The 72,089-nt window shown below is 39.2% G+C and overlaps 2 protein-coding genes and 1 non-coding gene across 3 annotated transcripts; 2 read left to right on the top strand and 1 right to left on the bottom strand.

The window, feature by feature from the left end:
- Nucleotides 1-17,438: 17,438 nt before the first annotated feature.
- LOC122070596 (glycine-rich cell wall structural protein 1.8-like) lies at nt 17,439-18,445 on the top strand. The gene has a single exon (XM_042634793.1). The coding sequence runs from the start codon at nt 17,466-17,468 to the stop codon at nt 18,258-18,260; it is 795 nt and encodes a 264-aa protein (XP_042490727.1). The 5' UTR covers nt 17,439-17,465; the 3' UTR covers nt 18,261-18,445.
- A 9,875-nt stretch (nt 18,446-28,320) lies between these two features.
- LOC122070605 lies at nt 28,321-28,427 on the top strand. Its single transcript, XR_006137865.1, has one exon. It is a non-coding gene; the product is annotated as a small nucleolar RNA R71 (small nucleolar RNA).
- Nucleotides 28,428-38,889: 10,462 nt separating this feature from the next.
- Nucleotides 38,890-44,164, bottom strand: LOC122070602 (probable pectinesterase 29). The gene is made up of 3 exons (XM_042634799.1): nt 43,797-44,164; nt 40,870-41,017; nt 38,890-39,060 (listed from the first exon to the last, which is right to left on the bottom strand). The coding sequence occupies exons 1-3, from the start codon at nt 44,162-44,164 to the stop codon at nt 38,890-38,892; spliced, it is 687 nt and encodes a 228-aa protein (XP_042490733.1).
- Nucleotides 44,165-72,089: the final 27,925 nt, after the last annotated feature.

The following is a 72,089-nucleotide window of genomic DNA, read 5'->3' as shown; positions in this document are numbered from 1 at the left end:
ACCAGAGTTTCATTGGATGTTTAAATCCCTTCCAACATTGTCGGCATGGCCAACAATGACACGAAGGATCAACTTTTCCTTCTCGATAGTAGATTACTGCTAACCAGAGGTTGTTGGTGCTTCACAACTCTGGTGCTTCATCTATTGCCCTGAACAGTAGTTAGGTTTTGGGCCTAGGTGTAACAACTGAGACCATGAACATAGCCTATCTTCTTCATCATCTGATGATTCTTCGGACTCTTATATCTATTTGCGAAGAACTTCACTTTTCACCTTCATCTTCATCACTCACTATTTGTCCTTGGTTGGGACACTTGGCTGCAAAGTGTCCAACCCTTCTATAATTGAAAGACTTGAAAGGCAACTTGTCTTTGTATTTTCTTGCTCCCTTCTTCAGCTTTCTGGTGGAATGAGTCATCGCCTCTTCTTCACTCTCATCAGTGTCCTCTACTACTTGCTGCTTCTTCTCCTTAATTTTCAAGCCCTTCATTGCCTTGAAGGCAACTTTTTTCCTTTAGACTTCCATTTTCTTAACCTCATTTCAAGAGTAGTGAAAGTGTCATACACTTGATCAAGGGTGATGTCTAGGTCCTTTGCCTCTTTTGTAGCTAACACCTTGGAGTCATACTTGGGCAACAAGGATCTTAGGATTTTCTGACAAACTGCTGAATCCTCTAGATTAGCTTCGAGTCCCCTGATGGAGTTGATCACTTCATTTACCATGGGCATATAAATGTCAATGTTCTTTCCCTCTTGCATTACCATACTTTTAAATTGACCTCTGAAGGCCTGAAGCTTGACTTTTTTGATCTTTTCATCTCCTTCATAGATGCTCTTAAGTCTGTCTTAGATGTCCTTGGTAGAGTCATAGTCAATCACCTTGGCCATCACATTCTTGTCCAATGCTGAAAAATTTACATTCACTACTTTCTGGTTATAGCTATAGGCCTTCTTAGTTTCATTGTCAACCAAACCTTGCTTAGATAACTCGTAGCCATTCCAAACTAAAGCCCAAACATCATAACCTAGTGAACCTAGGTATGACTGCATTCTCCTCTTCCAAAAGATAAAATCAGCCCCATTAAATCTTAAAGCATGCCTTGAAGAGCCTTCACCTGTCATACTGCCTTTAGATCACTCAGTTGTTGATTAAACTATAGCACTAAGTATCGGCTCTTGAACCAATTGTTGTAACCTGACAGTCAGTGAGAGGGGGTTGAATTAGTGAGTCTAATTTTGATCCTCTAAGGACATGTTTAGTTAGGTAAATCTATAAGAAGACAATCTTTAGAACTACAATTCTAATTTTTTTGGGTTGTTTGGTTACACTAGGATGACCCTCATAAGGGAGGCACATACTTCCAATGAATCTCCATATTACACAGAAGGTCTCTCAAATATGAGTTTATGACAATTCCAACATTCAGATCTGAGAGATGTTTTTACACCCTAGTATAAAAGGGAAAAGTGGAAGACATTCTCTAAGAAGCGACCCAACCCGCGACGTTCTCGGAGCTGTTCCTCTGAAAATCTCTACTCTACCATCACTGAAGGAAATTCGTCGGCGACTCTGCACACCCATCAAACTGGTATTATACAGATGACTTGTGCTCCCTTCTCTCTCTCACTTTCTCGCTTTCTCTCTCTATCGCTCTCTCATTCGTTTTGATGGATCTGCTTCTTTTGTTAGGGGTTAAACCTGTGTTTCAGTTTTAGGGCTGTTGTGTTTTTTTATTTTTTGGTTCTCAATTTTCATAAATTGATAGAAAAAAATTGGAGAGTTTCCTACAAAGCTTTGATCTTACTGGGACACCTTCTACCCATGGACCAGAGAGTGTTGCTGAGGAGTTTCGGACTGATAAAGATGTCATTAGGGAGATGGAGAGCTTTCAATATATTGATGAGAGAGGGTCTGTCTTTAATCTGTATGCTATAGTATAAATTTCAAAATTCTCTCTGGTTTAGAAGATTTCAGATTCAATATATTGTCCAAATTGTATTGTATCTGTACGTTCAAATGGGGCCTCAGAGTTAGGAAGAAATCCGAGAGGGTATTAAAGCTGCTTGAAAAGAGCCAACTCCTCAAAGAAGAGAGGGATCGAGCTCGCAAACTAACTCGTGGCATTGAAGGGTTTGGCAGCTTCAGCCATCGTTCTTCCTCAACTGAAGAAACAAGCTTCATAGACTCATCCTTGAAAATGTTTGAGAGGAGTCATTTATACTGTAAAGATCTTGGGGAGAATAATCGTTTCTCCTTGCATTGTTCTGATGAAGTATAGAGTGATGAGATGATGAAGAAGCTGTTTGACAAAAGTCTTAAAGAAAATAAGATCCCAACGGAGGAAGAACTTACTCCAGAACTCCATAAATGGGACTGCAAAAGAGAGTCAATACCTCTTTTAGATGATCATAAAGATGAATTCAATGTGGGATTTTCAATTGAAGAAGAAGATCATCCATTCATCATTTCTGAACTCCAATCTACCACTTCCCTAACTTCTTGACTCCTCAACAAGCCTTGAACCTTCAACCTTTAGGTTGTATACAATGATCAACAAACCAATTGGGCAACGAAGAGGCTTGTACTTCCTAGATAGAGCCTCTGAAACCAGTCAAGTGGGTGGAAAGCTTGTCTGCGAATTTATACAGATGGGTTTGAATCAATGAATTGCTTCATGTTTTGTTTGGCTTTCTCTTTACGAGAAAGAAGAGATTATCTTAGCATTAGTGTCTTCTTGATTAAACGAAGTTGATGAACAATTTTCTGATCCTTGGCTTTAAGAAGAAGAATAATCAAATGGAATATCTTTCATGGATCAAATGTGAGCAAACTAATTGACCAATCTTGAAGAAGAAACTGAGTAATTGCATTAACTTTTCATTAACCGGTAAAGACTTTTGAAATTATCCCATCAAGGATCTATGAATGGAGTAATCTCAAATATTCAGGAGTAAAAAAATTATTTACACTGGAAACCATAAAAAAGTATCTTGTTTATGTAGAAAGAGAAACAGGTTCAATTCGTTTCTGCAATGGTAAACACTCCCATCTGGTTAAGCAACGATCCCACATAGGTTGTGAAGGTTTATAAAGATTTGATAAGTTCTCCTTAGGAGATCAGCTAGCTTTAAGGGTGAATTCTTCTCAAGTCATAACATGTGGTAACCATTATGTTCAAAATAAATAATACCAAAGAATACTTAGATTTTAAAGTCATAAGAATGTACCACTTCAGTGTAATCAAACAGCTTTACAGAAAGAATCACTACACAAGATTAGAATAACCAAATAGTTTTACAGGAAGAATCACTACACAAATTCAGGGTAACCAAACAGTTTTCCAACAAGAAACATGTACCAGACTCAAAACACCAAATGATTTTTCAGCAAGATAAGGTAGTTCAAAAGGATGTCTCCCAAAGGATTGACATCCATATTCGATACATGCACCACTTGATTTATGCAACCAAACACGTCCTAAAATTGTATCAAAAGCTGACTTGGCAACCCTATAGTACCTGTCCATGTTTGCACATAGTCGCATGCACACTCAGCCTCTCATAGGCACTTTCAAGTATGCACACGCATTCCACAACCCATACACTTCAATAATATACAATACAAACAAGAAACACACTCACAACACATGGATTTTACAAGGTTCGACAATATGCCTACGTCCCCGGAGTAGTGCCTATAAAGGCTTCGTACCTACTCTATACACTATTTTTAACTACACCTATAGCTGGAAACACCCACCCCCAGTTTTCTTAACCTACAGTTGAAATGGCCCACGCAATGCTGATACAACTTTCAACGCCCACCACAAAAGAGCACCCACTCCCGATACTTAACACCCACTAATCACCCAGTACATAATACAAATAAATTGGGGCTTATACACAATGCCCTACAATTAAGCCCTGCCTAGCATGTATATATCAACAACACAACTAGCATGCATTCATTATCACAGACAACATGCAAATCAGAGTTTGGGAATCTCACAACTGGTTGTTTGGTGTTCTCGGAGTTGTCTCAGAGCACAGCCTCTGCACAATGGAATCTTCAACTCCCCTCTAGAGTAAGAGACTTGAACCTCCAAGTGAGCTCATCATGGCTTTTTGCACTTTAAGGCATCATACAACCCCTCAACCACTTTTTTCTCTCCATGGCTTGGAAACAAAGTTCCATTAATGGTTCTCAACTACCTCTTCTACCTCTCTTCAATGGAGTAAAGACAACTCATATATAGCATATAAGCTCATACAAAGGACATTAACGAAGAGGGAAGCTTCTCTTAAAACATCGCAGCCTTACTCTCTTCAAACCTCTGATTTTTTTGCTTCCAATAGATAGTGGATGGAATTTGTGAGAGAATACAACTTGAATAGACCAAAATGGCCTTGTAGTTTGCAAAACGGACATTAAATGTAAACCATTTGGTCGAAATATGCGCTGACTCATTCTAATGCAAGCTTGTAGCGATTGTCAACACTTGCATCAATGTCAGAACCATTGTCGATAACCTATTGGCCGCTTTAGCCTGAATCCAAGGCTATCGGTTTGCTTTTAATAAATTTGACTTTAAGGCAGCCGTTGGGTCTAAATATCTAGATCTCAAACCTCACCAAAACCTTAGGATTAGAATCGTTAATATATATATATATATATATATCTGTTGCACGTGTGAACTACATGATCCACTATGTTACCATGTAGCTCCAGACCATAAACCTCAATGCACTACGCCAATGAGAGGCCTCGCGTAAGCATCCACAACATCCCTATCAATGCAAACTCATGCACTCCCTTCGATCTGAATTTAGCCTACGTGGCTCAATTAGAGCCCTATGATATGAATCAAATAGCTTCTCCTTATTACAATTAATCCCCTCCTTTTCCAATATTTTATGATAAACTCCCCCAACTGCCTATATTTCAAAAAATATACAAAGACCCTTCTCCTAAAATAAATTAAAAAAACAAACCCTGTCATCACCGAGAGCTTTTGGCCATTTTTGGTTTGGAATTCTGGACTGATCTTGCAAAAACACTCATAATGTCTTCATAAGACTTTGGATCGTGATGAAACAAAATGTGTTTTGACTATGACTCGACGCTCTAAAAATTTTCAAAAGACCCGACTGTTAGAATCAACCATACAAAAAGACTATATTGCCTTGAAACCTTTCAGATGATGTAACTTTCTCACATAGAATTGAAACGAGACGAAACCAAGTGCGTTGGAAATATTGTATTTTTCTCGCTTGGTTACATGGAAGATTATTCTTCTAAAAAAATGTTCTTCAATGCCAAAACTGCCCCCAACAGCCAAATAAGCCAGTTTTAATCTACGAGTGTCGTAATTTCTTTATACAGTATCGAAATGCGACGAAATTAGGTGCGTTAGAAATGATATATTACACTCAAAATTTTTATGAAGGAACCAACTTCTTAAAAATAATTTTCACTACTGAAAATGCCCTCGAGGATAAATAGACCAAATTTTCCAGCTTTGACCCTGAATCCTTTACCTCCTATCATGGATGACTCAGTCCCCTCCATACACATCATGTAACATTGTCATCTCATCGGAAAGCCCAAAATCTGCTACATCACTCAAAGTGGCCACCGTCATATGGCCGAGGTTGCCAACAAGGACAACCAAAAAACAACAAAGACTTGTACCTAGACACAATATAAGACCCTAGGACACCCTATAAGACTCCAGAAACCTTGGAGACAAAGGAAAGATTTTTATGGATATGATAAAATATTTTCTTCTCATATATAGCCATATTGACCTCTTCCATCAAGGAAGGAGATCCCATTTAAATGGAAACTTATGGATATTGCCTTGGACAAAATTATGGCCTCAAAGGCTATAAATACAAGACCCCTCATGTTTTTAGGAGATCCCACACTATTAAGAAGAAGCATTACCTATCGAACAACTTTGGGGAGACGCTTGTTGTTCTATTGCACCAATTTTGACTTGAGCACTTTGAAACTTGAGCCTAAGCCACTCCAAATACCAAACTCTCTTTATGAAAATTGAAGCTAGGTGAGTCTAGCTTCTTTCAGTTTTAATTTTATTCAATTATCTATTTTTCTAGAGTGAGATACACTCATTTACTCAGCACAGGTCACTGTTGCCCTAAGTAGGCCATCGATGTTGTGAGTGATATGAAGTCAAAGATGGGTTTTCTTCTAAAACATTCACATAACGTTCTAACCATAGGCCTTACACTTCAAATATAATTTTTATATAATTTTCATGACTTATTTCTATTTTTTCCTTTGCTTTCTTTCTCTGTCGATCTGTTTTTTGCCTAGTTTTTCATCATTGATTTTCATTATGCAGTATACTTTCTATGGGTTTCCCATGATTTTCAAAAATAAGTTTCTCTTAGAAATTGTATCCCTATGTTTCAAAGTTATACAATGGAAATATCATATTTTTTTATATCTTATTCTGATTTTATACTTCAGTAGGTTTGCACTGTCAGGATCTTTTTCGACTTTTTTTTCTCTTTTTAACCTCCATTTTTACTAGTTTCAACCATTATTTTCGCAAATCTTCCTTTTTAAGAATTTTATATTTAGATCTATTCTATCTAACAAGATTTTCTTAGAATTTTTGCAATGTTTTTATTATTATTACCCGTTTTTCTACCATGTCTGGTCAAGATTTAGGCATACTTCTTACCCATTTTGAATGGATTTTTCTAATTTATATAATATTATTTTATTTTGCTTTTATTTGATTTCATAGATGTTTTAGGGTTTTTCCAATTATTTTACATGGTCTTAATCCCTAATTTTAATTATAGGATCATCCTCATCCCCATTTTCCATATTTCTTTCTTTTCAATACATTTCTAGACCTTGGGGTATTTTGGTAATTTAATTATGCATGTATTTTTCACATATTATTTTTTATTTTTATTATCATCATATATCTTTAATCATTTTCATTTAGTCTCTCATGATCTTATGATTTTGATTCTCTGCGTTTTGTATATTTCAATACTTGTATGTTATTACATGCACACTGGGGTTATTTTTCGTCTTTTTTTTTTGTACATAATTTTGAATACTTTTACTTTTTTTTTCTCTGATATAATATCTCTGTTATTATGTTCAACCATCATCTTGTATCTCTGTGATTCAAATCTCCACGTCTACATTTCTTGAATGATATTCTATGCTTGTCTATCATCCCATTGCATTTTAAGTGGATGTTCTATAATTTTTGGCATATTTGTATTGATTTTTCGCAATTTTTTTCTCCCTTATTTTTATATTATGACTTTGAATGTCATGATCATATGAGTTCCAGTTCATGCGGATTCATGGTTTCCTTATTCCTGATGTTTAGCATTTTTACATCTCATAATATGATGCATACATGCCATGACTAGCAGTTTTGTAATTTTCACCATGTACGTATGGTAGATTAGGGTTTCATCATGATCTTTTGTATGATACTAGCATGTCTGCTTTACATTTTATATACTATTATGCAAAGCAGCTGGATACAGGCATGTGGATTTAATCCCTCTTTTCTATTTCATGTGGATGATAGTCATGTATGTATGTTGAACCTAATCGGCCCATCCATTAATCTGTGTTTACAGGGTTGAAGTTCGGTTTTTACTGGGTGGATCGAGGTCTAACACCTTCCTCGGAATACAACCTAACATGAACCCTAACCCATGGTTATACGTTTGAATGGAATCAATTTAATTTCATTTAGCCATGGATCCTAAACCCAAATCTAGGTGGTGACTCCCAGCCAATAGAGACCATTGGACCCATACCACTATTTTCACAAGGAAAGGCCCCTGAAACCCCGTCGGTCCTCACACATCCTAAGGCCTTGACATGTCCAAACCACCTTAAAATATATTCTCGGAGCTTGTTCTAAATCCCAAATCATCTCTAACCCGGTCGTTCCTCACTCGATCTCTCCTAGTTTTGTCATATATCCATCTCAACATCCTCATCTTTGCCACACTCAACTTATCTATGTTACGCTTCTTAATTGCCTAGCATTCCTCCACATACATCATAGCCAATCTTACAAATGTCCTACAGAATTTTCCTTTAAGCTTTAAAGGAATACCTTGGGCACACAACAATCCAGATGTACATTTCCACTTCATCCATTCCACTTTAATTTTGTAGGAAACATTATCATCCTTGTTTATGATTGATCCCAAATATCTAAAAAAGTCACATTGCAAGATCTCTCTCTCTCTTCAAGCTTCACTGCTTTGTTATCAAACCTTGAGCTACTAAAGTTACATTTTTTATATTCCGTCGTCATTCTACTTATCTTAAAACCTTTTGACTTCAAGGTAAATCTCCATAACTCCAACTTATCGTTAATCTCAGCCAGTCTCAGCCACCAGAACAATATCATCTGCAATAAGCATACATCACAGGATCTTTACTTTAAAATGTTTTCCCCTATTTTAAGGAGTTCTTAGGGAATTTTCTTGATTTTTCTAGGCTTGTTAGCCCTATGGGAATTTTGGTAATTTTCCTTATACTCCATTATGCACAAATTTCAATGTGTATTTTATTTATGTTAGGTCATGATAATTAGCATTTTCATCATCTTGAACGGCCATTTAGTATCATTAGGGTTTTCCACTATTTTTTTTTCATATATTAGGGTTAAGTTGTGTCCTTATCCATGCATATTGCATATTGTGTTCATCTTGTTTACATTCAAGTATACTAACATTTTTTTTTTTTTTGTTGCTACCAAACCTCCGAGTATGCCTCTCTTTAGCCCTATCTCTTTATGCTTAGTAGTCTGTGATAGTATAGTGCATGCTAGATTATTTGTTTCAACCAAGTAATAGGAAGATTGATTTGAATCGGCCGGACTGGAATGCCTAACACCTTCCCTGGATTATAACTTAGAGCCTTACTGAGACTGATGGTTTGAACAATTTCCCATTGGATGCATTATGGAGTGAATCTTTGTTTTGTGTGGGTCTTGGACACTAAATCTAGATGGCAACTCTTATTTGAACACCTCTCTCTCTCTTTCCCCAAAGATGAAGTGGCGACAAGCTCGTATGCCTTTTCCTTTCCTAGGCCGGGTTAAATATACCATGTCCTTACAGCCGGGCTTGATCCCTACACATCTATAAATCAGGCCAGGCCGAGCCGATTCGGGCTTTAAATGGTTAGGCTCAGTTGGAACTTTGGGGCCGGACCTGAAAGTGACACCCCTACTATCATATATCAATAGTTGCTCCACATTTTGCAATGGTGGATTTTCTTCGACTAAAAAACCCACCGATAAAGGCTATAGAAGCAGTTTTAAGACAAATACCACTGCTAAAACCCTTCTTTCTCATAATGGTAATAATGACAAAGTTTTTGTTTCAGTTTTGATTTGATTTCACTTCCCTTCTCTTAGGCTATGTTTGGTATGCATTCCCATTCTAAGAATGTGCATTTTCATTCTGAAAATACAGAATGTGTTCTTAATTGAGAATGAGAACACTGTTTGTATAAAATGTTTGTTTAAAATGCAATTTTTATGTGAGAATGCTCAGACATTTTAGCAAACACCTCATGGGTGGAATCTCTTTGATAAAAACCCCAGACAACATTACATATATAACACAAATTAAAATATAAAATTTTGAATAGTTCCTTAGATAGTATTGCTTAAATCGATCCTCAAGTCCTAGGGGATGGTGAAAACAAAGATCCTTGTACAAAGGCATCAAATCAAACCCAAGCTCTGTTGGATACTCAGAACATGAAGAAGAACCAATTTTGCCACTTAGCACAACATCTTCAACAATTCTAGTAGCTAGAGCAAAAAGAAATGATTCCATTGAGATCAAAGCATTTCAAATATGCTTCAATGCCAAGGAAGCAATTGAATCTAACGTCCTAAACAAGTGATTCTTCTGGTGGTTTGGACATCTTCTTTCTCTGAACCTGCTATTGAGTTCTTACATGTTGAAGCGGTTTCCCTTCACAAAGCTTCCATGAGAACCAAAGGGCTGAGGCTAGAGAAACCTGAAAAGGCAATACCATCAATTTTCTCAAGCACACACCGAAAGCATGGGTGGGGAGCAGCACATAACAATTTATCTTAAGCCCCAATTTCTCCATTACAAAGCTTGCAAACCCTCAGTTTCATCTCCAGAAGAACCGCAAAAAAACCTATACAAATCACGAGGAAAACAAGTGATTCTAGGATTTTTGGATTCAAGAAGAGATCTTAAGAAGGAGAAAAAGAGAGAGATTTGGAGCGAGAGAAGCGGTTTTTAGAGAGAGAGAGAGAGAGAGAGAGAGAGAGAGAGAGAAGTAGTTTTTGGAGATTTGAAAGAACGAGACGCTATTTCTTGGGAGAGAAGGTGCCTTTCACAAGATTAGTGGTGGAGCTATTTTCATCATGTTGTGCCAAGAGCTGGAGAATGGAGAAAGTAGTATGGCAAAATATCCATTCTAGAATGGGCTGCATTCTTTACTCTGTTCTAGAATTTTGAGAATGGAATGCTTACCACACAATGATTTTAGCAGTCCAGAATGCATTCCAAGAATGAATACCAAACACAGCCTTAATTTCCCTCGAAACCAGTTAGAATAGTATCCCTGAATGATGAATGAAATGTGTGGACCTTCTCTTTTCCATGTCCATTCTCCTTTTTGTAAGAGTCCATTTCTCAACCCACGCTCAGACGTTTAAGAAGGTATCAATTTTGTGATAACCTTGGGCTAAGTAGACAGCTTGAGTTCAAAAGAACCTGTACTTTGTGTGCGACAGAAGGCAGAGAAATACATGTATGTGGACCTTATAGAAAAGATCAGACAACTTTTCAAACTCAAAAACTGTAGAGGATCTGTGTAGTTATCAAGCGTGAAGAAAGTCATTCCACTACCAAAACAAACCAAGATGGGATGGCCCACATACCAAATGGAAGAGACCTTGCATGTGGTTACCCACTGGAGCTAGGCCATATTGGCAGCACTATTCCCAGAAGTCAGATGCCTATCTGTATTCCAAAACCTTAGAAAATAATTAAGCTAAGAAGCATTATATATATATATATATATATTTATATATAAAATATATTGAATATGATGTGATATTTGAAGCTTTGACCCGAATTTGAACCCGGATCCAACCAGTTTCAGATGGTTTTATGTGTGTGTGTGAGAGAGAGAGAGATCAAAGACTCCATGGCTAAAAACTCAATATTCCCCAAAATATTTCTTAGTGGAAGATTTTAAGGAAGGCATAAGTGGATACCTTTAAAGTACATAATGATTTATCTTTGAATCATATGTGCATGTTGACAAAGTAGCATATTTCACACAGTACTGATTGAATGGAACCATTTTCCTTAAAGTGCACTAGGTATTTCACATGGGCTTAAGCCTGTAACTCTAATGTAATGTGTTTTCATTTCCTCCACCCACACACCCACCCACCCCCCTAAAATTCGCATTTCTTTTTATAATGGTGTCTCATGTGTTGCAACTCTTGTCATGCACTTGCTTTTTTCTTCAGTGTAAGTGCGCCGGTGGGAGAAGGGGAATGTTTGGAAAAGAGTCTAGTAGGTAGGCAGGACTTTAAGATTAGGGTAAGCTATAGACTTTTTTCTGAGAAAGGTTGGCTATAGACTCATGTTTCAACCTGCCAATACTTGCTGGTTTTTAACCTGTGTGATTTCTTATTGGGTGCTTCCGACCTGAGCTGACCCTTCTTATGGGATTTCTCAAGTGGGACTGGTTGTTCACATGATGCGATTCAAAGCAATAATAGATTGAGTATGGCTTGGGCTTTCTGTAGATTTAGACCAGACCATCCTTATCTCTTAGCTTTCAAAGATCTTTATAATGAAATTGTATTTATATATGTTTCAAGTATTCTTTGCACTTGATTAGATCTGAGGAATTTAATACACTTACTTAAATGGTTCTCAATTCGGCTCGAAACTCTTTGAACTTTTCAAAAGTTTCTGATTTTTGTAAATGTATCTGAATTGAGAGTGATCGACAGTAAAAGAAACAGAGTATTCAAAACTATTTTTAGCTTAAATTTTAATAGGGTCACTTACATCTGAATATATTAACTGCAATAAATCATTTGCCCTTTTACTCTTATTAGAAACTTCTTGTTCATATTTCCTTGTAGGCAGGATTCACATGTTGGATAATATTTGACCTTTTATATTATCTGATAGTTCGCCCTTAACTAACCTGTTAATCCTATCTACTCCAATATGACCTAACATAAGGTGCCAGAGATAGGTGAAGTCAAGCAAAACTTCCTCACCCGCCCAAGACAGATACTATTGTGTCCACCCTTGAAACTGTTTTGAAGTTCTATCATTAATGTAGGCAGACCCAAATACTTTAAAATTTGTATGCAGACCCAAGGGCCATCTACATATGGAACTTTACTTTAGAAAACCATCATTTAACCCGAAATTGCGTATTAGGCTAAAACACATGAATAGATTCTTTAGATTAATTTCTTTCCTACTCGCGTTACAATAAATGTCAAGGAAATCCTTTAGATACCAAATCTCATGTACACGTGTTTCATAGAATAACAGATTGTGTGATCCACAAAGAGAAGGTGAGTAATAGCTAGACGGAGCCCTAATGTTCACCTTAATACCATAAATGGGATTCTTTGGATTTGCTTGAGAAAGCAAGATACTAAGACCTTCAGAGGCAATAAAGACAATGCTGGAGATAGTGGGTCACCTTGCTGAATATGCCTAGAAGGAGAAACAGGTCCTCATTTAGCTCCATTGATCATGAACATAAACCTCGCTAACTTTACACATGCCACGACCAAGTTTTTGAATTTTGAATTAAATCTCTTAAGTAGAAACCACTCCAAGAAGCCCCATTCCACCTTATCATTTGCAGGTTTCATATCCAGCTTAAAGACCCAAGAAATTTTGCTTACATTTTTTCCACTTCTTGATCTAGTAAAAACATCATATACTGTGAAGACATTGTCAGAAATAAGTCTTTCTCCAGTGAAGGCAGACCAAGCTGGAATGTAAAAAGTGTCTAAAATCTTCGTAACCACCTTTGAAACAACATCGCATAAGAAAATGGGCCAAAATAGCTCAACTAATTCTGGTTTCTCCACCTTTTGAGTTAAGCACACAAGAGTATCATTTTCATTTGGAGGGAAATGACCTGTCATACCAAAATTTCACTTGGATACTTGTGGTATGAATATGACACTTACTACTATCCTATAGCACTACCATGATCTTTGATGCAGTACCTTAATCGTCACATTCATCAAACATAACCAAACTAAAATCAGTTACAGCAGAAATAGCATCAAATATCAATGTCGATTACTGGGGAGAATCTAGTATGATAGTGTTATAACCATAACATATTTATCTCGAGTCAATTACAAGACATAGTAAAATCATATCACAAGTAACAACATAAAAAAAATCTAAAATCATGATGATGCACAGTAAGTCCTCAATCATGGTGTACTGTAGGTACAACTATCACAGGCACAATCCCTGTTGTGGTCCTCGGGTTCTGAGGTCCACTAGTATCCATCTAGTCAGTCATGGAGGAGAACGTGTCGCTACCCTTCGGTACCACTGTATTTGCATCATCATCTAAAAAGAAACACGCACGTGGTGTAAGTTATAACTAGCTGAGTAAAGGACGAGGTTCATGCAAGCAGTCACATATATTCTATAAAGTGAAATGATGCAGATTATTTTATTATTAACCACCTAAAATACAATTAAGTTAGCATGCCACTACAACACATTAGGCAGTATCTCTGGTCCCAAAAATTGCACATCGGTCACCTAGTGATACAAACCCTAGTCTCGAATGAGAGCCTGCTAGTCCTGAAATGCATCATCAATCACCCAGCAAATCCCTAATGACCCCATCGTGGAAGCCATGACACCGTAATTACCATTGGCCATACCAGGCTAGTTCCCCGCCTTTGAAAATAATCACATCGTACTACAGGGGGTGGCATCCTAGAAAATCTCATCGAACCTACCACAGTGGGTTATCCAACACCTTACCCCTTGTTGGAAAGGGGTCATCACATATCAATATTATACCTAACCACAATCACATATATGCCTTTCATAATGATATAGATAGTATAGAATACTGTACCAAAATTTCCATTGGCCACACCATATCCATATCCAAGCCTATCTAGCACACGATACCAAATTTACCATCAACCTTATTGTTTACCTATATCCAACCCCTAGATCTAATGTGCACCCAATGCATAATGCAATCATCCACGTGGCGATCATGAAACAAGAATTTCCCTCGATCACATTGGATCTCAGACATTCACAACATTCAACAACAGTATACACAATTCAGATATAAAGATTTATATAGTTCATATAAAGTATACATGATAAGGAATCTTAAAAACACATGATTGCAATGGTATATGTCATTTCTAACATCAAAACACTAAAACACTAAAACATTAGGGTAAGACCACCACTCACCTTGTCTGTCGATCGGGTGAGATAATTTCCCAAGGAAATGCCTGAAGTATACCCCGTTATCCTCACTGATTGTGATAGTCTCTGTTCTAATTATAGTTGTAAATGAGCATTAAAAGTTTCTAAGAGAGTCTCCTAGAAGATCCCTCAAAGTCCCCCAAAATATGCCCAATTGGGAGTTTAGTATGGTCCACCAATAGGTGTCTGTCCTAACGATGGGTGCTACCAATGAGATGGACAAAGGCCCATCAAGTCTTAGACAACACCAGTTGATGACTGTTTCTAATGGTGGCTTCAACCGGAGATATAAATAGAACATCTAGAGTAGAAAACTCACCGGTAGGTAGTGGACACCTTCCGGTGGAAAACCCATAAAGTACTAAACTCTTTGGGGATTAACCACCTAAGGTTCGATTGTCAGAATTTATTCTTGGGGTTTGTAGAGGGTCTTCACACTTTCCATTTAAGTTCAATTGATCGTGTTTTCACTGGGACATTTGGGGACTTCATCTATTCTTCGACGGAAACCCTAAACCCTCTTTTTGGGAAAATTGTTTTTGGAGCTTGGAAAATGCATTCAGAGCTCAAAAAATGCATGGGGGAAGTGTAGTGTGCACATTCCCGGCCATCCAAACTCATTGGGGCCGAGGCGTACCCCTCCGACTCAGGAAAACCCTGATTCTCTACCTACCCAAACCTAAAATGGAAGAGGAAAAGAGGTTGATGAAAGTGTTCCCTTACCTTTGGAAGAAACCTGCAACAATGAGAGGTAGCTAGAGATCCCCTCTCTCTCTCTCTCTTCCTTCTTCTTCTCCTTCTTTCTCTCCTCTCCCATGATTTCAGTTGGTGAAATGAGCCCTTAAGGCTCATATTTTCTATTTATAGGCAAGACCCATCAGGGGTTGTTTGCCCGTCCAATGGGCCTTGGCCAAATTTGCTTAAACCGAGGGTTAGACCACGTGGACCCACCACCTTAAAACCCTAAAGTGTGTAAGTTAAGAGGATAGATCCCATGTAATGTGGGGACATGGGTAGAGTAGGTCAATATGTCTATAGTGGATCCCATGAGCAAAGAATGCAATTCAGCACAGCAAGACCCACCAGTTGATGGTCACCAGTAGGTCATTGCCCAACTGGTGGGTGCTACCGGTGGACAATAACAGCTATCGTACTTAGTTGGTTTCCAACCCTCTTTGCCAACACCTAGGGTGGTTCCCTAAGGACTTATGCATGGTCATATGGTGAGTGTTTACCATGCATGGGAGTCATGTGATAGGGTCACTTACCACAAAGATTTGAGAGGTCTGAAACCTTTCCCGGTGTCTCGGAAAAGGCTGCACTGACAAGAGGGTTCATTCCTTCCTTCAAGATAGTAAATTGTTGATATCCATAGGTCTTTGGTGCTGACACTCTTCAGTAAAAATTTAAATTTGACCAGATTAGGACACGGATGTAACATGATCTATAAAGAAAAATTTATCAACAAAATTATAGAGGTCGGAGCGTCTTAAGGCCCAAAATCTCTAGAAAAATAGGGGAGGGAATCTGTCAAGGCCAAGGTCTTTACAGGGCTTGTAGAGAAAAGGGCCTCTTTCAACTCCTCTAAACTAGGTCTTTGACATAACATAATGTTTTCCACCTCCAAAACACATGGTTGAATAGAATAAAGAACCATTATAAGAGCATCATCATCTAAGCCTTCAAAGGTAAATAAAGAGAGATAATACACCTCCTGCTTTAAGTAAATGCAAATAGATCTCAGTTAAGTTCTTCGACATGCCTAGATGATATTAGGTCAGTGTGAAAACGATGGTAAATAATCTAGGTTTCACACACACAAACACAGAGAGTGAGAGAGAGAGAGAGAGAGAGAGGTGGTCTTTGTCATTTCTTTCAAAGTATTGTTATATACTTAATTCACTAAGCCCCATTCACTTCAGTATCTACCTGCCTCATAGAAATCAGCCAATGATCTGTTGAGAACTCGATATATAATTTGGCTCCATGTTTTCAATTCGGAAGAAATTAACTATTCTTACTTTTATGTATTACCATGCCAAAAGATGGCATACATACCCCAGCTAAGAAAAATACATCGTCTCTAATAATAATTAACCACGTGAGTGAAAAACTGTGAGTTACATTACTTTAAGCGTAAAGAGCATAATAAGTACATTAGAAATTATCCTTCTTAAGTTAATTGTATTTATATAGAAGTTCTTATCTAACAGGTGACTCCAAGGTTCTGTCAGATACAATATTCATGACTGTAAAATTGCTTTAACTGAATTGATCAGAAGATGTGTTGCTTAGTATCATCTGTCTATTAATACACTTAGATCTATGTAGTTAACAAAGAACATTTAATATATAATGTCCCAAAGTGTAAAGGATCCCCATGCTGAAACAATCTTGGATTAGCAAACCATAATCAAACTTAACAGCGACCATTGTGAAGGAGGATAATACCAATAACCAATATGGGTTGCTCTATAATGATTCAAATCAATGTCTGAGATACAATCATAAGAGGAGATTCAGATTGATCATTCAAGTCCATGAACTTCACTATGCAATGCAGGTGTAAAAGAGGTTCAAATGAGTCCAAATCCGTCAAGTGCATCAACAAAAAAGGGATAACGGAAAGTTAGGACCAAAATATACACTAATGGCGCTAAAGAAAAGTATAAATATTTGATACGTTATGGAGGACAGAAAAATCACACTGACTTAACTAGTACTAATGTATCTCTATGTGTTGGTTTATTGGGCCACACCGTGGGACACACAGCCTCTCTTTCATGTGCCTCAGCTCTCAACCACTCCCAAACGACATAACGTGGGTTTGGACTCACCGCAACACTCCTATAAATACCCATCTTCTCCTTCCCTTCTTCTGCATAGTCGTGGGACTTAAACATCTTCCACACATGGCTACTCAGAGACTTGCTAGTATTCTCTTCTTTGTGTTATTGGGCATTGGCATATGTTCAGCTGCTAGAGCCCTCCTCAGTCACGATGAAGAAGCTGCCACTGGTTATGGCGCCGGCCATGGCATTGGTGGTGGCTCTGGGTATGGAGGAGGGATTACAGGAGGATATGGTGGTGGCGGTGGAGGGGGCTCTGGTGGCGGTGGTGGGTATGCAGCAGTAGGACAGAAGGGTGCTGACGCCTATGGTACTGGTGCGGGAAGTGGCAGTGGTGAAGGTTCTGGTTATGGTGCTGGTGGAGGACATGGAGGTGGCTCTGGTGGTGGTGGTGGTGGTGGTGGTAGTGGGGGTGGAGGTGGTGCTGGTAGTGGTGGTGGTAGTGGCCATGGAGCTGGTAGTGGTAGTGGTGGTGGTGCTGGATATGGTGCTGGAGGAGAACATGGTGGAGGCTATGGTGGAGGCGGTGGTAGTGGAGGAGGAGGTGGTGCGGGCTATGGTGCAGGAGGAGCTGGAGGAGCAGGCTATGGAAGCGGCGGTGGGGAAGGAGCTGGTGGTGGAGCTGGCTATGGTGCAGGAGGTGCTGGCGGTGGAGGCTATGGTGGTGGTGGTGGTAGCGGAGGAGGAGGTGGCACGGGCTATGGTGCAGGGGGAGCCGGAGGATCAGGCCATGGAAGCGGCGGTGGTGAAGGAGGCGGTGCTGGCTATGGAACTGGTGGAGAACATGGCGGGGGATACGGAGGTGGCAGCGGTGCCGGTGCCGGTGCCGGAGGAGGTCACTCTGGCTACAAGCCATGAAAATACCATTAAATTGTCTATCTCTGCTCTACGATATAATTATGGTATAATAACTGTCGAGGGAAGAATGGAAGATTAATTAAGTAAAAGATAATGGCTTTGTGTTGTGTCTCTGAGTAAGGAAGCGCTTAGTTCGTTTGAGCTCTTACGACTTAATGCACGTACGTACCCTGTTTCTTGTTGTAGTTTTTTTTTTTTTTTTTTCTCGCTAATGAATCGTTTGTATTAAATCAGAAAAAAATCAAAAGAAACTACACAAATCACCGGCATTGATATACAAAAAATTTCTAGCCCTGACCCCTTCCCACCTGCCACATTGCCATCAGCAGGACAGAGGGCCAGAAGGAAACACAAACATCTCAGAAAATAAAAACCTCATACAAAGTTAGGGAATAGGTTGACCATCCTCACTCAGAAAATTAAGAATCAAAATAAGCCAAACAAGAAAAGGTTCGGAAGTTTGAAGTTCTGTTGTAGTCATTCTAAGTATGCATGGAGATATCTCTCTCCCTCATCCGTATCTGCAATCTTCACTTTTCTCTTTTTTCTTTAAACAATGGTAACAGCAAATAGCCCATGAAAAAATTTGGATTGTAATTAGTAAATGGCTGGTAATTGGATCCTCAACTCACCCATAGTGAGTTCCTGCCAGCTCAGGAATGTAGCGGTATAGGGTGGTTCATCTCAGCATCCGAAAGTCTTTTGCTGAGGTGAGTAGAGTGTAGATTGTTCCGTCCATTCATTTTTTAATAAATTAATTACTGATGCAGCTTGGAAGAAGAAGAATCAACCTGATGACTGTATCGGGTTTATTATCAAGGATCATTAGGGTCGCGTTTGTGTAGTGATTTCACAACCTTTAAGTTTTGCCTCTAATCTCCTGGGGAAGGTTTGGTGATGTGTAGTGGGATGCTTCTGAGTCTTTTGATCGTATTATAGTGGAAACATATTGTAAAAAGCTACATTTTGTAGACACCTAATTTTGTCCCCCTCCCTCGCCCCCTCCCCACCTTGAGAATGATGAATTATGGGCAATGATGAAATAACTCGTACTCTTTCTTTCACAAAGAAATCAAATTTTCTGCCCAAATCCAAACTATCCCAGCTAATCCCAGTTATCCCAACCTAAAGCCGTTATGCAAGAACTTGTAGAGTATGATTGAGTGTAAGACCGGTCAGGAGTTCAGCTCAATATTGTTAAATGATGCGGGGAGGTGATCGAAAGTGGTCATTTATACCTTTTGCCAAAATATGACAATTGAGCCTAGCATGTGCTCGATTCCCATATCATTGGAAAATATTCGAAAATATGGTCTTGTTGATATCTTGTACAAAAAGAACAGATACCCATATGTGTATTGCCTATCTAAACTTTGAACCCATTAAACCAGAATAAATCCAAACCAGACCAAACCTGAACCAAACCAAACCTACCTACCTTCCCCTTAGCTAATAGGACTTAGCCGCCTAAGTCTACAGCCGCCCACCCTATGCCTCCCACATATCTTAAAGATCCTTTAAAAATGCTTCCACGGAGATGGTCCCTTTAAGCTCCCACAGATCCCTTAAGGTAGCTTATGCGGAGATGGTAATCTTACCATCTCTGTGTAACTTCCTGTAAGGATTTTTCACTGATATCTTGTTTTTGCTATAAATAGGTGACCGAGGTCACCGTGTAAAGAGGCTGGAACTTCTCGAGAGAAAGAAATCCCTATTTAAAAAAACCCTGCCAGAGAGAGAGAGAGAGAGAGAGAGAGAGAGAGAGAGATGCAAAAGTCTTGAAAAATTTAGAGCTAATAATCCAAAGATCACTAAATTCAACGTCCTAGTACAGAAGCCTTATTCTAGTTTTGGAAGCCTGTGTCATCCATTTCAGGTTAGTGTGGAAGCACTACTTAATTTTTTGTGGTTATTTATTTATTTATTTATTTTTTTTAGTGCGGAAGTACTGCTTAAATATTTGTATTACTATCTATTTTCATGATGTAGTGCGGAAGCCCTGCCCACATTTTCATAGTTGGTTCCGATTCTAGGAATATAGTGCAGAAGTGTTGCCCGTATTCCTGTTTGAGATTTAAAATGTAACCGCAAGCGTACGGATCAGTGTAGCTACGGGTCGAACACAGGGAGAGCAGCCACTTTATTTTTTTTATTTCTTTTAATAATGCGAAAGTGAACCGATTAATGGTTGTGATCTAATTCTAATTACTGTCCTAAACATATGTCCTAACATAACGTCCTAACCATTCGTCATCTAAGAATTTAAAGACGCAAGCCACGCAATTAAAATTAAATAAATAGATAACTGAAAATAAACAACCCACACAATTAAAAAATAAATAAATAAATAAATAAAGGAAAAAAATGCTGAAATAAAAATAAAATAAAAGAAAGGGGATAAAGCTAGAGAGACTCACAAGTAGGTTTCTCTACTTAGCCCGAGGGATGCATCATAATATGAGCTTCCCTACTTGACCAGAGAGTCACTCTTACAAGGGTTACTCTACTTGGCTTTACGGAAAGGGAGACAATTAAAATAAAAGCAATAAATTGATGGTTCTATAGCTAGGAGGGGCAAAGCCAACACATACACTAGCCATGAACCTTGGGGGAAAGGGATAGCAATAATGTAACGACTGAAAATAAAAATCCTAAATTAAGAAAGAAAGGGTAGTCAAAAGAGGGAATGAGAGGGGGGGAGAGAAGACTACTGAAGGAGCCTACTTACTTGAATCAATGCTTGAACTTGAAAAAAAAATTGCTCCACGGCTCGTGATCTTGTCACCTAGATCTAAGCCTAGAACTATAACTTAAAAAATTACAACTCAATTGCACAAATCATAAACATAAAAAGGCTGAATAAGAATAAAAGAGTGTTTGCATTAATTGACATAAAAAAACTATTACAAAAGTGATTAAAGCAAAAATAGAGAAGAACTAAAACTAAAGAGTGAGAGAGGGAAAGAGAGAGCAACTAAAAAAAAACTAGAAGAAGAATGAATTGTCTCCCCTCCTCTTACATGAGTTGTATTTATAGGGAATGGGGAGGTAGGGTGACAAATTTCTCTTTCCTAAAAGAGAGAAACCCACAATTGATTGTGAGATCTTTTGAGTCCAAAAGTGCTAAGATGGAGGAGAGAGAAGAGAGAAATAAACTTGGAGAAATTTCCTATAATTTTTTTGCTTATTTTCTTTCCTTTTTTTTTCTAATTTATTTCTCTTCTTTTTTTCCCTCCAAGGGAGGATTTTCTTCTTGCTTTGTGTGATTTGGACAATATTTTGGTGATGATGTGGAGGAGAGAGAAGATTTGGACAATCTTTATTTCTCCCTTTTTTTTTCTTTCCTTTTTTTTTTTCTTCTCTTCTTGCGCAGGAACCCTTCCACGATTTTGCTTGCTTCTAATTTGATGTGAAAATCCCCTCCATGCCCTTAGTGCTTAAGTGAGTGAAAAGCAGGAAATCTTCAACAAAATTCTCTAAAAAAACAACATGAGATTCAAACTTGAGACCTCTTGGTGAGCAAAGGAATTTTGTACACCATAGCTCACCAACTACGCTAGGTAGTTGTTGTTACCAAAAACAAATCTTTAATCACTTAAGGATGTGGTCCATCGATCCTTGTTGGCATTTGGAGTATTCCTTGTACCTCTGGGACAATTGCAAACAGGCTGGTTCTGCATCTCGGTTCAGTTCTGATCCATTATTCTTTTTCTGGCCCGAAAAGAATAATCATTTGTACGGGTGACCAAACGAATGTGTACTTTTAATTGAACACGTCCATCTTGCTCAGAATTTCGTCCTCTTCGCAACCATGAAAAGAAATAGGACCTCTTTACGTGTAAAATTGAAGATATAGCGCCCGATAGTCCTTAAGGCCTTGAAAATATAAAACCTGCAAAAAGAGAGCAAAACCCAAGGTAGCTCCATTCTAAATATGTAAAATGCATGTTTTACTACCCTAGATTTCACACATAAATGTGCTCATCAGAATTTTCCCACACTTAGACTTTGCTAGTCCTCGAGCAAAACAAAAAGAAAAAGAATAAAAACAAAAAAAACCTAACTCACTTTCGTAGGAATCACGGTTGCACTTAGCATGTGCAACAAGCCTTTAAACCCCTAGGTCACCCCTAGTGGACGAGTTGTGTCTCGTGGGTGTTTGCAGTGAATATACACCCAAAATTTAGAATAAACAAATCCCAACTTTGGCTAAAGGTAAGGCTCATACCGATCTGGAGCAAAGATAATTTATCTTACAAGGGACCCCCACACTTGAACTTTTATTACCCTTTATCAATTCCAGGCACTAGCATATTTCTTAATTTGGAACTCACCTCGTCTCTTCCAAAACATCCTTATCTTAAGGCAAAACCACTTGTGAAGAAATAGAGAACCAATGACTAAAGCGTTGGAGTGTTTTTGACCAAACATGTTACCAAGCATTAATGACATTTGCACATTTTTTTTTCTTTTTTTCACTAATAAACTCTATTCTACTCCACTACTTTTGGCCTGAATGACATGGTGGAGCAAACACCAGACACCCAAGTTACTATGTAGCTTCGCTTTTTGCATATGCCTACAAAGGCAGTGATGCTAGAGTTACTTCACAAGTTTCCTCCTAAGGAATTTCGATCAAGACACCACGCTTCCTGAGGCGCAATGCCCTGTCTAGTTCCAAGGGAATCAACTCTTATTCTTCTTTATACCACATTTCACATTTCATTTAAAATTGTGCATTTGTCAACCCATGCCAAATTAAAAAGAAGGTCTCAACTCCAAATCAAAAGTACAAGGAACCCACAGACTTACATATGGTCCATCACCATAAAACAGGGGTCTCTTATTTTTCAAAAGAAAGTCTCATCTCAAGACACATGCTTGTTTCTTTCTTCTCAACAGGGTTTTTATACGTTCAAAATGGGTACCTTAATCAAAACTTTTATTTTCATATATCAAGCAACCGAATGGTCTGATCATTACCCAAAAGCCAAAGTAGGACTTCATCCTTAGCAAGCTCAAAAATAAAAAGAAAAACAAACAAAACAAAGTGAAAAAAAAAAACAAAAACTGGTTTCCCTCCCCCACACTTAAGTCATGCAATGTCCTCAATGCATGGAAAGAATTAAAAGCAAAGATAATGCAAGGGGGTCATACCTGATTAAAAGTTAGTCATCAGTGTAAAAAGGTTCATGGAGATCCATGACCTCTTCACTACTAGTAGTAGGAAACTCGAGGAACGGTTTCAAACGCTGACCATTAACCTTCGAAATTACCCCTGTTCCTGGATTCAAAATCTCCATAGCCCCATGGGGATATACATTATGGATAATAAATGGGCCATCCCATCGGGATCTAAGCTTACCAGGGAAAAGATGCAATCGAGAGTTGTACAATAAGACCTTATCACCAATTGCAAAAGATTTGCGCATAATGTGTTTATCATGGAAAGCTTTGGTCTTTTCCTTGTAAATTCTAGAACTTTCATAGGCATCATTCCTAAGTTCCTCCAACTTAGATAGTTGGAGCCTACGATGAATTCCCGCATCAGACAAATCAAAGTTAAGCTTCTTAATGGCCCAAAAGGCCTTATGCTCCAACTCAACTGGTAAGTGACAAGCTTTTCCATACACCAAACGGTAGGGAGACTGACCAAGGTCAGTCTTGAATGCAGCACGATGGGCCCACAAGGCATCAATGAGCCTAAGGGACTAATCCTTACGGTTGGGATTAACAGTTTTCTCCAAGATTTGTTTGATATGCCTATTAGACACCTCCACTTGGCCACTAGTTTGGGGGTGATAAGGGGTAGATAACTTATGAGTGACCCCATAGTTTTTTATTAAGGCCTCAAAAGGCCGATTACAAAAATGAGTACCCCTATCACTAATTGTTGCACGTGGTGCACCAAAGTGGGAAAAAATGTTCTCTTTGAGAAACTGGACCACCACTTTGTGGTCATTAGTTTTACAAGGTATGGCCTCTATCCATTTAGAAACATAATCAACGGCCAAAAGTATGTACAAATTCCCAAAGGAATTAGGGAATGGTCCCATAAAATCGATGCCCCAAACATCAAAGATCTCAACTACTAAAATGGGGTTGAGAGGCATCATGTTCCTTTTATTGATACGGCCAAAAGACTGGCAGGTGGGGCAAGCCTTGCAAAAATCAAAAGCATCTCTAAAAAGAGTGGGCCAATAAAATCCACATTGGAGAACCTTTGCGGCAGTCTTCTTAGGTCCAAAGTGTCCACCACATGCATGATCATGACAAAAAGAGAGAATAAAATGTTGCTCATGATCAGGAACACATCGTCGGATAATCTGATCCGGACATATCTTAAACAAATAAGGATCATCCTAGAAAAAGTGCTTAACTTGGGAATGAAACCTATACTTATCTTGGGTGGACCAGTGATCCGGAGTCACACCTGAAACTAAGAAGTTGACAATGTCAGCAAACCATGGTTCACTGGACATTGCAAATAATTGTTCATCTGGAAAGTTCTCGTTGACTGGAGAATCAACAGTCAAGGAATTGGGAAGCCGGGATAAATGGTCTGCAACTAGGTTTTCAACTCCTTTCTTATCCCTAATTTCTAAATCAAACTCTTGCAAAAGTAAAACCCACCTAATGAGACGGGCTTTGGCATCCTTCTTCTGAACTAGGTATCTGAGAGCAAAATGATCAGTATACACCACCACATGTGAACCAACTAAGTAAGACCGAAACTTTTCTAATGCAAACACAACAGCTAAAAATTCTTTTTCAGTGGTTGTATAATTGAGTTGTGCATCATTTAAGGTCCTACTAGCATAGTAAATGACAGTGGACAACTTATTAATCCTTTGACCTAAAACTGCTCCTATGGTAAAATCCGAAGCATCACACATTAGTTCAAAAGGTTCAGTCCAAACAGGTGGTTGAACAATGGGTGCATTGGTCAACTCCTTCTTAAGTTACTTGAAGGATTCTAGGCACTCTTTGGAAAACTCAAAAGTCTGATATTTGACAAGTAATGAGGTGAGAGGTCGGGCTAACTGACTAAAGTTCTTAATAAACCTTCTGTAGAAGCCTACATGCCCTAGAAAGGACCGAACATCCTTAACAGATTGAGAAGGTGGTAAATTATCAATTAAATCCACTTTGTCTCTATCTACCTTAATTCCCTCCTTGGATATTACATGGCCTAAAACAATACCAGATTTAACCATAAAATGGCATTTCTCCCAATTCAAAACCAAATTCTTAGATATGCACCTTTTCAAAACTAGGGAAAGATGATGAAGACATTCAGAATAGGAATTCCCATGAATTGAAAAGTCATCTATAAATACTTCTAAGAATTTTTCGACCATGTCAGAAAAAATGCTCATCATGCATCGTTGGAACGTAGCAGGGGCATTGCAAAGCCTAAAGGGCATACGCCTGTAAGCAAATGTTCCATATGGGTATGTAAAAGTGGTCTTATGTTGGTCCTCTAAAGCAATTGGGATTTGGTTATAGCCGGAATATCCATCAAGAAAGCAATAGTATTCATGTCCAGCTAACCTCTCTAACATCTGGTCAATGAATGGAAATGGGAAGTGGTCCTTCCAGGTTGCCGCATTTAACTTCCTGTAGTCAATGCACACACGCCATCCTGTTTGGACACGGGTAGAGATCAACTCATTATTGGCATTAGGAACTACAGTCACACCAGACTTCTTAGGCACTACGTGAACTGGGCTTACCCATTGGCTATCAGAAATAGGATAAATTATTCCATGATCCAAGCACTTTAGGATCTCTTTCTTAATGGCTTCCATCATCACTGGGTTAGCTCTTCTTTGGGGTTCCGTGGATGGTTTGGAATCCTCCATAAGATGTATATGATGTTGCACAATGGAAGGGCTTCTACCCTTGATATCAGCCATGGTCCAACCTAGGGCTTCCTTATTATCTTTTAACACTTTAAGTAACTCCTCTTCTTGGCTAGAAGTCAAATTTGAAGAAATTATTACAGGAAGAGTCTGGTCAGGCCCTAGGAAAGCATACCTCAAATTAGATGGCAACTCCTTAAGATCTAACTTAGGGGGCTCAACTATGGAAGGTATGGGAATGGAATTGGAAAGGGTTCCTAAGGGCTCCACAGGTGTGTGAAGACTCAAGACTTCAGAAAAGAAATTTTCACTATCATCATCGAACTCATCCATACACTCTTGGAATTCTGAATCAAAATCAATATCAAAGTTGGTAACTAAATCATCAGAAAAATCTAGAAAATCCTCAAGCATATTGATCTCTTCTTCCATATGTGGTTGCTTGCCAGTCCTAAACATGTTAAAATCAACAGTTTGGTTACCAAAAGATAACCTTAGGAAACCATTCCGGCAGTTGATTAATGCATTACTAGTAGCCAAGAATGGTCTTTCTAGAATTATTAGGATCTCATCCTTTGTTGAGAAGGGCTTAGTATCTAATACAATGAAATCAACAGGGAAAATAAATTCCCCCACCTTTAGTAAGACATCCTCAACCATCCCTTTAGGAATCTTAACAGACCTATCTGCCAACTGAAGAGTAGTTCCAGTGGCTTTCAATTCTCCTAATCCTAGATGCTTGTACACATGGTAAGGTAAAAGATTCACACTTGCGCCAAGGTCAAGTAAGGTATGCTCAATATAGGTGTTGCCTATGACACAAGATATGGTAGGGCTCCCTGGATCCTTATACTTGGCTGCTATAGGCTGAGTAATTATGGAACTAATGTTACTTGCCAAAAACGCCTTTTTGGGCACACTAGTGATACGTTTGTGAGTACACAAATCTTTCAGTACCTTTGCATAGGTGGGGATCTGGGATATGGCATCCAAAAGAGGGATGTTCACTTCTACCTTTTTGAAGACTTCTAAAATTTTGTCCATGGAAGCAGTCTTCCTTTTGTTTACCAAACTATTAGGAAATGGGATAGGATGAACATAAGGACTGTTAGGGATTTGCCCCTGTTCAGAAGAATCATTTTTGGTTTCCTCAACCAAATCATCTTTAGTTTCAGAAAAATCTTTAGATTCATAGACGAACCTGGAACAAGAGGCACACTTGTGTCCTCAACTGAAGAAGAGTTAACAGGAATAATAGATGGGGAAGATTTAGAAATACTCTGTTGGTACTCTCTACCACTCATAATGGCATAAACAATATTACATTGGTTAGAGGGCCCTTGTTGGGTCTGACCTTGTACTATATTCAGTGGTGCATTAGTTGGTCCTTGTGAACTAACAGGCTGATGATGCCTAAGGTTAGGCTCTAGTTGACTGGGTAAAGTTCCCTTCTCCCTCTCACGTATAATTGAGACAACTTGGGTAAGTTCTCTCATAAGATTTTGATGGCTTGTTATGAGGATGGCCATATTTTTTTGCAAGTCACTTATTCTACTTGCCTCTCCAGTGTTGGTAAACCCAGGGGGTTGCTGATAAGATGATAGGAGAGGGGCCCTAGGAAAACTAGCCTGAGGTCCTACATTTGACCTAGGAAAATTATTTTGAGAAAAAGATTGTTGTGCAAAGGGAGGCCTTTGGGGTCCAGGTTGACCTTGATTATAGAAATTGGAAGGTCCTGCTTGGTTGCCCTAATTCCAAGAGAAATTTGGGTGATTTCTCCATCCTGGATTGTATGTGTTACTATATGGATTATTCTGGTATAAGGCATTAACACTATCATTAGAAGTGCCCCCAGAGGTGTTAGGGCAGGGGACTGGCACTAAGCACAAATCTTAACCAAATTGACTGATGATGGCTCTCTAGGAACAATAGCCTCAATTCTCTTGATTAGGCTATCCAAATGGGCTTCCTTGGCTACTATCCCATCTTCAAAATATCCTTTTCCTCCTATGGTTCTTTCACTCTCTTGGGTTGATTCCCACTCACGGGTTTTGTCAGCTAAGTCAAGTAAGAATTCCCATGCCTTTCCTTCATATGTAAAGGATGTGAATCCTTCAGGGCACATAGACTCTATCATTTGTTTAGTTGGGTAATCAATACCCTCATAAATTATTTGACATAAATGCCATAGGTCTAGTCCATGGTGAGGGCATTCTTGGAGTAGATCCTTGAATCTCTCCATAAGTTTGGAAAATGACTCACTAGGCTTTTGCCTAAATTGAATGATATCACTTCTAAGCTTATTGGTCTTGTAAGTTGGGAAAAACTTCTTAAGGAAGACAACTGTGAACTATTCCCATGAGGTTATGGAATTTGTGGATAATCCATACAACCACTTCTTAGCTTGGTCTTTCAATGTAAAAGTGATAAACCTAAGCTTAACAGCATCATCAGAAAGCTGTTGGATCTTAATTAGAACACATACCTCTTCAAATTCCCTTAGAAATAGGTATGCATCCTCAGAGGTCAACCCATGGAAGTGGGGCAACATAGTGATGTATTGAGATTTGAGTTCAAAATTAATGCCCTGGGCTTGTGGTAGAACTATGCAGGAAGGTTGGGCTGTTCTAGCAGGGTAGAACCTATCTTTCAGAGATTTAGGTGAAGGGTTTTGCTGTTGGTCTCCCATATTGAAGGGTTTTAAAGAGAGCAAACGTATAGGGTCACTACTTGTTGGATCTCTTCTTTCTAACCGATTCTTAGTATTACGTACCCACTTAACACTCATGCAACAGAAAAACTACCCACAACTAAAGTAAGACAAGCACAAAAGAATGGATAGCAAAATTTTTTTTTTGATGATTTTTTTTATTTTTTTATTTTTTTATTTTTTTTTTTTTTTTTTGCTTTTTGGGAGTTTACCGGCAGGGATCCGGGGTTGCTCAGGTCAATTCCTGAGGTACTGCTACAGGGCGAAACCTGTCTTTATCATACTGTGAGGCATGGTGACCTCCACTGATACAACTATTATTGCAAGTTGTTCTTCTCAGGAATTCAATAAAAGAAAAGGAAAAATATAAAGCAAAGCAAATAAAGCACTCCGATTTACCAAAAGAAAGTGAAAAATAACATGGAACTGTCTCCCCGGTAACGGCGCCAAAAAGCTGCATGTTTGAGATTTAAAATGTAACCGCAAGCGTACGGATCAGTGTAGCTACGGGTCGAACACAGGGAGAGCAGTCACTTTATTTTTTATTTCTTTTAATAATGCGAAAGTGAACTGATTAATGGTTGTGATCTAATTCTAATTACCGTCCTAAATATATGTATCTAAAATAACGTCCTAACCATTCGTCATCTAAGAATTTAAAGACGCAAGCCATGCAATTAAAATTAAATAAATAAATAACTGAAAATAAACAACCCACGCAATTAAAAAAATAATAATAAATAAAGGAAAAAAAATACTGAAATAAAAATAAAGTAAAAGAAAGGGGATAAAGCTAGAGAGAGACTCACAAGTAGGTTTCTCTACTTAGCCCGAGGGATGCATCATAATATGAGCTTCCCTACTTGACCAGAGAGTCACTCTTACAAGGGTTACTCTACTTGGCTTTAGGGAAAGGGAGACAATTAAAATAAAAGCAATAAATTGATGGTTCTATGGCTAGGAGGGGCAAAGCCAACACATACACTAGCCATGAACCTTGGGGGAAAGGGATAGCAATAATGTAACGACTGAAAATAAAATCCTAAATTAAGAAAGAAAGGGTAGTCAGAAGAGGGAATGAGAGGGGGGAGAGAAGACTACTGAAGGAGCCTACTTACTTGAATCAATGCTTGAACTTGAAAAAAAATTACTCCACGGCTCGTGATCTTGTCACCTAGATCTAAGCCTAGAACTATAACTTAAAAAATTACAACTCAATTGCATAAATCATAAACATAAAAAGACTGAATAAAAATAAAAGAGTGCTTGCATTAATTGACATAAAAAAACTATTACAAAAGTGATTACAGCAAAAATAGAGAATAACTAGAACTAAAGAGAGAGCAAAAGAAAGAGAGAGCAACTAAAAAAAAACTAGAAGAAGAATGAATTGTCTCCCCTCCTCTTACATGAATTATATTTATAGGGAATGAGGAGGTAGGGTAACAATTTTCTCTTTCCTAAAAGAGAGAAACCCACAATTGATTGTGAGATCTTTTGAGACCAAAAGTGCTAAGGTGGAGGAGAGAGAAGAGAAATAAATTTCCTATAATTTTTTTTTGCTTATTTTCTTTTCTTTTTTTTCCTAATTTATTTTTCTTCTTTTTCTCTCTCCTAGGGACGATTTTCTTCTTGCTTTGTGTGATTTGGACAATCTTTGGTGATGATGTGGAGGAGAGAGAAGATTTGGACAATCTTTATTTCTCCCCTTTAGGAGAGAGAAGATTTGGACAATCTTTATTTCTTCCATTTTTTCTCTTTCCTTTTTTTTTTCTTCTCTTCTTGCTTCCACGATTTTCCTTGCTTCTAATTTGATGTGGAAATCCCCTCCATGCCCTTAGTGCTTTAAGTGAGTGAAAAACAGGAAATCTTCAACAAAATTCTCTAAAAAAAACAACCATGAGATTCGAACTTGAGACCTCTTGGTGAGCAAGGGAATTTTGTACACCATAGCTCACCAACTACACTAGGTAGTTGTTGTTACCAAAAACAAATCTTTAATCACTTAAAGATGTGGTCCATCGATCCTTGTTGGCATTTGGAGTATTCCTTGTACCTCTGGGACAATTGCAAACGGGCTGGTTCTGCATCTCGGTTCAGTTCTGATCCATTATTCTTTTTCTGACCCGAAAAGAATAATCATTTGTACGGGTGACCAAACGAATGTGTACTTTTAATTGAACACGTCCATCTTGCTCAGAATTTCGTCCTCTTCGCAACCATGAAAAGAAATAGGACCTCTTTACGTGTAAAATTGAAGATATAGTGCCCGATAATCCTTAAGGCCTTGAAAATACAAAACCTGCAAAAAGAGAATAAAACCCAAGGTAGCTCCATTCTAAATATGTAAAATGCATGTTTTACTACCCTAAATTTCACACATAAATGTGCTCATCATATAATTTTAGGGCAAGAGAGCGCTACCTTCATACCTAAGTGTTTTTTTCTTTTCATTATTATAATTTTGACTTTTAGGGAAAAAAAAAAACGCTACCTTGCTAGCATAGGGATAAGCCAACGCGCGGGAGCATCTTTAGCACCCTATAGGGCGGGGACAACATTTTTTTTTTTTGCACATATTGTGTCTAGGCATCCTGCACCAGTAGGGTTGCATGGTTCCTCCCATAATTATATATCATACATAAATGTTGCCAAGGTCAATCAGGCCTAGCCTGGCCTAGCATGGCCCAACTAGGTTTAATCAGAACCAAGTTTGGTTGCAATGGAATTTGTGACACCCAAGAATACGGTAAGTACCAGACCTTCCTGAGAGATCGGTGAGGTGTCCCCACCACAAGTACAGTAAATACCAGTGTGTTTGGGAGATCGGTGATGGTGTGTAAATTTTAGTCCCACATCACCTAGGGAGAGATCACTGGGCTAGTTAATAACCTCTAGCCTCATTAACATGGCACAACACGTTTTAAAGCCTTGAGGCCCATGGGCCGAAGAGGAAAATATTGTGCAAGGTTAATGGAGCCAGGGCATTACAGAATAAGACTGATAATGTTGGGCCTAGGCTAACATTTTGTGGGTGTCAACCTAGAACTGAAATAGAAAACCAAAATTGAAACGGATGTTGAAGATTTAATCAAATTGAACCAAAATAGATTGTTTCAGTTTTGGTTTAATATTATGGAATATTTTCTTGGTTCGATTTTGGTTCCAAAGATGAGATCGTTGTTGCAAGCCAAATCAAATAAGTAATTGAATAAATTCTATGCCATTTCTTATGTTTTAATCATTGTGGATGATAAATTCTATTCCTTTGTAACATTTGGAAAAAAGTTTGGTGGATTATGACCATAACAAACAATTTTGAAAAAAATATTAAAGATTTGAAAACATAAGAATTTATATGGTTCATGACATCCATTTGTTACTTTGCAAGGAACAAAATAAAAAAATTAACATATATTGCATGAAAAGAAAACCAATATTTAAAACTTGAACTTATGACCAGATTAACCAATTTAAGTTTTGCTAGAAAATTTTAATATGAGAGTTTATCAATTTTTCTTCTGTCTCATACTTTTTGAAACATGTACTCATTGTTCTTTATTATTGTAAAATTTCAGGAATAATTTTTAGTACGTGGAGGCTAATTGCTATGGACAAGGGTCAAACTTATCCAAGCATGTGAAATGCTTAAACAAATTGATCAAACTAGAAGTTGGTAAATTTAAAGATATTTCGTACATAGACAGTGAAGGATGGCTTGCAAATCAACCTTTACAAGAAATTTTTTTTTTTTTTTTTTTTTGTAGAACTTGGCAAGAAAGTTCTTGAAACTATAAAACATTCGTAGTCTCAATATTGATTTATTTTATTTCTTAGTTATAACTAATAGAATTAAACTACTCAATCACTATGCTCAATTATTGAAAAAAAATTGAAATATAATAGAAAAGATTCGGCAATAAACTAGCCTCTGGATCCATATTATTTTAAGAAGACGATCCTTTTATATTCAAATCTTATTTTTTTTTTTTTTTTTTTTTTTTTTTTTTTTTTTTTTTTTTTTTTTTTTTTTTTTTTTTTTTTTTTTTTTTTTTTTTTTTTTTTTTTTTTTTTTTTTTTTTGTTTTTTTGTTTTTTTCTATAGCAGTTAGAATTTGCAAGTAATGGGCATTGCCATCAATCTATAAATTGTGAGTAGGGATCAATCCTATAACAGAGAAAATTAGGCATCTCCCATAATAAGGCATAATTACTAACAAGTCTATGCATAAACTAATACTTAACACTTTAAGGGGTTAACTGAAAATTTCATTACCTACTATCCAAAGAAGTCTATTAGTCAACATCCTTCAGCTATGCCTACTCATACAAGGATTGAATGTTAGCCTATATATGATGAAAACATTACAGTAACAATATAAACACTCTAATGGCTCCCTTGAGATTAGGTCTTTCTTAGTCTATGTGTAGCAAAGTTGCAATCACTTGTGAAATTTGGTAGGCTGCTTTAATACGGTGTTGGGTGCATGACACATGCTGTCACGACCCAAAACCTAGGACAAGAGACCCTCACAGGTGGAGACCAAATGATAAAATAAAAGCATTACATCAACAATGCATGATACTAAACTGAAAACATTCATTTACAAAATAATTACATTATCACAGTCTTTATGATCAGCTCTGGTCGCAACATTGTTAATTACACATTTGAGTTATGTAATTACATCAAGAGATCATCCTATAACTAGGAGCTATAAAAAATAAAGATCTTAAATCCGAATGATCAACTATTAGCTGGTTCCTTTTCAGCCCTACAACCTTATCATGATCTGTAAGAAAGCAATTGTACAAAAGGGGTGAGCTAACTAGCTCAGTGGGTGAAGCATTTCATTATAGATGTATGAGACATGTTAAATTATTTCATGATATGTAAGAAAATAGTTGTAAAAGTGGGGTAAGCTTACTAGCTCAATGGATAAAACATTTCATGATCTATGCATGGGACAAATTAAGATGGATGACCCTATCACGGCCTTCTATAAATTTATATAGTAAAAGGATGTATTCATGATATTTTGAAATTATGGAGTACGATATGACATACGCACATCATAAAAAATCCATGCATACTTGTCTCATTAATTGATTTAGTTTAGATCTAGGTCTTTATTAATTTGTCAATGTGTGAAGCAAAGATGCGCCGTGATCCTCAACCACCAATTTATCACACACCACTCAAATGGCACCCTTGAGTGTATATTGTTACTGTAATATTTTCATCACATATGGGCTAACATTCAATCCTTGTATGAGTAAGCATTAGTTGAAGGGTGTTGACTAATAGGATTGGTTGGATAGTAGGTAATGAGTTTTTCAGTTAACCCTTTAAAGTGTAAAGTATAAGTTTATGCGTAGACTTGTTAGTAATTGAGCCTTATTTTTAGAGAGGCCCAATTTTCTCTATTATAGAATTGACCTCTGCAAACAATTTATAAATCGATAGCAATGCCCATCAGCTATTGGCCATAACCGCTAAAAAAAAAATGAAAAAACGATCAATGGATAAGATTTGAATATAAAAGGATTGTCTTCTTAAAAATATATGGATCCAGAGGCTAGTTTATTGCCAAATCTCTTCTATTATATTTCAATCTATTTTCAATGATTGAGCTGTTGGATATTGTGTCTATCAAACCCGGTATCATGTAATGAACTAGTTCATTTCATATATAGATTTTTTTTTTTTTTTTTTTTTTTTAATCACAAGTGATCATAAAAATGCAACTGTGTCCATAATTTGTTTAAATTCAGTCACAACTAAGGTTTGACTGGGCATCCATATCATATGGTTGTCGCATTACATATGACCAGACATAGTGATGTCGGGATATGAATGCGAGCACACATATTGTGTGTGTGTGTGTGTTGGCGAAGAGTATACTATGTCATATCCCGCATGCATAACTGCATGTGCCTTGTGCTAATTAATGGGATAAACATAATGTCACATCTATCTTAAGCCTGAGAGATACTATTCACTGTGTGAATGAAATGTACACTTAGACATAACAATGACAGAGGTCCAAATTGGACCAATGCCGTTATGTTGCCTATGCGTCTAATTTGCATGAGTAATAGGTATGTCAATAAGGTAATCATTGCCCTTATAGGGGAACACCAATGTGGGGTTTCAATGCATGCCATTGGATTGGAATCAGAGCTCTGTACTATTTGTAAAATAGTTATAAGATTGAATGCATTCATATCTTAACCAATCCCGTCATTTGCATGTGCACCCCTTGAATCATATACTATGGCATAAGGGTATGGCGGTAATTTCATGCATCCCTAATATTCCATAATGAGGGTGTTGGTCAGTGGGGATACTTGGGTAATTTCATATTTATTAAATACTTGATTTTTCTAATTCTATCTTAATAAGGTAATGATAGGATTGGATCATTCCTATTAGACTCTGCCTCTTCCCTTTCTTTGGAAACAAGCAATATGGTCAAGATAAGATTAAGTGAATTTGGGAAAGAAGATATTAGGGTGACTTTTAAGAATTTGGATTCCAAATTAAGTAGCCTTGCTTAAGTGAATTTGGGAAAGAAGATATTAGGGTGACTTTTAAGAATTTGGATTCCAAATTAAGTAGCCTTGCTTTTGGGAAAGAAGAAGTTATGGTGACTCTTGGGAATTTGGATTCTAAATTAAGAAGCCTTGATTTTGCGAAAGAAGAGATTATGGTGACTGGGTGACTCTTGGGAATTTGGATTCCAAATTAAGTAGAGTTCATAATATAAACCCCCTCACTCTCTCTCACACAACTCTCAAGTCTCTTCTCTCTATTTTCTCTTTTCTATGCTTTTGATTATTCCTTCTCTAAGAAGAGAAGGATGTAGATTGGTTTTGAAAAGGGTTTTTCACCATTGAAGTTGTACTTAAAAGCTTGTGAAATTTTAGAGTTTAAGTCTAACTTGAAGTTCTGGATCAAAGCTTGTCTTTCAACAAAAAGGAAGAACCATTGACTGTAGGAGGAGTCATATTTGAGGCTCTTTGATTAGGTATATGTTATTATATTAATTATTCGTTTATACCTTTTGGTATAAACTTCTTTTGGTTGATGAAATTGAATGCGAAAGAACCCGATTTTCATTTCCGCTGCATCTCGAGTATGGTTCGAGATCTCCAAATCCTATCATGAGCATGGTGATTGAGTAGTTTAATTCTATTAGTTACATCTAAGAGATAAAGCAAATCAATACTAAGACTGCAAAAGTTTACAGCGTCAAGAATTTTCTTGTCAAGTTCTACCAAAAAAAAAAGGAAAAACTTTCTAGTCAAGGTTGATTTGCAAGCCATCCTTCACTGTCTATGTACAAAATATCTTTAAATTTACCAACTTCTGGTTTAGTCTGTCTGTTTAACCATTTCACATGCTTGGATAATTTTGACCCTTGTCCATTGCAATTAGCCTCCACACGTACTGAAAATTATTCCTGAAATTTTACAATAATAAAGAACAATGAGTACATGTTCCAAAGAGTATAAGACATAAGAAAAAGATAAACTCTAATATAATTTTTTTTAGCTGAACTTAAATTGGTTAATTTGGTCATAAGTTTAAGTTTTAAATTTCGTCTTTCTTTTCATGTAATATATGTTAATTTTTTTATTTTGTACTCAAAGTAACCAACGGATGTCATGAACTATAAATTCTTGTGTTTTCAAATCTTTAATACTTTTTCAAAACTATTTGTTAGGTTTATAATCCACCCAACTTTTTTCAAATATTACAAAAGAATAGAGTTTATCATCCACAGTGATTAAAACATAAAAAATAGCATAGAATTTATTTGATTACTTATTTGATTCGATTTGCAACAATGATCTCATCTTTGGAACCAAAATCGAACCAAGAAAATATTCCATAATACTAAACCAAAATTTAAATAATTTATTTTGGTTTAATTTGATTCAATCTTCGACATCCGTTTCGATTTTTGTTTTCTATTTCAGTTCTGATAGACACCCCTAAATGTTAGCCTAGGCCCAACATTGTCAGTCTCTGTCCATCACAGCCTAGCTTGGTCCTGATCGAACTTGTTTGGGCTAAGCTAGGACAGGTTAGGCCTGATTGAACTTGGCAACCTTATGTATGATATATAATAATGGGAGGAAGCATGTGACCCTTCTGGTGCAGGATATGCCTAGGACACAATAGGTACAAAAAAAAAAAAAAAAAAAAGCCCCCGCCCTATAGGTGCTAAAGATGCTCCCATGCTCTTGCTTATGCCTGTGCTATCAAGGTAGCGTTCTCTTGCTCGAAAATTATATATAATAATTATCATCATGAAAAATGTTATTATTTTCAAAATTGGTGAAAAAAATGTAGTATTTTTGTTCTTAATCAACCCTATTCTTTGTTCTATGAGGGTAGAATCTATTCATTTTAATAAATTTATTTACATTTATAAATATAGGGTCGAACCACGTTGGGCTTAGACTAGGGCTTCTGCCTAGACCTACTCTAACCTGACCCCGAATTTAGAAATATCAACCCTGGCCTAACCTGTAGGTGAAAATCCCAACAGGCCCTGTCAGGGTTGAGGATGGGCTTGGGTGAGCTCAGGCTCTCTAGGCCAAACTTGCATCTTAATTTGCATCCAACATAATCTGCTTGGTGTCCAACATGGGTGGACCTCATAAGTGAAATATCAGCCTATAAAATCACAATAAAAGGAACTCCCAAATGTAAAAAAAAAAAAATTACAAAATTGCTTCTTGTTTGTTCTATCATGAATCAGATTATTGTAATTCAAGAAACCTTTCCTATTTCTAACCACATAAGGTGCCTGTTTTCTATTAAAACTTAAGCACATCACATCGGATTATTTTTTTCAATTTCAAACAAATGGTAATAGAGTATAACTTTGCAACAATATTAAAGTCCATAAATGGTCAATATTTTGTTTTGCTATTACAGACTAGTTAAATAAAATCAGAAAACTCAACAAAATAATACTATTGGTGCCCATATCGACTATATACAGAAGGCCCAAAGTCTCTGCCCAGATCCCAGTTCGACTCGTGAATGTGACTATTGCTGAGGGGGATACTATAAGTAATAACGTGCACACCTTCCCTCACAAGATGTCTTTTGGGAGACTGGTAGTGGCCGTAAACTCAAGGTCCAACAAGTGGGATCAGAGCAGGTCACAGGTACGAGTCTCCCCGGGCACAGGTTTGCGACTTTGGGGGGGATTGTTGGTGCCCATATTAATTGTATGGAGAAGGCCCAATGTCTCTGCCCAGATCCTGGCTTGACTCGTGAGTGTGACTGCTATGGAGGGGGATGTTATAAGTAATAAAATATGCATCTTTCCTCACAAGACATCTTTTGGGAGGCTGGCAGCGGCTGTACACTTAATGTCCAACAAATAACACTTGAAGGTTCAACCCCTGAACCTTAAAGCTTTCTGTAGAGATGACCTAAGGTATATTAAGTGAGATTCATAGTCTCAAATAATTGATGTGGGACCATATTATTATAAGTCCCAACATCTCAATAGCTATGCAATTGAGTAAATTGCTTCCCACATCTACCCAGAAGGGAAATTCTATCCTACGAGAATAGTACTGTATCAGAATATTCTTATGACTCATTTTTCATGTGGGTAAATGATTTGGTCATTCTAATCATTTGATAAATGAAGAATTCCATTAATAAGCCTTAAGTTGAACTGGGTGATCCATCTCAATAATAATATGACCCTTAATTTTTTTTTCTTGTTTAAAAAAAATATTTAACCTAATACTTTTTTTTTTAAATTAATATATTAATATTTTGATACATTTGCATTCTACCATAAAATACACATTTGTATAAATATTAAGCCATAATTAGATAATGATATAGACAAGTAGACAACATATCTACAAATGCTTCCTCATAGCAAAAATATTGTTTAATTTAGAGATGACACCCCATTCTCTCTCCCAATTAAGAAGGAAATTAAAAATATTTCCCAATAAAAAAAAAAAAGAATGAGAAAGGCAGAGAGATCTTACTTTTGGTGGACATAGTTCTAAGCTTGTCCTCCTTCAGGAACTTTAACATCAAAGACTTTGGTTCCATACCAAATTACTCTAGAATAAGCTCCATAAGCTCTACCAAGATCGGTATGTTCATTACCATTTCCAAATACTCTACCAGCTTTAAATACAAATCCACTATTATCATTTGCCGAGTTTTGGCCCTAATCTATAATAAATCTTGGTATCTAGTCCCCAAAGCAAGGAAGAGCTAATATTTTACATCCCTACATGAAGGGAAAATAGAAAAGAAAGATCAATAATAGAAAAAATTCGATTATTATAGTTAGTTTATAACTAAATAGGTAATGACAAAAAAATAAGGGAAAATTACGTCCCCCTCCCTTGTAGTTTGTCGAAATTACACGTGGATCCAAGGGTTTGAAGGAATTACGCCCCCTCCCCTGAATTTTATAAAATTCTCACAATTAAGTCCAATCCGTTAGTGCCTGTTAAATGAGACTATTAATTGATTACATCAATATCACTAACATTTAATACCTAAAATGTACTTCTTTATAGGTGAACTTACCTATGTGCCCTTCAACTAAAACAAAAGAAGGAAGCCAACCTCCCATGTCGTCTTCAACCTCTGGTTTTCAGAACTTACCTATAATGGGTTCAGCAATAGGGCCTGAAAGACTTTAGAATTGAGCTCAGCCTCGGCCTCATAGCCAGAGTTCAATGTTAACTTCAATGGCTTCTCTTCCTTACGTTGACGTCGATTGTAACTTGAGGGCCTTAAACGGACGGGCCGAGGGTTTGAGCCGTTTCTTCGTCGGTGGCCTTGATGGACCACTCCCTTGTATTGCTTGTCTATAGAGATTGTTTATACAAGGGTCTATGGATTGGCCAATTTAACCATCTGGCCACTACAATTAGCGATTTTATATGATGAAATTGCTGTGGAAGCATCATCTATCTTCTTCATATGCATTTATATGCAAAATATAGAGATTTAGGTCGTTAAATTTTGTTTTCAATCTTTCTAGGTTGGCTTCCATTCGTTCTGAATCAAGAAATTTAGAGTTTCATTTTAGTGAAATTATTAAGAAGTTGTGAGTTTCTTTTTTGTATAAAATTTGTATTTTTGGGGGTGTTGTTTCATTGGATTAGATTTGAGATTTATAGTTTAGGTTAATTGAAAAGTAGATGGTGGTCGAAGGTGAGGAAGAAGTTGATTATGAGAGTGACCCAGAGGAGGCGATGCGGAGGAGGGAAGAGAGTGATGATGAGGAAGGAGACGGAGAGGAGAGAGAGGAGCCACTGAGGAAGGGTCTGAGGCCTGAGACCAGTTTGGAGGGTGAATCGAAGGGTGAAGGTGGAGCACCTATGTATGATGATGAAAAATTTGAGGTAGAAGTAGAAGAGGAGGAGGAGGAGGAGGAAGTGGGAGAGGAAGAAGAAGAAGAAGAAGTTAAGAAACAAAGGAGGGAGAAGGGGAATTTGAGGGGAAAGCTAATATTGATGCAGGTGATTTTGAGGTTCAAGTCACAGCGTTCTGTTGGAGGTGGGGGAATATCAAGTGGTGAACCAAGCGAATTTCAAAATAATGACTAGAATCAGGTGGAAGATGAGAAGTAGGAGAACGAGCCATTCGTTGTGCCTACTGCAGGTGCTCTCTTATGGTTATCACAGTTTCCTCATTTTTTATTCTTACCAAGATTGTCATGGTATGCAATCTAGAGTTTGAAGGTGGTAGGTGACATAAGCAACTGTGATTTAAGGCTGGTTTAGGATTTCACGAAATAAGACAACCTAAGGGTATAATGGTCTTTCAAGATTAAGTTGTTTTTTCATTAAAGGGTAATATTGTCTTTTCAGATTTAAAATTAACAGCATACTAACACCGTTATAGCCAAGGGAGGGGGTGTAATTCCTTCAAACCCTTGGATCCACATGTAATTTCAACAAACTACAGGGGAGGGGGACATAATTTTCCAAAGAATAATAATAGTTCATTGAGACTTGACCCTAGTTTCATTATATGCATACATATATATATATATATATATGGACTGGCCATTCCCCCAGGTGCAATCCACAACACCTTCGATAAGGCAGTTTTTAAAGTAATGGCGACCTTTTGCATCCCACAATGTATCTTGAAATCCAAAGAAGCTACATCATGTGAAGATGATTTGTCACCAACTACTTCTATTGTAACTGACTGCAGAACTTCCACTGACTGGTCTCTGGCATTTATATACATTCTGTTTATAACCACACAAATTGCTACACCCGTACCCTAACCCGGTCTAATTTGAACTTTCGTGATAGATCTCGGACCAGAGATCTGGAGTACCAACGGGTTTTGGCTCGTGGCAGCTCATTGCAGGAAGGGAAGGGATGACCCCACTTGCTTGTGCATTTCATGCCAATCCAACTAGAGAGGATTCAAGCCTTCCGACCCTAAGCGGTAAGTGACTCGACCCCTCGTTACCTTGGTCCTGACACGTGCTATAATTTTTGGAAGACCATGCACGCAACCTATGGCAGCCCCCTATGGAATGACCAAGAGGGACAATAGGAAGTCAAGGCACAACACTGCCTTGACCACCGAAAACAAGGACACCAGAAGCACCTGGGCTGAATCCGATGACCCCCACCTCCATTTTAAGTTGAAGAGGTTTTGATTCTGTTGAGCCATTTGGTCACAAGTGTTGTCGGTACTCACCCGGCTTGGTTTGAGCTCGACAATTACATAGGAGAGTGAAATACACACTCACCCAACTTTCGGGAAGTGCTGAAGTCAAAGCTTAGCCCTCCAACCCAGTGATTCATACCCTTGCTCAATTACACTAGCTCAAAATGAAGAAAGAGTGGCAGGGGAAGTAGCACCTATCTACGATAAGATTTTGGCAACGGGACGTGAAGCCGGGAGCTAGGTCAAGCTTCTCCCTTCTTCTTTCTTCTCTTCCTTTATCTCTTCTTTTCTCTCCTCTCCACATTTTTTGATAGGTGAGAAGTGAGAAATTATCTCACTTCTCATATTTATAGTAAGTGAAATGCTTAAAGCCTATTTGGTTGGCCCTGGTCCGGTCCTAGTAGGTTAATCCGTCATTCAGGACATGTGGGCCCATTTCCTTTAGACTTATAGGGTGTAAAAGTCATGAGGAAGGGTGTGGGAGAGTATGTGAGGTCATACAGAACTGGCCATGTTATGGGTCATGGGAACTACAAGCATCGGAACCTATTTGACAGCACAATGGGCCATTGGATTCAGCCCAGGTGCTTTCAGTGGCCTTGTTACCTATGATCAAGGTAGTGCTGTGCCTTGACTGCCAACTATCCCCGCTTGGGCATCCCCTAGGGGGTTGCCCTTAGTTATGGCCATGTTCTTCTAAAAATTTTGTTACGTGTTGGGACTCGGGTAGGGAGGTGTCAGGTTGCTTATTGCCTAGAGTCAAAAGGCTTGAATCCTCTCCAGTTAAACTGGCATTAAATGCACAAGCAAGTGGGGTCAACCCTTCCCTTTTTGGAATGAGCTGCCATGAGCCAAAATCCATTGGTACTCCGTATCTCCGGTCCAAGATCTATCACAAAAGTTCAAATTAGACCGGGTTAGGGTACGAGTGTAACATTCCCCCCACCTTACAAGAATTTTGTCTTCGAAATTGAACGCACCTTGTAAGTCAAACAATCTTAGATATTGCTTCTTCATTTCATCTTCTCGCTCCAAAGAGGCTTCTTGCTCTGGGTGATTCATTCACTACACCTTGACAAATGAAATAGTATAATTACAAAGGGTATGGTCCTTCCGGTCAACAATCTTTCCCAGAAACTCCGTATAGGAGAAATCCTTATCCAACTCACACGGTACATTTATCAAAACATGAGTTAGGTCAGGTATGTACTTCCTCAGCATGGTTACATGGAAGACATTATGGGTGCCCTCCAATTCTAGTGGTAAGGCTATCCCGTATGCCACCAATCCTATCCTCTCCAAAATATCATAAGGTCCCATATACCTTAGAATCAGCTTTCCCTTCTTGCTGAACCGTATTTCCCTTGGCTAGGAAGATCTATAAGAATAATTTGTCTCCCACATCAAACTCCAAATGCTTTCTTCTGACATCCGTATAACTCTTTTGTCTGGACTGAGCTGCCTTGATTCTCTCTCTGATCACACCCACTTTCTCACTAGTGTCCTATACCAAGTTTGGACCTAAGATGTGCCATTCACCAACTTCGTCCCAATAGAGATGAGTCTTGCATTGTGCTTCTAATGGAGACATACCGATTATAGCCTGGTGGCTGTTGTTGTAAATAAGAGATATATGCTCATCCCAACTGTAACTTATGTCCAGGGCACATGTTCGAAGTAGGTCCTCTAAGGTCTGGATAGTCCTCTCTAATTTCCCATCGGTCTGTGGGTGAAATGCTATACTAAAATTCAGTTGTGTACCCATAGCCTTCTACCCATACATCTAGAATTTAGAAGTAAATCTGAGATTTTGATCAGAGATGATGCTGACTGGTACACCATGTAGCCGGATCATATTGTCAATATATAACTTGGCTAACTTGTCCATAGAGAAGGTGACTTTAATTGGGATGAAGTGAACTGCTTTGGTCAAGCCGTCAACAACTACCAAAATGGCATCCATACCCTTGGTGGTGCTGGGTAATCCTATGACAAAGTCCATGGTCATATTCTCCCATTTCTACTCCGAAATAGGTATTGCAGTAAACCATGGGGTCTTTGTCTCTCTGCCTTGACTTGTTGGCAAGTAAGGCATCTCGACAAATGTGTAACCACATAATTCTTCATTCCCTTCCACCAATAGGAAGCTTTTAGGTCCTTATACATTTGGTGTTGCTAGGGTAAATAAAGTACAAAGAGCTGTGTGCCTCTCTCAAAATAGTATCTCTCAAATCACCATAATTTGGCACGCACAATCTTCCTTCGAACTTAAGAATTCCCCCTTCAATCAAGGAGAAATCTGGGTCCTTCTGTTTCCATTCCTTGCAGTCTACTATTAATTTATGCAACTCTGCATCAGTAACTTGAGCTGCAGTAATTTTATCCACTAGGTTAGGCTGCACCATCAATGTTGATAATGACATGGTGACACCTTCCACTAGTAGTTTCAAATCTACTTTCTTGGCCTCTTCGATGAGATGCTCACTGGTGGTCAGTGACGCAAGAGTCAGGGTATGTGATTTCTGACTCAATGCATCAGCTACCACATTGGCCTTTCCTGAGTGGTAGTCGATAGTACAGTCATAATCCTTCATCAAATCCAACCAATGCCTTTGCCTCATGTTAAGCTCCTTTTGGGTGAAGAAATACTTGAGGCTCTTATGGTCATTGTATATCTCACTCTTTTCACCATACAAGTAGTACTGCCAAATTTTTAAGGGAAAAATCACATCTGCCAGTTCTAAATCATGGGTAGAGTAGTTTTTTTCATACTCCTTCAGTTGGCGAGATGCATAGTAATGACTTTTCTATGGTGCATTAATACACAACCCAATCCCAATTTGAAAGCATCACTGTATACAACAATACAACCTATACCGATTGGAATAGTCAAGATTAGAGCTGTTACCAACTTTTAATTTATTTCTTTAAAGCTTTTCTCACAAGCATTAGACTCACTCCAATTTCACACCCTTTTGCGTGAGTCAGGTCATTTGCATAGAAATGCGAGAGAAGTTCTCAATAAATCTCTTGTAGTATCTAGCCAATTCTAAAAAACTACGAATATCTGCCACATTCTTGGGGTTGTTCCACTATAAAACTACTTTCACTTTTTCTGGGTCAACCTTTATACCCTTATCTGAGACAATGTGGCCTAGGAATGCCACTTGTGAAAGCCAGAACTCACACTTGCTGAATTTGGCATAGAGTTGCTTCTCTCTCATACGTTGCAATACTAGTCTTAGGTGAACAAGTTCCTCTGCACTTTTGGAATACATCAAGATGTCATCTATGAATACAATCACAAACTTGTCCAAGACATCCTGGAATAACAGGCTCATCAAATCCATGAATTTAGCCAGTGCATTGGTTAACCAAATGACATAACCAAGAACTCGTAGTATGCATTTCGAGATCTAAAGTTTGTCTTTCTGAAATCACTATCCTTGATCCTGAGCTGGTGGTAGCCTGATCCAAGGTCAATCTTGGAAAATACTTTAGCACCCCACAGCTGATCAAATAGATCATCAATCCTTGGCAAAGGATACCAGTTCTTGATTGTTAGCTTGTTAAGCTCTTGGTAATCAATGCACAATCTCATACTTTCGTCCTTCTTGATGAACAATGTCGGTGCTCCACATGGAGACACACTAGGTCCAATGAATCCCTTCTTCAAAAGATCCTGAAGCTATACTTGTAATTCTTTTAATTCTTTGAGGGCTATGTGGTATGGGGCTTTTGAAACAGGTGTCGACCCTGGAAGTAAGTCTATAACAAACAAACTTTGTCTCTTGGTCCAGGGGCAATCTCGATAAATCATCTGGAAACACATCGAAAAATTTCCTTACAACATCTAATTCGGTTAATAGCCTAACCTCTATCTTAGTATCCATCACAGATGCTAAGTAGCCTTGACACCCTTTATCCAGTAGCTTCCTCATTTGGAGAGCCGATATAATAATCCTTTTGGGATTCTTAAGTTTTTCCCCCACAAAGGTGAATCCTCCCTCATCACAAGGTCTGAAAATTATCATCTTATTTACATATAGCACACTGACTCTGTATACGGACAACTAGTCCATTCCTAAAATCACATCGAAGTCGGTCATGTCTAACTTGATCAAGTGTACATTCAGATCATGTCCATTAACAGTCATCGGACACAGTTCATATACATAATTCAAACCCACCACCATCCCTATGGGTGTACTGACTGCCAAGCACTGAGTTAAGCTCTTGGGTGGAATTCCCATCTTTCTCACAAAGGTCGGTGACACAAATGAATGGGAGCTCATGAGTCAAATAACACATGTGCAGGTAAGAATGAAATCAATAAGGTACTTGTCACGACACTTGGTGTAGCTTCCGGATCCTTGTGGTTTCTGGCCCTGTGGTGGCAATATTGGCCTATTGTCTACATATGTCTACTGGGGCCTAGGTGTTAGACTATAAGGTGCATCACCCGACCGATGGTGGGGGCATGTGCTCGCTAACTTACCGGGTTGGTCACAATGGAAGCATCGGGGGTTAGAACCCACAGACTGAGATCCACCATTGGATCGGGAAGATTGGGTGGGTTGGCTTGCATTAGGTTTTCTAAACTGAACTGAAGTCGAGTTAATATAAGAGCCTTTGGAAAGCTTGCTGATTTCCCTCGAATCAATTAACCCTATGGGTCTCTTTCCCATCCCTTATTATACTGTGAAGTTATCTCTGTGTCGGTCCTTGATGGAATTGGCTACTTGGACCACCTTAGCATAAGTCTGTAGCTTTAACCCAACCATTGTCAAACTAATACTTGGCCTCAGTCCCTTCTCAAACTTCTTAGCCTTGGCCTGATCACTTTGGATGTGCTCAGAAGCAAAGTGGAATAGCTCCTCAAAGCATTGCTAATATTCTAGTATTGAATGGGACCCTTGTACTAAGTGCGAGAATTCACTCTCCCTTCTATCTCTGAAGCTCTCAGGAAAGTAATTCCTGAAGAATGTCTCTTTAAAATCTTCCCAAGTGGGGTTTGGGTTGTTTGCCCTCAGAATGGGCTTAGTGGCCCTCCACCAAGTATCGACCTCGTTCTGAAGTTGATAGCCCACTCATTGGTGCACCCCATCAACCTTTGGAACTTTTCCATAATCTTAGTTAGATCGGTCCACCCTTCCATGTGTACTTGAGCTTGTCCTTGTACTTGCCCCTGTACTTGCCCATGCATTTGCCCTTGCACCTGCCCTTGTACTTTCCCTTTCACTTGCCCTTGCTCCCCATTAGGTGTTTGTGTGGTGGCCGGGCCAGCGGGTATCAGGGTTGGTATCAGTGAAGTAGGCGGTGAGGTTGGTGCATTTCGGGCTCCCATAGCTACTTGGATCTGGGCATTGATCCCAGCCATTGAGCTTATCGTTCTTCCATCCCTTGCATCATGTTGCCCATTATGGCGGCAACATCTTGGGTAGTGAGGATGGGTGGTGCCAATGGCACATTGGGTGGTCTACCTCGATTCCAGGTAGGGGAAATAGGAGGCAACGCATTGGATCTGGATTGGGTGTTCCTTCATGACATGATTCCTATTGAGGAATTTTCATTAGGGCACATTCATATACAAGTGGCATGTAAGGGTAAATATGCATAGGAGGGGCCCCACATGGTAACATATAATTGAGCACATGCATAAATAGAACCATATATTTATTTAAGGAAACAAATCAAAACCCAAATCCATCTTGTACTGTTCATCGAAAATAGGGGGAAAGTTCTCTGGAAATATGGCCAAATCCACCAAAAATATCAGTCCTATTTCCGGTGGACTAAACAAAGGCAAAAAAACCCAGAAAATGTTCACTGGAAGTAGTCACCTGATTCAACCCAGTGTTTTCGGTGGATCTGAAACACGATAAATAGGGCTTGGGCTTCTACGTAAGTCCAGTATCTTTATGGTTATTTTAAGACTTCTTCCACACAGAATCACAAATTCTATCTCACAAAATTTGTAGCCCCACCTCTTGTCTTTAATTTCCAAGTCGAATCACCCCAAATCAATATTGGAGCAAAGAGTTACCCCAAATTACTGGCCAAAGGTCATTTTTTCTGAAATTGATTTTATCTACAAAGTCAAGTACTCTCCGATCCTTATATTCAGGCAATCCCGTGAGGGAGATTGCATTAAATTCCCAAGAATGGGGCTAGGCAAATATAATCAAGGCCTATCGGAGCTTCCAAGCATTGCTGAAAGAAAAGGAAGAGGAGGACTAGGATATGTGCCCCAATACCAAAATGAAAAGTAAAGCCACAAGGATGGAAAAAGCCGTAAGGTGCTAAGAATGAGTCTGTTAATAGTGGCATCTTCCTACCCCACCCTCAATGAATACTTTGTGAGGGAAGAAGAAGACTTATAGCTCTATAGAAATGCGAAGCCATGGTTCGATGAGACCTCCGCCAAGATGCACCAGGATTCATATTCAGGATGAGTTCAATTGGGTGGCATATGAGTTAGATCGACTCCAGCTCAAGAATGGCGATAGGGAAAGTAACATCATTGGAATATCTGAAATAGGAAAGATTACAGAAGGAGAGAAGTTCCCTATTGATCCTACCACTTTGATCCAATCCAAGAATACAGTGAACATTTGGATTCTTCTGAAGAGGGAATAAGACAATAAGGTGAAACTAATGTGGTGCCTAGATCATCCTAAAGAAATGAAGAATTATGTTAGGTCATACCTACATTAGATGCATTCAGAAGAACACCATGAACTCTAGCTCTGGCCTTTTCATAGGAAGAGCACATATGATTGAGAGATGAGAGCCAGAAGAATGATGGTTTGTCTACACTGCACCAAGACCAACTGCAATATGAAGACCCGAGATGGAGGATAGAGGTGTGATTAAGGCATGGGAGCAGCCTTAAATGGTAGGATCGAGAAGTTAGAATTCCTTCAGGATGGACTGAGTAGCCTTGGGAGAGACGCATACCTTCAAAAGTTCGGATTTCAAGAACATGAAATTGATCAGCTTGTGTTGTGACTAAGGACTGCCGAGAAGGTAAAGAATTTGGCAATTGCGGTCATCGAAGAAGAAGAAACTTCACTCTCATAATTGTTGATCCGTCCAGCTTTTGCGCCACTCCTAAATTGGACTAGCATCGGAGACAACTTCAAAGTCATTTATGCTCTAAAGTCAACCGATTCTAACACCACTAGTACAAGCATCAAGTCCAAGTCTTTGTCAAGCCTATTTTTGAGTCATCTGTTCTTACTTGCGTTCTACATCTACTTCCAATGAACATTCAGAGTTCATATATGTCGAGTCTATTGATACTTCTTTAAACAACAATGAAATCTCAGTTTTAATTATGATTTGCCTCCTTTTTTTATGATGATCTTCATAAATATCATAACTTAATAAAACAAAGTAAGCCCGAAAAAGCCCAACCCTTCCATGAGGATACTCCGGTCATTAACTTGGGAATAGACCAATGCCCCCGAGAGGTAGTACTTAGACTAGGGCAACTCCTTATTCATTAGACTATGGAGTGGAAGTAGTACTGCCAATAGAAATCCAAGTACCATCCCTTCAAGTGATATTGGATAGTCAACTACTTGAAGGAGAATGGGTGCAAACAAGATTTAATGTGCTTAATTTCTTAGACAAAAGAAGGATGAAAGCCATACCAACAAAGAATGGTTAGGGCATTCAACAAGTATGTACAAGCCTCACCACGATGAAGTAGGGGAATTGGTTCTAAGAGAGAAAAGAGCTCATATTCACGATCCTAGGAGAAATTCAGGCCGAATTAGAGTGGCCCATATACAGTTTTTAAGTATTGCCAGGGAAGGTTGTCTGAATCATAGATCTGGACGGAGAAGAAATACTAGCCAACTTTGGTTAACATGGACCAGCTCAAAAGATACTATCTTTAAATAAAAGGGTAAAGCACCCGACTATGCTAGACATGATTCGTCAGAAGGGATACGTAGCCAACTCGATGTATGCATGTGTAGTCTCGACAACCTCAACATCTGAGGTATTGGTCCAAAAAAATAAAAAAGAAGAAAAAAAAAGAGTGACTCTTTACCTGGTTAATGGCCTCATTATATAGGAAAAATATCATCACTGGTTGTTCCATTAAAAATCACCACCTGACATTATTGATCATTAGGAAACTATCCTCCGCCTATGATCCTTGAAATTCCCTTCCTATCGAAAATTTCATGAACATCACCATCTGACTTCATCAATCAAGGCTCTCTTGTTTTTCACCCTTGATCTTCCTGTAAATAGGAAAGTCTTTGTGCAATAAGTAAACGGTGGTAAATATATTCTTGAATTTTGAGTAGTTGAGTAGGTTTTGAAAGTTGTTTTATTTCTCATCCTAACCATTAAGTTACTCACTGGAGTGGAAATCAAGGACTCTTTGGATGAGACATTATGGAAATGGACATTGAAGATGGACTGGGAAGAGCCGAAGCTGCTAGAAGACACGAACATACAAGTGCTTTGAAAAATTGGATATATGAAATTACACCATAGTTTGTTGTGATAAGTCCCCCGACACTAGGACAACAATCTGCATATGTTCAAGTTCGGGACGATTGAAATTTGTCTTACCATAGAAGAATTCAGAGCTTGTCTATTATCCTTGCCTTTAGGGAAACCTTTTCGTCCATCATTGAAAAACTATTACACATAGGAGATTCAAGACTTCTTCAGATTGGAAAAGAAGGAGATGAAGCAATTTGTGAGCTATAAGAAAATCAACATTTTGAAAGTATCAAGGACCTTCTCCTGGATCCTGCCATTGGAAGGAGTTCACCACCAATGTCAGTCAATGTATACCTTTTCTACATGATAACTCGATATCTCCTTTGCACACCAGGGTGTGGTGCACACACAATTACCATGGAAGTCTGGGGAGGCTGTGACCTAGTCCCCACGATCTTGGCGAAAACATTCAAGGGATTTGATGAGATGAAGTTTAATCAAAAGATCAGAATGGATTATTACATGGGATGCCCAGTCATATTCCAATTATAGTTGATGGAAAGGATGCAATTAGCAAGACCCCTACTTAGTGACCATTTGAAGATCTCCAGTTACCAAGACAAAAGAGAAGGTTTAGAGTTTGAATCCATTACTAATTGGGAGGAATATTTACAAAACAAGACTCATGAGAGTATAAGATGGAACTTTCACTGGGCTATGGGTTCTTAATGAAGACCCCCAGTTGTAGTTATGTTAGGTTGATGGGGTTAACTCACACGTCTAACTACTTTCCTTCCTATAGTATGTAACAGTATGAACTGTGGTAGGGTGACTTCGTAGAACTCATGAACTTCTACCAACCTGAAGAGTTGTTCCCTCAAGTTGTTACCTTCCTTTCTCAATTGTAATAAGGCATTAATCAAAATTTGTGTCTTGTAATAACTTGAGTTGTTTAAATTTGCAATACAATATCTTCACTCTCACTAATGACGGGAAATTTGAGGCATGGATTGGATCGTGGTTGAATAATATACAATTAAATAAATAAAGTAAGAAATATACAAATGTGCATAAATGTGTTTAGATAAAATGTTTTCTCTTTACAAGTATATTCGATATGTCATGTACAGAACATGAGAGAAAGAAGAAAAAGAAAAGAAGCTCTAATGTTGTGGACCCCTACCCTCCTCATAAAAAAGGAGCTCGTCCTCCCACATGCCCAACTCAAGCTCAAGTTACTACACCCTCTACTAAAGCTCGTCGATCTCCCTACCCTTCGCAACTAGCTCCAAGTCCTGGAAACAAGGCTGAGGTTAGTACTAAAACCAAGACGTGGGAAAAGGCCAAAGGAATAGAAATTACCTGATCCCAAATTGCTCTGTATGATAGTACAGGCCCTGACCTAGGCTGAAATGCATCCGATGAATCTCTGCATATGCCTTCGGAGATACATATGGAAAATACGTTAATTACATGGAGTCTGGAAAGGAAAGAGGAAGGAAAAAGTGGGGATACTCACACAGTCAAAAGAGATTAGAAGGCCTAGCTTCATGTCCTGCTCGGTCGATCGATGTAGTGTGTGCATCAACATACGACCATCCAAGGAATCCCAGAAATGGTACTATAGCCATATGATGAATGGGCCCATCCGAGTAGGAATTCAACCTAGAAGCTCCAACAGAATGAGTGACCTGAGGGAAGGGGATGGCAGGATGTTCGCAGTACTATAAATAAGAAATGAGTAAGCAATTCAAAGTAATGGCAAAAGCAGGAAGAAGCAAGGGATGGATTTTACCTATGGGCCTATAGGGGTCAACAGATGTAGACGGTCTCTTCCTCTAGAAAAGATCGACATGAAATAACCTAAAGGGGGTGCATAGGTTATACTAGTGGAAATTTAATCTTTTTGAAATAATATCCCCAAGTGTTATTACAAATTAAAAATAATGCGGAATAAGTAAAAATAGAGACAATCACACAACACAAGATTTATAGTGGTTTGACTCAATCCGAGTCCACTCCCTACAAGAATCCTCTTATAAGGTATTCCACTAGTTCTCCCTTTCAGTACCGTAGGTAGAGAAGAAAACCTTTACAATCTTTTATGGATAAGAAAAGCACACTACAATCTCCTTTACAGGTAGAGAGGCACCTTACAATCTCCTTTAAGGTAGAGAGGCACCTTACAATCTCCTTTAAGGTAGAGAGACACCTTATACTCTTTTAAGGATAAGAGAATCCTTTACAAATGCCTAAGTACAGTCTAAACTTAATGTAAAAATAGAGAAATAAGAGAAGTGGAATAATAGAGGATTACCTATAGTGTGGTGCAAATGAAATATGCAATGATGATAGAATGCACCTTAAAAGTCTTTGTAATGCTTGTAATACAAATGCAAAAATGTAGATGAAGACTTGTAGATGGTCTTGAGTTTCTCTTGAATGAGAAATGAAGAACTTGAATTCAAAGTTGGTGTAGACCAATTCTCACTTCTAATGCTCAAATAATGCTCCTCCAAAGTTGAGATTACTTATTATTTAATGAATAGTATTAGAGGTATTTATAGGTGAGCTTAGGTGATCATTTTAGACAGTAAATCAGGCTCTAACAGTCATATTCTGGGTCCACCGGTCGACCGCCATTGATAGCCGGTTGACCAGATGGAGCCATTGGAGTTTAAAACTAGCTGTTGGAGGTGTTCCAGGAATATTTCAGTTGACTAGAACTTTCATATGGTCAACCGGCTATGGCCTTGAACAATTCCAATTAACCGGGGCTTCCATCCGGTCGACCGCCTACAGTTCTGTCCAAATTTGACAGACAATTTTCATACTAACCAGTCACTAGTAATTTGGCCATGACTTTTTTATATGACTTTGGATTAATCTGATTCTAGTTGTGTTGGAATATTGACTCAATATTCTATAACTTTTATGAAGGGTCCATCTCCTGATACTAACTCTGAAGTTACCCAAAATGCCATTGAGTCAGGTCATTGTGGTTTTCAAAGAATATTACTAGAACATATTTCTCCTACTATGTTCCATACCACCTATGGACTTTCATACTTGCTCAAGGTATGTCCTAAGGTCATTTTAGTATGATGCTATGCAATGCATGAGGTGCATGCACGTATATATGGAAGTTTATAGATTACACATAGACAACCATTCTATCCTAGAGGTCTTCTTCTCCACTTGAACCTTAAAGTCTTTATCTTTATTTCCACTCTTGGCACTTCTTCTTCCATTCTTCTTGATTGCAATTCCATATCTTTGAGCTTCATGTCTTGGCATCTTAAAGCTTGAATTCTTCTAATACCTTCTTCAAGCATTGATACCAATTTGTTGTACTCTTCATTTGATGACTTCAATCTTTATTCTTCTTTCCATTCATCAAATTCAATATTTGATATGAAGTCTCTACAAAGCAATACTTGAAGGTAAATTGTGAAATACCTTCGTATTTTTTTTATCATCAAAACCATTTATAGGAGTGTGGGCATATCTCTAACAATCTCCCCCTTTTTGATGATGACAAACAGATGATTCTCAAATAAAGTAAATAATCAATTATCAATAAGTTGGAGAATCATTTCACAATTTCTCCCCCTTTGTCAACAGCAAAAAGTGGGGTTAAAAATATCTATATTGTCTTTCTCCCTTTTTAACATTGACAAAGAGTGTGGGCAAAACAACTTGCCTTAAGAGTATACTTAAGACAAAATAATAAGCATGTAGTCAAGACTAAAACATGCTCCGCCTACGCATATGCATCATATAAACATGCATTCAAATATAAACAAGTATTAAGGTGCAACTCCCCTTAATAATATGCAATAGATGTTAACAAAGCAAACATACAGAGATAGAGCATTAAAATTCTAAGATGGTTGATAATTCCAATTATTGTCAATTTTGACAAACATTCTAGTGTTTCAAATTTCCCAGTAAATGTATCTATCAGAGAACCTATTGGAGTTAGATATTTTATCTCTTCTCTGACAATGCCAAATCAATCATTTATGATTCATACATCTTTTTCTTTGGCTCTTTAATCCAATAGAATCAAGCGTATATTGGTGCTCAAAATCTCATGGGTCTATCCATGTTATAATCAAAATATCCCTTGGGTTTTCAAACCCTTTTAGGTGTGTGAGATCTAAAAGGTGTGTATGGCCTATTTGAATCATATATTTCATAATGTTCAGGTGGCATATAAGATTTTATATCTCTTTGAGTCTTACATGGACTATAAAGTGGATTAGGCCTTTTTGGTGCATATGATTGTTGTGGAGTATGTGACCTATGATGTGTTTATGGCCAATAAGGAGTGTGTGGTCTAAATTTCCTTTGATATTTGAAATTCCTTTGAGGTCTAGCATGCCTCTTGGAGGAAGTGTAATAATATGCATAGTGGTCATTGTTTCTTTTTTAGAACTTTCCTTTGATTTTGTTGGGATTTCTTTAACTTAGCATGGCAATGCTCAATGGTATGACCTTTCTTTTTGCAATATCTACAAAAAATGTATGAAGAGGAGACATGGTTAGTATGGGGGGTCACATTTGGTGTTCTATATTTTGGAGTAGTAACCTTTTCTTTTCCTTTACTTTGATGTGATGCCCCACCATCATAGCCAAGTTCTTCTTTGTCTTGAGGACTTTTGCCTTGGGATCCTAGTACGGTATCTAAGGTCTTTTGACATTTAGTAAATGTATGAAATGTGGTAGTTAACTTTGAGTTATCCTCCTCAAGTTCATGCATTTTAGAGGTCAAGGATTTTGTCCTCTTATTGAGGGAAAGAATCTCCTTTTCCAAATTAGACTTTTCAGTCTCAAGTTTCAAGCTTTCTTCATATAAAGCTTCAAAAGCTTGTTGAAGATCATCATCATTAGATTCATTATTTGAAGTATATAAATAAAAAGATTGAGAACTTAGCTCTTGTTCTTCGTCTTTATGAGTCATTAAGGAAAATTCTGTGACTTCTTCATCGGAGTCACTTTTATCTTCATTCGATGAAACTTCCTCATCATTTTCTTCTTTACTTTCTTCATCTAATTCTCTAGATGCTTTGAAAGTAATGAATTTGGGATGTATTTTCTTGAATTTTTCATAGAGACCTTTTAGTGGTAGGAAGTGAGCCCATTAATTCATATAGGCTTATCTTGTTCAAGTCTCGAGCTTTGTTGATAGCAGTTGTCTTTGGTTTCCACTTAGTAGGTAATGACCTAAGAATTTTCTTCGCCATCTTAGAGTTGGTGTAAGTCTTACCAAGTCCTTTCAAGGTATTCACAATATTAGTAAATCTAGTAAACATGTCAGAAATATTTTCATATTCTTGCATTTTAAATAATTCATATTCTTGTATAAGAATGTCTACTTTTCTTTCTCTTACCTCTGTAGTACTTTCATGTGTTATTACGTGTGTATGCCAAATTTCTTTGGTGTTTTCACACATACTTACTCTGTTGAATTCTTCCTCATTTAAAGCAGATTGAAGATAGATGAGAGCCCTGAAGTTGTATTGAAGAAGTACTAGATCATTGGCTGTCAATTCTGATTCATCCTTGGCACCGTCTTTCCATTTATAATTTTGGTAACGACGTATGATCCTCTTTCTATAGTTCTCTAAACAAGAAAATTATGTCCAAAAATAAAATTCTTAAATCTATATTTTCAGAAGGAGAAGTTTTCTTCATTAAAGTATGGAGGCCTAGATGCATCCATTCCTTTAGGTGGTCAATTAAATGTGGCCATGGCCTTTGACTCACTTTAAGAGAAATTAGTCTTAAAAACTTTGAGATCCCACTCTGATACCAATTAAAATAACCTAGAGGTGACTGAATAGGTTATACTAGTGGAAATTTAATCTTTTCAAAATAATATCCGCAAGGGTGAGTGTAAATTAAAAATAATGCAGAATAAGTAAAAATAGAGACAATCACACAACACGAGATTTATAGTGGTTAGACACAATCCGAGTCTAGTCCACTCCCTACAAGAATCCTCTTGTAAGGTATTCCACTAGTTTTTTCTTTCAGTACAGTAGGTAGAGAAAAAAATCTTTACAATCTTTTATGGATAAGAGTATCCTTACAAATTCCCTTTACAAGCAAAGAGATGCCTTTACAATCTCCTTTATGGGTAGAGAGGAAACTTACAATCTCCTTTAAGGTAGAGAGGCACCTTACACTCTTTCAAGGATAAGAGAATCTTTTATAAAAGCCTAAGTATAGTTTAGACTTAATATAAAAATAGAGAAATAAGAGAAGTGGAATAATAGAGGATTACTCCGGTGTGGTGCAAATGAAATATGCAATGATGATAGAATGCACCTTAGAAGTCTTCTTACTGGTTGCAATACAAATGCCAAAATGTAGATGAAGACTTGTAGATGGTTTTGAGTTCCTCTTGAATGAAAAACGAAGAACATGAACTCAAGAGTTGGTGTAGACCAATTCTCCCTTCCAATGCTCAAATAATGCTCGTCCATAGTTGAGATTACTTATTAATTAATGAGTAGCATTAGAGGTATTTATAGGTGAGCTTAGGTGATCATTTTAGACAGTAAATCAGGCTCTAACGGTCATATTCTGGGTCCATCGGTCGATCGCCATTGATAGCTGGTTGACCAGAATGAGCTGTTGGAGTTCAAAACTAGACATTGGAGGTGTTCCAAGCATGTTTTGGTTGACTAGAACTTTCATATGGTCAATATTCTATGGACTCAAACAATTCCGATAGATAGGGGCTTCCAACAGGTCGATTGCCTACAGTTCTGTCTGAAATTTGATAGATCATACTGACCAGTCTCTAGTAATTCGGTCATAACTTTTTGATATGACTTTGGATTGACCAATTAAAGTTGTGTTATAATTGTAACTCGATATCATACAACTTTCATGAAGAGTCCATTTCTTGATACCAATTCTAAGGTTACCCAAAATGCCCTTGAGTCAAGTCATTGTGGTTTTCGCAGAATATTACTAGAACATATTTCCCCTAATATGTTCCATACCACCAAAGGTACTTACTCAAGGTATGTCCTAAGTTCATTCTAGTATGATGTTATGCAATGCATGAGATGCATGCACATATATATGGAAGTTTATAGATTACATATACACAACCATTCTATCCTAGAGGTCTTCTTCTCCACTTGAACCACGAAGTCTTTATCTTCACTTCCACTCTTGGCATTTCTTCTTCCTTTCTTCTTGATTGCAATTCAATATCTTTGAGCTTCATGTCTTGACATCTTGAAGCTTGAATTCTTCTGATACCTTCTTCAAGCATTGATACCAACTTATTGTACTCCTCATATGATGACTTCAATCTTTATTCCTCTTTTCATTCATCAAATTTGATATTTGTTATGAAGTCTACAAAGCAATACTTGAAGGAAAATTGTGAAATACATTCATATGTTTGTTATCATCAAAACCAACTATAAGAGTGTGGGTGTTACACCCGTGCCCCAATCTGGTCTAATTTGAACTGTTGTGACAGGCCTCCGATCGGAGATCAAAAGTACAATCGGATTTTGGCTCATGACTGCACATTGCCGAAGGGGTTGAGATGACCCCACATATGTGTGCATTGAATGCCTAACCAATTGGAGGGGATTCATACCTCCCGATCCCAGACGGTGAGTGATCTGACTCCCCACACTTGATTTTCGACACACATCAAAATTATCGAATAGCCTTGAGCATGTCCGAGGGTAACCACCCGTGCAAGGCCAACCATGGGACAGTAAGATGTCATGACAACAAGCTATCTTGACCACCAGAAACAAGCCACCAGGAGCATCTTGGCCCTGAATCAGGTGCCCCATTCTAGTGGGTTGACAGGCTACTGTCGAGGTTTCGATGCCTGTGGTTCCCATCACTCGCATCGTAAATGGTTCTGGATGATCCCAAATCATCCTCCACACCTTCCTCTTGATGTGGGCACCTTATGGACCTAAATGTGTGGGTTCTCATGCCCCGAATTTCATTTTAACCCGATTGGTTCAAAAGAGGTCCAAACCAAACAGACCCTAAGGCCCACTTAAGTTATAAGTTAGGAAATGAGGATTCATTTCCTCATTTCCCTTGTGCCCAATGTTGGAGAGGAGAGAAAGAGGAGAGGAAAGAAGAAGGGGAAGGAGAAGGGGATTGGAGGCCCACCTTGGTCCCGACTGCCGCCTTGTTGCCGAAATTGCTACCGAAGGTAAGTACAACCTCCCATACCACTCTCTCTCTTCATTTCAACCTAGACAAAGCTAGATATGGATGGAATCTTGGTGTACACACCATGTTAATCTTATAGGATGAGTGTTTTAACCTTCCGGTGTTGTTGTCGAGTTCGAACCAAGCTCAGTGAGCTTTGACAACATGTAATGCCAAAAGACTAACTAGGTTTCCAATCGTTTGATCGATGTATCTCCCAAACGGATTAGTGGAATTAAAATTTTCTTTGTTTAGATTGATGCTAGCAACATCCCCTACAAACTCCATGGAACAAATCCCAACAATTAGACCCGAGCTAGAAAGCCCCAAATTAGTTGGACTGACCTGAACCACCATCGAAAACAGCCCACCAAATCCACTGGGTGTTACATCCATGCCCTAATCCGATCTAATTTGAACTGTGGTGACAAGCCTCAGATCGAAGATCAAAAGTACAATCAGGTTTTGGCTCACGACTACATATTGCCGAAGGGATAGAGATGACCCCACATACTCGTGCATTGCATGCCTGTCTAACTGGAGGGGATTCATACCTTTCAATCCCTGTTGGAGTGAATTGACTCCCCACACTTAATTTCCAGCACGCATCATAATTGCTGAAAAGCCTTGGGTATGTCCGAGGGTAACCAGCCATGCGAGACTAACCATGGGATAGCAAACTGTCAAGATAGCAAGTTGTCTTGACCACCGAAAATAAGCCACCGGAAGCAGCTTGGGCATGAATTCGATGCCTATTTTCGGTGGGTCCACAGGCTACTATCGAGGTTCAGATGCCCGGGGCCCCACCACTCGTATCATAAATGGTTCCAAATGATCCCAAATGATCCTCCACACCTTCCTCTTGATGTGAACACCCTATGGACCTAAATGTGTGGGTCCTCATACCCCGAAACTCATTTTAACCCGGTTGGTTGAAAAGGGGTGCAAACCAAACAGACCCTTAAGTCCAACTTAAGTTATAAGTTGGGAAATGAGGATTCATTTACTCATTTCGATTGTGCCCAATGTAGGAGAGGAAGAAGTAGAAGAGGAAGGAGAAGTGGATTGAAGGCCTACCTTGGTGCTGGCTACCGCCTTGTTGCTGAAATCACTGCCGAAGGTAGGTACAACCTCCCATACCACTCTCTCTCTTCATTTTGACCAAGACAAAGCTATGAATGGATGGAATCTTGGTGTATACACCATGTTAGGGTTGTAGGATGGGTGTCCTACCCTCCCAGTGTTATTGTCGAGCTCGAACCAAGCCCGGTGAGCTCCGACAACATGTAATGCCAAAAGACCAACTAGGATTTTGACCATTCGATCGAAGTATCTCCCAAAAGGCTCAATGGAATTGGAATTTTCTTGGCTTAGAATGATGCTAGGGACATCTCCTATAAACTTCATGGAACAAATCCCAACAATCGGGCCTGAGTCGGAAAGCCCCAAATTGGTTAGACTACCCTGTACCTCCATCAGAAATAGCCCACTGGGTATATTTTCAGTGGCATATTTCCGATGAACATGTGAGCTTTACATGCTCTCTAATACCTCCACCAAAAACAGGTCTGATATTTCTGATGGAAATGCCCTATTTTCGGTGGCTGTTTCCGGTGACATTACCGTCATTGGGAGACAATGTTTGTACACTTTGGGGGTGACCTTTATGGGTCCCTCCAGATGTTTTTGATGTGTACTGATGTACGATCCCCTTGTGTCTAGGACAATGATGCGCACGAGCCCCAAAGTCAAAATTGAATTGATCGATCAGTAGCTGTACTCAAATCCAAACACGACTGATCGTAAAACAGGTGAGGGATGTATTGTGTTTATTTTTAAATGTTTATTAATTATTTAATTGCTCACATGCTTAGAATTATATGTTTAATTGAAATTATCATTTTACGATCATGATATGAATTATATGGAAATGTATGACAAGATCCAATGTGGCCGAGGTGGTACCGGTACCGTGATCTTCGTATGTTTGGATGGGTGTGTGTGTGTGAGATGAAATCTAACGTGGCCGAGGTGGTACCGGTGTTATGATTTCCGTATGCATGTTGCATTCATGCATTGATTATGTACATTAGCGTTAGTTGTAGTCACGGGTTACACTTTGTAGCCAAGGTCTCACTGGTATCGTGTACCCCAGGACTACATTTGGAAATGAATACACTTCATGGCCGAGGTCTTGCCGGTGTTATGTAGTCCATACTCAACTGTGATATGTATGCTAGATTAGGTAAGTGGTCTTGGGTTTCACTTTGTGGCCAAGGTCTCTCTGGTATCGTGTACCCAGGACTGTATTTAGAGATGGATTACACTTTGTAGCCGAGGTCTCTCCGGTATCGTGTAATCCATAATAATTGTATCATTATGAAGGCATGTAGTATATATGTTGCTAGGTATCACTCCCTATGCTATGCACCCTTGCCAACAGGGGTTGAGGTGTTGGATAACCCATTGTGGTATCTTTGATGAGCCTTCCTGAAGTGCCACTCCCACAGTACGATATGATTGTTGTGAGAGGCGGTAATCTGTCCGGAGTGGCTGATGTGTTACCGGTGTCATGACTGCCAGGAGGGGGTTATCAGGGGTTTTCTGGGTGACCTATGGATGCATACAGGGACCAGCAGGCTTCTAATCACGGCTAAGGTTTGTATCGCTACATAGTCAATGTCATTTCCAAGATGAGGGATACATCCTAATGCACTGTAGTAGCATTTACTAGATTTAGTTTGTATTGTTAGGTGGATAATAAACAAATGAACTGCATCACGAGCATTATGGACTATGTGTTTAATTTCTGTAATCATGCATCATAAATATTACTGCTATTATCTTGCTTGGATGTGCCCGACCCACCCCTCATTAAGCGAGTTGGAAAGCTCACCCCACGTATAACCCCTTTTTAGATGATGACATAGGTATCGTGGTGCCGATGGAGGGTGATCCATTATCTTCTGGGTCAGAGTATGGTGTGAGCGACTGGTGGATGCCAGAAGTGAAGGAGGATGATCAAGACTGTGCTTGCGATCACTGTGCTTACGCCACACCGTGAGGTTGTACATCCTCTTTTAATACTTTTGGATATAGTTGTGGATTGTATATTTTCTTGAGATTATAGTATATGTCATGGAATGTAACAGAATAACTCGGTTATTGCTATTATATTACCATTAGATGTTTCCCCATTAATTTATAAATTTCATTACTGTACTCTGATTCCGCTGCTTCTATAGGTTTGTGATGTGAGATTGTGAAATGTTAAGGTACTACTATCAAAGATCTAGGTATATTTATAAGATAGGTACGTGTCTTACTCACACCACCGGTGTTCCTAATGGTAAGTTGGGTCTGCCAGGAGTGGGGTTTGACAGTTGTGGTATCAGAGCGTGAAGCTCTGCCTTAACTCACAATCTCGACCAAACCACAATTTTGGGGAAATTAGGATTTAATAAAAAATTTAAGACAACAATAATAGAATTTGCACAATTAGGAGACAAGTATAGGTGTTAAAGCCATTTCATTATAATGAAGAACTTGAATACATAGCTTACACTTTTTATGAAAAATTTAAAGTACGAATAGCAGGAAATCCTAACTAGCCTAAGACTAGGAAATCAAACAACTGAAGCATATGATGTAATGAAAATGTTCAACTAAACCTAAAACATCAAACTCAAATAAAAACATGAAAATAGAAATCCTAAAAGCTACAGTTCCAAGCATACCACTACTCTTGCTGCTGCTGCTGCTACTGGTTCTGTTCTTGACCTTGAGCCTAGTTCGAACCATGCGTTCCTGGAGGAGGCACCAGAATGCCGAGGTGGAAGATCATCGCCTGCATCTATGCCTCTATGGAGGCCACTTTATTGTCCATAAGACAATAGGTCCTGTCCATGCTCTCTAGGCGGCTGTCCATACTCCTCATCAATGACATAGTGGTATCCAGACGGGCCATAACATCATTGAGACCGTAGGGCCTCGCACCCCTAGTGCTCTGAGATGTAGAAGCCACTATAGAACCCATAGCCTGGGGATCAGGTGGTGGAGCCCCACCAACCCCAGCGACTTCTCCTCCTACCTCACCGGCATTGCCAGCCTCTACCTCTATAGGCTGCTGACCTTCTTCTGGGATAGGTGTCACCTCCCGTAGATCTATGGTCATCTTCCTCAGAGAATCTTGGTTAAAATCTATGATCTCTTCACCCAAGCGTGCCTCGCCCTCCAAGTCCACCCCAAAGCGGTAGAAGATGTCAGTCAATATCTTCTCGTAGCACAGGTTCCCTACTCGACGATCCTGCCCTTCGGACTGAGTTACCATGGTCCACATTAGGAGGTAAGGAAAATATATCTGTGCCCCCATGTATACGTAGTATGTCACGTAGGCTTGCAGAGCGGATACCTCATTATAATTTCCACAGGTGGGGAGGACATTCAGTTGAATTGCATGGCAGATAACCTTTGGAGTGGCAAAGTAGTTGACTGAATGGTTCCATCCTATGGATTCCTTAGTCAACATGTTATTGATCTCCTGGAAGGCGTCGGGACTTTGAAATTCATATGCCGGAGACTGAGGTGGGTAGTACACTAGGTCACTAGCATTGCTGATCATCAAGATATTTGCTAGCTACCCCATGTCAAAGGGGATCTCCAACCCCTTCACATAGGAGGTGATCCGCATCTCTTTGGTAGCCCAGTTCATGCATTCCATGTTGGAGTAGAATACCTTGACCAGGGTGGGGTAGTAGTATCGATTGGGTTTTAGGATGCAGTACCACCCGATCTCCTCAAACCGTTGATGAAGAAGGAATGCGCAGAAGTCATTGGTCCTCACATAGACTCCTAGGTCGACGTTGTGACTCTCAAAGAACTCCCAACTGTCTCGCTCAACCACAGAATGGAATAGGATTAGGTTGAACTGCTCAGTGGTTCTTACTCCTTTTGTATAAGAGCACGTCGGGTACGTACACGGCATCCAGACATTGTTGCAAGATGATTCCTAAGGATTTGGAATGAAAACCTAGTTAAATGGCTGCATGAAAAACTCACAGAGAAGAAAAACACAAAAACTAGGTTTCAGAGAGAAAACGTACCTTAGATGCGAATGCGACATCGATTGATCGCAAAATAGTCGAGGAAGGTAGGGAATGGGTAGCAAAAGACTCCTTGGATGTTTCCACACCTTTCTCAAAAGAGTAAATAGGGTTTTGTGTGAATAACCCAAGGCCCAAGCCTATTTATGACCGATTTAATGCCACCGGAAACACTGGGCATGCTTCTGGTGTCTATTTTCGGTGAAGTAGAAATTGGGTTTTTAGCCTCTGATTTGCCCACCGGAAATACCACTGATATTTTCTGTGGATTAAACCATATTTTTGGTGGTTTGACTCCCTGTTTCTGGTGGATTTATTTGAAAAATAAATCATGTTAATTTTTCAAAACCTAAGTTTTATTTGGGTCCTTTGATGGTGTGCCTCTTTGGGATGTGTGCGTGATCGGATCTTAATATGTGTGGACCACACTTATGCATGCCCTAAACCTATTTTTGCCAATTGTGTATGTGTGGGACCCACTATGTATGTGTGTGTTTCAGATACATGTAACCTTGTTTATGCATGTGTACTAATTGGATTCCTTCACAGGAATCATGTCTCGTCGGAACACCCGATCCCACTCGCAATCACTCCCATCACCTCTGACTTCCCCTACACGGAATCTGGGTAGACCCTACAATATGCCACCGGCCCCACTTTTACTTATGACCCAGGATGTGGCATCCATCATGAATAATATGATGTGGGAAGTGGAAAAAAGGCAAAACCAGTTTATGGCCAGGATCGATAATAGAATCCAAGCGGTATTGAAGCCCGCAATGCACCACCTGCACCTCCTACTCCACAGGCACCCGTTCCAATTCCCACTGGATTGGATACCCTTCAAACATCTGGTGGGGCACAAGTGCATGGGCATATGCAAGACTCGATGCCGGAACAAGCTCAAGCCCATGTAGAGGGCTAGATAGACTTGACAAAAATGATGGAGAAGTTTCAACGGCTTAGGCCCCCATGTTTCTCCAAGGTGGGGTAAGACCCGTTGCATCCATCAAGATAGATTAGTGGAATGGAGAAGGATTTTAAACTGATGGGCTGCACCGATGAGAAAAAAAATTTGTGTGTGGGCTATCAGTTACAAAATGAAGCAGATGATTAGTGGAGTGCCACTAGCCTATTCTGAGGGCTAGTAACCCGAACCCTACTTGGGCAGACTTCAAAGGGACCTTCTTCGAGAACTATTTTTTGGAAAGCTTTCAGGATAGGAGAGAGAGTGAATTCTCTCAGTTGGTTCAAGGTTCCCGATCTGTGCTCGAGTATCAGAAATGCTTTGAGGAGCTATTCCATTTTTCTCCTAAGCATTTGAGAGGTGATAGAGCTAAGGAAAAGAAGTTTGAGAAAGGGTTGAGGCCAGGTATTGGGTTAACCATTGTGGGGTTGAAACTGCAAACCTATGCTAAGGTGGTCCAAGTGGCCAAATCTATTGAGGACTGGCATAGGGATAACTACACGGCTCAGAAAGGAACGGGAAAGAGGCCAATGGGATCTACTGATTCTAAGGGAGGCAGCAAACCTTTCAGAGTGCCTTATATCAACCCAACTCCAGTGATGTTTAGGAGGCCTGATGCTAGTCAGACACCCCAATCCTCTCGATCCAGTGCAGTATCCCAGTCTTCAAAATCGGGCCTGAGAAGTTTTCATCATGATCAGCTAGGCCACATGGTGAGGACATGCCCCATCGAAGGCCAGGTATGCACCCTACACTATGCCACCTAGGCCCCAACAAACATATTCAGTCCCTAGGCCAACACAGCCCCTACAAGGCTAGAGACCACCGGGTAGAGTGTTTGCTATGACGACGGAGGATGCTAAGGCTGTGCCCAGTGTAGTGACAGATACATTATTGATATCATTATTGCCTGCACATGTGTTATTTGACTCAGAAGCCTCGCATTAGTTCATATCACCGACATTTACGAAGAAGATGAGAATTCCACCTAAGGGATTGGCTCAATGTTTGGCTGTGAGCACCCCTACAGGAGGTGTAGTGGGTTTGAACTATGTTTATGAGCCTTGCCCAGTGACCATAGGTGATCATGAGTTGAATGCTCACTTGATCAAGTTGGATATGACCGACTTCGACATGATTTTAGGAATGGACTGGGTGTCCTCAAATAGGGCCAGTGTGCTACATGCAGAGAAGGCTATCATTTTCAGACCTCGTGATGATGATGAGTTTGTGTTCTAAGGGGATAAGCCCAAGAAACCCAGGAAAGTTATCATATCCGCATTCCAGATGAAGAAGCTATTGGGTAAGGGATGTCAAGGCGACTTAGCATCTGTGATGGATACTGAGGTAGAGATTAGGCCATTGATCGAGCTAGATGTGGTGAGGGAATTTTTCGATGTATTCCTAGATGACTTGACAGGCTTGCCACCGGACCGAGAGATGGAATTTTCTATAGACCTACTCCCTGGCTCGGCACCAGTGTCAAAAGCCCCTTATTGCATGGCCCCCACGAAATTGAAGGAATTACAGGTGCAACTTTAGGACCTTTTGAAGAAGGGATTCATTAGACCCAGTGTGTCTCCATGGGGAGCACTAGTATTGTTCATCAAGAAGAAAGACGAAAGTATAAGACTATGCATCGATAACCGGGAGCTTAATAAGCTAACCATAAAGAACCGGTATCCTTTGCTAAGGATAGATGATTTATTTGATTAGTTATAGGGTGCGAAGGTGGTCTCCAAGATTGACCTTAGATCGGGCTACCTCCAGCTCAGGATCAAGGATAGTGATGTCAGTAAGACAGCCTTTAGATCAAGGTATAAACATTATGAATTCTTGGTGATGTCATTCGGGTTGACCAATGCACTAGCTGCATTTATGGATTTGATGAACCAGGTATTCCAGGATGTCATAGATAAGTTTTTGATAGTATTAATTGATGACAATTTGGTCTACTCCAAGAGTGCAGAGGAACATGTTGTTCACCTAAGGTTAGTACTGCAACGGCCGAGAGAGAAGCAACTTTATGCTAAATTCAGCAAGTGCAAGTTTTGTCTGTCACAACTGGCATTCCTAGGCCACATTGTTTCGGCCAAGGGTATAGAGGTTGACTAAGGCAAGGTGAAGGCAGTTCTAGAATGGGAGACTCCCAAGAGTGTAGCAGGTAAACGTACTTTTCTGGCATTGGCTAGATACTATAGGAGGTTTATCGAGAACTTCACTCGCATTGCTACTCCGATGACTCGACTCACACAAAAGGGTGTAAAATTTGAGTGATCAGATGCTTTTTAGAGAAGCTTCAAAGAGCAAAGGCAAAAGTTGGTATCAGCTCTAGTTTTGACTATTCTGACCGTATAGGTGGTATGGTTGTTTACAGTGATGCCTCCAAACTAGGATTAGGTTGTGTATTGATGCAGCATGGGAAAGCCATTGTTTATGCATCCCATTAGTTGAAAGATTATGAGAAAAACTACCCAATCCATGATTTGGAGTTGCAACCGTAATTTTTGCATTGAAAATCTAGAGACACTACCTGTATAGTGAGAAGAGTGAGATGTTCAGTGACCATAAGAGCCACATGTACTTATTCACCCAAAAGGAGCTCAACATAAGGCAATGGTGTGGGTTAGAGCTGATGAAGGATTATGATTGTACTATCCCCTATCACCTAGGAAAAGCCAATGTGGAAACTGATGCACTTGTCGAAAATCCCAGTCACTGACTCTTGCATCACTGACCACCAATAGGTATCTCCTAGAGGAGGCCAGGAGACTAGACTTGGAACTATTAGTAGAGGGTGTCACCTTGTCACTATCAGCATTGGTGGTACAACCTAGTCTGGTGGATAGGATCATTGCATCTCAGGTTACTGATGCAAAGTTGCAGAAGCTAATAGCAGAATGGTAAGAAGGAACCCAAAAAAGACCCAGATTTCTTGATGACTGAAATCGGGATTCTCAAGTTCAAAGGGAGGTTGTGTGTACCCAGTGATGGTGATTTGAGAGACACAGTTTTGAGAGAGGCACATAGCTCTCCATACTTCATTCACCTCTGTAGCTCTAAACTGTACAAGGACCTCAAAGGCTCTTATTGGTGAAAAGGAATGAAGAATGATGTGGCCACACATGTGTCTAAATGCCTCACATACCAGCAAGTCAAGGCTGAAAGATAGAGGCCCATGTGTTATTACACTCCCTACCTATTCCGGAGTGCAAATGGGAGAATATTACCATAGATTTTGTCATGGGCCTACCTCGTACACAGAAGGGTATGGATGTCATTTGGGTAGTTGTGGACTGGTTGACCAAGGAAGCTCACTTTATCCTAATCAAGATTGCATTTTCTATGGACAAGTTAGCCAAGTTGTATGTCGATAACATCATCAGGTTACATGGTGTACCAGTTAGTATCATCTCTGATCGAAATCCCAAGTTCACTTTCAAGTTTTGGACATGTGTGCAGAAGGCTATGGGCACATAGTTGGCGTTGAGCACTACCTTTCACCCTCAGACCGATGGTCAATCGAAGAGGACTATTCAGACATTGGAGGACCTACTCCCAGCATATGCCTTGGATATGAGTTATAGTTGGGATGAGCACATTTCCCTTATTGAGTTCTCCTACAACAAAAGTTATCACGCCACCATCGGTATGTCCCCATTTGAGGCACAGGATGGCAGGAAGTGCTGGACTCCACTCTATTGGGATGAGGTTGGTGAGCGACATATTTTTAGTCCAGACTTGATATAGGCTACTAGTGAGAAGGTGAATGTAATCAGAGAAAGGATCCAGGCAGCTCAATCCAAGCGAAAAAGCTATGCAGATGTTAGGAGGAAACATCTAGAGTTTGGTGTTGGAGACAAAGTGTTCTTACGGATCTCCCCAGATAAAGGGGTGATGTGGTTTGGCAAGAAGGGAAAGCTTAGTCCAAGGTTTATGGGACCGCATGATGTACTAGAGAGGATCGGACTGGTAGCTTACCGGATAGCCTTGCCACCAGAGTTGGAAGGTACATATGATGTCTTCCATGTATTTATGTTGAGGAAGTACATTTCTGACCCAACTCACATCTTAACTTACACACCCCATGAATTGGATGAAGACTTTACCGATGTAGAGTACCCGAAGAAGATTATTGATCAGAAGAATCATGTTCTTTGCAACCGCACCATTTCCTTCGTCGAGGTGAAATGGTTGAACCACCCCCAACAAAAAGCATTCTAGGAGCGAAAGATGAAATGATGAAGCAGTATCCTGGATTATTTGATTTTCTAGGTATGTTCAATTTCGAGGACAAAATTCTTGTAAGGGGGGGGGATGTTAGACCCGTGCCCTAATCTGGTCTAATTTGAACTGTGGTGATAGGCCTCGGATCAGAGATCAAAAGTACGACAGGGTTTTGGCTTGTGGTTGCACATTGCCAAAGGAGTAGAGATGACCCCACTTGTTCGTGCATTGCATGCTTATCTAACTAGAGGGAATTCATACCTTCTGATCCCATATGGTAAGTGAACCGACTCCCCACACTTAATTTTTGACACACATTATAATTATCGAAAAGCCTTAGGCATGTCCGAGGACAACCACCAGTGCGAGGCCAACCATGGGACAGCAAGCTACCAAGACAGCAAGCTACCTTGACCACCGGAAACTAGCCACCGGAAGCAGCTTGGGTATGAATCCAGTGCCTGTTTCCAGTGGGTCCACAGGCTACTGTCGAGGATCCAATGCCCGTGGGTCTCGCCACTCGCATCGTAAATGGTTTTGAATGATCCCAAATCATCCTCCACACCTTCCTCTTGATGTGAACACCTTATATACCTAAATGTACAGGTCCTCGTGCTCTAAAACTCATTTTAACCTGGCTGGTTCAAAAGGGGTGCAAACCAAACAGACCCTTAAGGCCAACTTAAGATATAAGTTGGGAAATGAGGATTCATTTCCTCATTTCCCTTGTGCCCAAAGTAGGAGAGGAGAGAAAGAGGAAAGGAAGAAGAAGAAGAGGAAGGAGAAGGGGATTGAATGCCTACCTTGGTGTCGCCTGTCGCCTTATTGCCGAAATCACTGCCGGAGGTAGGTACAACCTCCTATACTACTCTCTCTCTCTCTTCATTTTGACCTAGAAAAAGCTTGGAATGGATGCAATCTTGGTGTATACACCATGTTAGGGTTGTAGGATGGGTGTTCTACCCTCCCGGTGTTGTTGTCGAGCTCGAACCAAGCATGTTGAGCTCCGGCAACATGCAATGCCAAAAGACCAACTAGGGTTTCGATCGTTCGATTGATGTATCTCCCAAATGGCTTGGTGGAATTGGAATTATCTTGGCTTATAATGATGCTAGGGACATTCCTTACAAACTCCATGGAACAAACCCCGGTAATCGGGCCCAAGCCAGAAAGACTCAAATTGGTTGGACTGCCCTGTACCTCCACCAGAAACAGCCCATCGGATCCACTGGGTCTATTTTCGGTGGCATATTTCCGATGAACCAGTGAGCTTTACATGCTCTCTATTACCACCACTAGAAATAGGTCTGATATTTTCGATGGTTGTTTCCGGTGACATTACTGTTTGGGACATGTCATTGTACACTTTGGGGGTGACCTTTATGGGTCCCTCTTGATATTTCTAACACATACTGATGTACGATCCCCTTGTGTCTAGGGTAGTGACATGCACGAGCCCCAAAGCTAGAATTGAATTAATCGGTTGGTTGCCTTACTTGAACCAGAACACGACCGATCGTAAAATAAGTGAGGGATGGACTGTGTTTATTTTTAAATGTTTATTAATTATTTAATTGCTCACATGCTTAGAATTATATGTTTAATTGAAATTGTTATTTTACGATCATGATATGAATTGTATGGAAATGTATGACAGGATTAGGTGTGGTCGAGGTGGTACCAATACCGTGATCTCTATGTGTTTGGATGGGTGTGTGTGTGTGAGAAGGAATCGACGTGGCAGAGGTGGTACCAGTGTCGTGATTACCGTATGAATTTTGTATTCATGCATTGATTATGTGCACTAGAGTTAGTTGTAGTCATGGGTTATACTTTGTGGCCAAGGTCTCGCTGGTATCGTGTACCCTGGGACTACATTTGGAAATGGATACGCTTTGTGGCCGAGGTCTTACCAGTGTTGTGTAGTCCAAACTCAACTGTGATAAGTATGCTAGATTAGGTAAACGGTCTTAGGTTTCACTTTGTGGCCAAGGTCTCTCTGGTATCGTGTACCTGGGACTGTATTTGGAAATGGATTACACTTTGTGGTCGAGGTCTCTCCGGTATCGTATAATCCATACTAACAGTATCATTATGAAGGCATGTAGTATATATGTGGTTAGGTATCACTTCCTATGCTACACACCCTTTCCAATAGGGGTTGAGGTGTTGGATAACCCATTATGGTATGTTTGATGAGCCTTCCCAAAGTGCCACTCCCATGGCACGATGTGATTGTTATTGAAGGTGGGAACCTGTCCAACGTGGCCGATGTGTTACCAGTGCCATGACTGCCAGGAGGGGGTTATTAGGGTTTTTTGGGTGACCCATGGATGCATATAGGGATCGACAGGCTTCTAATTATGGCTAGGGTTTGTATCGTTGCGTAGTCGATGTCATTTCTGAGATGAGGGATACATCCTAATGTGCCGTAGTAGCATTTACCAGACTTATTTTGTATTTTTAGGTGGATAATAAACAAATGAACTGCATCACAAGCATCATGGACTATGTGTTTAATTTTCGCAGTCATGCATCATAAATATTGCTACTATTGACTCACTTGGATGTACTCGACCCCACCCCTCATCGAGCGAGTTGGAAAGCTCACCCCACGTTTATACCCCTTTTTAGATGATGATGCAGGTACCGTGGTGCTGATGGTGGGTGATCTAGTATTTTCTGGGTCAGAGTATGGTGTGAGCGACTGGTGGATGCCTGAAGTAGAGGTGTAGGATCAGGACTGTGCTTGCGATCACTGTGCTTATGCCACACCGTGAGGGTGTACATCCTCTTTTGATACTTTTGGATATAGTTGTGGATTGTATATTTTCTTGAGATTATAGTATATGTCATGGATGAATGTAACAAACTAACTCGGTTATTTCTATTATATTACCATTAGATATCTCCCCATTTATTTATAAATGTCATTACTATGCTCTGATTCCGCTGCTTCTATTGGTTTGTGATGTGAGACTGTGAAAATGTTAAGATACTGCTATAAGAGATCTCGGTAGGTTTGTAAGACAGGTACATGTCTTACTCACACCGCTGGGGTTCCTAATGGTAAGTTGGGTCTGCTGGGAGTGGGGTGTGACACTGGGTCTATTTCTGGTGGCATTTTTTTGGTGGGCAAGGAGCCTTATGTGCTCTCTGTCACCTCCATTGGAAACAGGTCTGATATTTTTGGTGGAAATGCCCTATTTCCAATGGTTGTCTCTAGTGACATTACTGTTATTAGGAGATAGCGTCTGTACATTTTGGGGGTGACTTTTGTAGGTCCCCTCCGATGTTCCCGATAAATATTGATGTACGATTCCCTTTGTGTCTAGGACAGTGTTGCACACATGCCCCGAAGCCAGAATTGATTAGATTGATTGATGGCCTTACTTGAACCCTAAAACAAACAAGGATCAACAAGGTGAGGGATGGACTGTGTTTATTTTTTGGAATGTTTATTATTTATGAAATTGCTTACATGCTTAGAATTATATGTTTAATTGTAATTATCATTTTTCGATCATGATATGATTTGTATAGAGATGTATGACGGGATCCGATGTG

This window comes from Macadamia integrifolia, unplaced genomic scaffold, assembly GCF_013358625.1.
Source record: "Macadamia integrifolia cultivar HAES 741 unplaced genomic scaffold, SCU_Mint_v3 scaffold952, whole genome shotgun sequence".
Taxonomy (NCBI): domain Eukaryota; kingdom Viridiplantae; phylum Streptophyta; class Magnoliopsida; order Proteales; family Proteaceae; genus Macadamia; species Macadamia integrifolia.
This window is presented reverse-complemented; position numbering and strand designations above follow the sequence as displayed.

Excerpts from the sequence above, each read along its gene's own strand:
- LOC122070602 (XM_042634799.1), bottom strand. The coding sequence starts at position 44,164 with ATGAGGCAAAGGCATTGGTTGGATTTGATGAAGGATTATGACTGTACT. Across the intron at positions 41,018-43,796 it reads CTTAAGTTCGAAGGAAGATT|CTTCTTTGGATTTCAAGATA; the intron begins GTGCGTGCCAAA and ends CACATGATGTAG. Across the intron at positions 39,061-40,869 it reads ATGCATATAATGAAACTAGG|GGCCAAAACTCGGCAAATGA; the intron begins GTCAAGTCTCAA and ends ATTATAGATTAG.
- LOC122070596 (XM_042634793.1), top strand. The coding sequence starts at position 17,466 with ATGGCTACTCAGAGACTTGCTAGTATTCTCTTCTTTGTGTTATTGGGC.